The 52,833-nt window shown below is 41.2% G+C and overlaps 1 protein-coding gene across 1 annotated transcript; it reads right to left on the bottom strand.

Moving 5' to 3' along the window:
* Nucleotides 1-19,023: 19,023 nt before the first annotated feature.
* On the bottom strand, nt 19,024-52,377 carry LOC126176516 (ketohexokinase-like). Its single transcript, XM_049923673.1, has 3 exons — nt 52,285-52,377; nt 28,919-29,148; nt 19,024-19,300 (listed from the first exon to the last, which is right to left on the bottom strand). Exons 1-3 carry the CDS (start codon nt 52,375-52,377, stop codon nt 19,024-19,026), a joined length of 600 nt encoding a protein of 199 aa, XP_049779630.1.
* Nucleotides 52,378-52,833: the final 456 nt, after the last annotated feature.

The raw sequence follows: 52,833 nt of genomic DNA, 5'->3' as shown, positions 1-52,833 counted from the left end.
CCATCTGAGCTACCGAAGCACGACTCACGCCCGGTACTCACAGCTTTACTTCTGCCAGTATCTCGTCTCCTACCTTCCAAACTTTACAGAAGCTCTCCTGCGAACCTTGCAGAACTAGCACTCCTGAAAGAAAGGATATAGCGGAGACATGGCTTAGCCACAGCCTGGGGGATGTTTCCAGAATGAGATTTTCACTCTGCAGCGGAGTGTGCGCTGATATGAAACTTCCTGGCAGATTAAAACTGTGTGCCCGACTGAGACTCGAACTCGGGACCTTTGCATTATGCGGGCAAGTGCTCTACCAACTGAGCTACCGAAGCACGATTCACGCCCGCTACTCACAGCTTTACTTCTGCCAGTACCTCGTCTCCTACCTTCCAAACTTTACAGAAGCTCTCCTGCGAACCTTGCAGAATTAGTCATGTCTCCGCTATATCCTTTCTTTCAGGAGTGCTAGTTCTGCAAGGTTCGCAGGAGAGCTTCTGTAAAGTTTGGAAGGTAGGAGACGAGATACTGGCAGAAGTAAAGCTGTGAGTACCGGGCGTGAGTCGTGCTTCGGTAGCTCAGATGGTAGAGCACTTGCCCGCGAAAGGCAAAGGTCCCGAGTTCGAGTCTCGGTCGGGCACACAGTTTTAATCTACTATACTTCTGATTTTCAGGCATACAGAACTGACACTATGTAAGTAACTCCCATTTCTCTTATGATGAGCAGAATCAGATAGGATATTGGCCTCAAGAGTAACTTAAAATCATGTAAAGTACAAATTGAAGTAAAAGAGATGACGTGATTATGATGTTTGGCTCAGTGAGCTTCCTTTCCGAATTCGTTCGTTTATGTTAGTTCTAAGATTACCAATTTCGTTCTTCATTTTTCTGCTATAATACGAGGCCTCTTTGGCAAGTAAATTCCGATGCCGTATAGTGGGGGAAGAAGTGGGGGTAGTACGTAATAAGGTTACTGAACTGTTGTTTGTGCCGCAACTGTAAATCAAAATCAAACTGGCCTCTACATCGAAAGTCGCACCGCCTATGAATTACATGCTGTTTTCCATTGCGTGTGGTAAACACATGAAAGCTGTAATCATTCGTAGTGAACTTTGTGCAATATACGCAGAGAACATTATGAGTAACAGCAACGTTAAAAAAATTGTAACATTCTGTAGGAAGGTCGCACGAACGCCCTTGATGAAGAAAGAAGTGGACCGCCATCTGATGTAAAAAATAAATTTGTTGCAAAGATTAATGGCAGCACCGAAAAAAATTGTCGATTCACGATTACAAAATTACATCTTCTTGTGGACAATCCCGTCTTCCAATACGACAACAGCCTTGTAAACAGGATTATACGCTTGTACTTCTTGTTGACGATCGACCATTCAGTCACCATATTGCTCTTCGACTGGTCCACTAAATCGCTTGACTTTAATCCCATATAAAATGTCTGGAACAGCAGACGAATCGTAGCAAATCAACATAATCGCCATTTGATTGCTCTACGGGATCTAATCATCAGTGGTTGGCTTCAGACGGATATGGCATACCTGAATAAAACGTGGACTATCTTTCTCGCGGAATTAAGACGATCATCGGGGTTTGAGACGATGTTACACGGCCTTAGAGTGAGGTCTGCTGAGGGCGACCAATTATATTTATACAGTGTAGTTATGCATGATTATCCCAAGGGCTTCGTCATGGCACCTCATAGATCTCGGATACTAACAGATGCTGACACCTCAAACGAATGCGCCAGCGTTAACCTAGAGTCTCATTGTTCTCGCGTTGGGAAATCATCCGTTACTGCATTGGGAGAGTCTTTGATTAAGATGCTTGCGAGTTACGCCTGTCAAACTTTTCTGCTGTCAGCCCACGTCCGTTAACCATCTGCAAATTACGTAGCGACTGTCACTAATTAACAGCTCCCAGAAAAATGCAGATACGAAGAACTCGACCAGTTACGTCCAGAGTACGGTGGGACCGGCGTAAAGATCCAGAAAGTAATATATGGGTTTTTTTGTCTGATGGCTAATAATATAAAATTTCTTGCCACCATTTTATAACATGGTCCAACCCTTCGATCGGCACTGGAATTAAGAGCCGACCAATGAAATGACACAGACATACTTGTGGACCTGTGATGCATCTTCTTGACATTGGACAGTCACCGTATGTAAGATCTACAGTACTTCTCATTTCTTCAAATAACTTACAGGAATGCAACCGAGTGACATCGTCGACAATCACAGATATTTCGGCAGGAGCCCACCCTGCCATTTTCAGTGCATTAAGCAGAGCAAGTAAGCGCTGTGCAAGGCCGCCCGGCTAGCCGTGCGGTCTAACGCACTGCTTCCCGAGCGGTCCCCGGCACGAATCCGCCCGGTGGATTAGTGTCGAGGTCCGGTGTGCCAGCCAGCCTGTGGATGGTTTCTAAAGCGGTTTTCCATCTGCCTCGGCGAATGCGGACTGGTTCCCTTATTCCGCCTCAGTTACACTATGTCGGCTATTGCTGTGCAAACACTGTCTCCGCGTACTCGTACACCATAATTACTCTACCACGCAAACATTGGGGTTACACTCATCTGGAATGAGACATTCCCAGGGGGGTCCACTGGGGGCCGAACCACACAGTAACCCTGGGTTCTGTCTGGGGCGGCGGTGGTGTGGGTGGACTGCTATAGCCTGTTGTGGGGTTGTGTACCACTGAGGGCTACGGCTGGGACGAAGAGTCTCCGTCGTTTCTAGGTCCCCAGTTTAACACATACATGCAAGCGCTGTGCAGTCATGCCTTGAAAATGGCAGGGTGTGGTCCTGTCGAAATACCAGCGATTGTTGACGATTCCTGTAAGTTATTTGAACATTGTTCACGCCAGGAGAAACTTACGTCATACATTACCTCCTATTTGTATTTCCTGTCTTTACGCTGCTGACAGACACTGGCTATTCCCACGATACGTCTGGCTCTATTGTTTACTGAAGCACATACAGTATTCACATTGAACTTGCTTGACTATTTACGTTCGAAACGAGACTCTTTTATTTGCCATGACAATTTTCAGGTAGTTTTGGCCATAAATGTGAATGAAGTTGTGAATTTGTTAAATATACTCAATCCCTGTAGCATCTATACAACCATATTCTTTGTAAGTCTGCTCTTGAGACCACAGATGTTGGTTAGAGAAGCTACGTCTGTTCAAGAGAGTATCATTGTATGTTGCACAGTGTGTCTATGTACTTGGTTTGAAATGGATGGAAGCTGCCATGTAGTGCAGGCAGCGTTAGTTAAAAAGGATTACACAGGCCAATGAAGGAAAAACTTTTTTGCTGAAAATAGCTTATTCTTATGTTTTTTAGAGTGGGAAATCCTAATATGATACTTAAAAACTGTATCACCCACCATTTCTTTACATTTTATAGTTAAATTCATTAAATTAAGCGATTTTTTAAAGAATTTAACAGCTTTTACATGGTTAAAATAATTTAAAAAGGAGGTGCAATGAATGTAGATGATGTTGGTATCACTGCTGAAAAACATTTGCTGGCAAAAGAAGGTCGATTCTATTTTTGTGTTAACAGATGGTGTTTTGTTAACGTCAACGTAACTTATCTTTCCCATTTTCTGTACATGTGCTCAGTACAATGTTTAACAGATGGTGTTTTGTTAACGTCAGCCTAACCTCTCTTTCCCATTTCTGTACATGTGCTCAGTACAATGTTTAATCGTGGTTGTAAAAACTCTACTGACAGTTTTTGTTATATTCGTGGTGAATTTGAGATTAAAAAAACACCAAAGAAACATTACAGACTTTGTGAAAAAGGTTTATCTATCATACTTTGGATCTAACGTTGACGATCAAGATAAATCTTGGGCGCCACATAAGGTATGTTATGTGTGTTGAAGGTCTGAGAAAATGTTCCAAAAAGGAGAAAAAAGCCTTTATATTTCCTGTTCCTATGACATGGAGGGAGCCAAGAAACCATTCCGATGATTGATACTTTTGCAGTGTTGATATTACTGGTCGTAATTCGAAGAACAAGAAGGTAGTAAGCTACCCTAACCTTCCGCCCGCCATCCACTGCATGGTGTTTTGCATTTGCGGTTCCTGAGCCACCAAATGCTTTAAATTCTATTCCAACAGAAGTATTTTATGATGTACAGTCTGATTTAGGTGAACCAGATGATGATGATGTCCACTATAATACAGAAAGTCTAGAGCCCAAATTGTTTACTCAGACCGAGCTTAGCGATTTGGTTAGGGATCTGGGCTTAAAGAAAGAAAAATCTGAATTGCTCTATATTAAAAGAAATGAACTTATTGGCAGTTGGAACCAGCGTATACATGTGCAGAAAGAGAGAGCAGCAATTTTCCAAGTTTTTTCAACAAGAAGGTGATTTAGTGTACTGCTCAGACATTCCCCATCTGATGAATGAGTTTGGTATTAAGTACAAAAGGGATGACTGGAGGCTGTTTATTGACCCATCCAAAACTAGCTTAAAGGCTGTTTTATTACACAATGGTAGCACTTATGCATCTACACCTCTTGGGCATTCAATACATATGAGGGAAAGCTATGAAAACCTAGAAATAGTGCTAAATAAAATAGGCTTTTCTGCTCATGGTTGTATGACATGTGGTGATCTAAAAGTACCATGCATGTACCTTGGTCAGCAAGGTGGCTTTACCAAATTTCCATGTTTCTTGTGTGAATGGGGCAGTAGAGCTAGGGATCAACACTGGTGCGGAAAGAACTGGCCTTTGAGGGAGCCTTTAAAACCTGGTGAGAACATTCTATGCAAAAACCTTGCAGATCCAAAAAAAACCTACTCCCACCACCTCTACATATAAAGTTAGGCCTAATGAAACAGTTTGTAAAGGCTTTGCCTAAAGATGGACCTGTTTTAAGTATCTCTGCCAAAAGTTTCCGCACCTTTCAGAAGCTAAAAGAAGCTAAAAGAAGGCATCTTTGTCGGACTTGACATAAGAAAATTGATGTCTGGTGTTAACTTTGAATCCATTATGACATTAAATGAGAAAGAAGCATGCGTATCATTCAAGCAAGTCGTTACAAAGTTCTTAGGACATGAAAAAGACCCAGAATATGTTTCTATTATAGCTGCAATCTTGAGGAAGTCTGAAACTTTAGGATGTTTAATGAGCCTGAAAGTTCACTTTTTGAACAGTCACCTTGATCACTTCCCAGACAATATTGGAGATGTTAGTAAGGAGCAAGGAGAGCGTTTTCACCAGGACATAAAAGTGATGGGAAAAAGCTACCTAGGCCGCTGGAACACCAACATGATGGGGGTCTACTGTTGGTCACGTAGAAAAAGCTACACAAGAAGCTTCAAATAAAAAAGAGAAAGAAAATACAAACCAATTCCAGCTGACAAGTGAAACCTCTATCAACACATATAATTGTTTCAAGTAACTTACTGTAAGTACAGAACATGCTTATGTTGTAACAAAGCGTTTCGTTGATTTCCACGTTTACCGTATAGCATAGGATTTTTATACTATATGATAAAAAGCATATTGCTCGAAAACTGTGGGTGATGCAAAAAACTAAGGCTAGATTTGGATTCAGCTCATAAAAATCTATAAAGATCAGCTATCAAAGCAACAAAAAGTTTTTCAAAAAAAAAATCTTTCGTTGGCCTGTGTTATTTAACAGTAAGTTATGAGGAAAAATTTTGTGGAAATGAGATGACGTCAATGCAAAAATGTCAAAAGGGCAATTTTTAAGGAAATCCAGTGTTTTATATTTTTTTAACTATGTAGTTTTTTATTGTTTGGACGTTGCGTATTGGCGAAGTTTGCAGCAGAAATTTTATAATGCAACATGCAGTTTTGTTTTATAGTTGAAACAAGTGTCAAGGAAAGTAATTGTACACCGGAAAGCTATCTACATCTACATCTACATCTATACTCCGCGAGCCACCTTACGGTGTGTGGCGGAGGGTACTTATTGTACCACTATCTGATCCCCCCTTCCCTGTTCCATTCACGAATTGTGCGTGGGAAGAACGACTGCTTGTAAGTCTCCGTATTTGCTCTAATTTCTCGGATCTTTTCGTTGTGATCATTACGCGAGATATATGTGGGCGGTAGTAATATGTTGCCCATCTCTTCCCGGAATGTGCTCTCTCGTAATTTCGATAATAAACCTCTCCGTATTGCGTAACGCCTTTCTTGAAGTGTCCGCCACTGGAGCTTGTTCAGCATCTCCGTAACGCTCTCGCGCTGACTAAATGTCCCCATGACGAATCGCGCTGCTTTTCGCTAAATAGTTTAGGTGTGTAAACTTCATGAAATGTATATTGTTGCCATGGGTTAATGAAGTGTAGTTAAACTTGGAGCCTTGTTCTCATTCATCAGTCGTTCCCCATTTTCATTTACTTTCATGACTGTGTTTGCGTACTCGCATTGCACAACGCGAATTGTGTACTAAGACTCATTTTTATGAAAGCCGGTAAGACACCGTTTTGCATTGCACGTCGGAAGTTCGGCAACTGAAATTTGATTTTTAATTGTGCTGATAGTAACAGATTGCAGAACAGGCGAGCGTTCCGTGCGCACAGATACTCCAATAAATTTAATTACCATCAAAGTTCATGTTCATTGCAAGACACAGCTATTGTCAGAGTGTTTTTGTGAAAATATCAGTATGTACCCTAAAATATTTCGGCTAAGTGCCCATCTTGTGAATTTTCAAGCAGTTTTTATCATACAGTCAGATGCGTTAATTTGTATGTCAATTTGCTCTATAATTATAAGAACTGTTCTGATTCAGTGCATATTTACAACACTAAAGATAAAGATTAAGAATATTGGCTCTGAGCACCATGGGACTAAACATCTATGGTCATCAGTCCCCGATTAACAATATTCCTGGCCAACATTTTAATCTGAGTCATTTTCTTTGTTAGTCAGATAGCATATGTAGGTCATTGAAAACGGATTGCTTTCTCGCAGGCGAATTGTTTGATATACCAGCTAGTCTGGATTTTGCGTCGTGTAGCATTTACAGCCAAAATTAATTTAACATAGTTTGTTGTCCTGCAACGAGATTTACGTATTTTCGGTGTCAAAATAAGCTTCATACATTTCTCAGATACCAACCAGACAGTTGCAAACACTAGTTTAGAAGTATTGCAATAAATATGTCAGCCGTGCCCTCTATTTCATCTACAATAAAGGAAATAAAATGATTTATCATAGAGTAACAACATCTCTTCTTCTTTGTTGAACCCCATAACGTAACAAAAATGGTGGATAATCTGAGTGTAGCGTTGGATGATCACTTAAACTGGGTGGTAAACACTTCCGCTTATCTCTGCGTCGTCGACTAATATTGTCATTACACGTGAAACAGGAACTTGCACATTCACTCTTCTTCGAACCTCTACAATTCCGGTAGAATACAATATATTAAAAATGATGGAGACTCTAGTCTAGACCCTTATAACTAGTTATGAATGGAAAACTTAAAGCTCGGCGTACTATATTTCCAATAACGTGTTTTACTCTCAATGTACATTTTTGTACCACAATTGGCTGTTGAAATGCATTCATCACGGCATGAAAGGTCCGTCGTTACCCAGTTGATACCATGAAGAAAAGGTGTATTTAGAAACTATATTGGCGAATAAAATACGCTATTTAAAAGACATTAGACGGACGTAAACCAATAATGAATGCTTCTATGCGTTACGTCTACAAAACACTCCTGTTCGATGTTATCATTGGCTTATACGTCAAACTAGGATCATATAGAGAAACGCACAAAATACGAATATATGTTTGAAATTTTCACTGCTGTTATGGACCACGGCTACCACAGCACCTCAAGCACCGCAAGTGTGCACATGACCAGACTTACTACACGTTCCTACTTCCTCGATTTCTCAGTGTGCACGTTTCCAGCTCATACATCATCGGCACGTTGGCAGTGCAAGGTCTGACTTATCTGACATCTTCTCTGTACCTACGTATAAAAGAAAAACATTTTGAGTCTCATTTGTTATTAATGTTTGGTGACTCAGAAACTAGCTAGCACAATTCAGCACTGAGATAGATTTACCTAAGATATTATACTCTTAATAACAGTTTAGTTTCTTTCACGGTTGCATGTAAATTGTAAGATAAACCGGTTCCAGTTGGTAGAAACATCAGCTCAGTGGGCATGTTTTGTGCAGACTACAGATCTGAGGATGGATATATGGATATAAACAAGTCATCTTGTAACACTGAAATTTTGTACTTAAGGACAAAAGGTTTTTTTGACATATTTTTGGGAGTTGATTTCAGGTAAAGTACTTAGAATGTTCAATCCATTCAGTTTTGACTCAAATTTAGAATTTATCTAGGTATGCAAAAATCAACGCCAATATTGTTTTGAGAAGGTCTGCAGTGTAACACGGTACAAAAAGATGTTTAATTTTATAGCCTATAATACAGGTACCTATTGGTGATATTGCAATTTTTAGGTCTAGACTTTTGTTTTACATGTCGTTTTGCACGCAAAACTTCAGCAACGAATGATAAATCGACTGGTGCCGACATTTGCGGGTTTTTTGGCTTCAAGAGGTTGTGTTAATTATCCTGATCACTTTTGATACATCCGCGGCAAACTTATAGTGCTCACTACAGATCTGAAGATGGTTATATGGGTATAAACAAGTCATAACATTGATTAACAATGAAATTTTTTCCTCAAAGACAAGAGGTTTTTCTGGGATATTTTTGGGAGCTGATTTCAGGTAAAGTACTTAGCATGTTCAGTCCATGCAGTTTTGACGCAAATTTAGAATTTATCTCACACTATGTCAAAGGCTGTGGGTCAGGACAAGCCATGGGCCCCACATCAAGTGTCTTACAATCGACTTTTAAACAAACTGCGTGCCTACGGAGTATCCCCTCAGTTGTGCAACTGGATTAATGATTTCATATCAAAAAGGTCACAGTTCGTAGTAATTGAGAAAAGTCATCGAGTAAAACAGAAGTAACAGCTGGCGTTCCCCAACGAAGTGTTTCAAGCACTCTGCTGATCGTGATCTATACAAACGAGTTAGGAGACAATCTCAGCAGCCCTCTTACTTTGTTTGCCGATTATACTGTCTTTTTTAGTCTTGTAAAGACATCAGATGATCAAACCGAATTTAAAAATGATTTATACAAGATATCTGTATGGTGAGAAGAGTGCCAATTGACTAAATAACGAAAAGCGTCAAATCGTCCACGTGAATATTAAAAGGAATAAATTTCGGTTACACGATCAATTACACTAATTTAAAGGTTGTCAGTTCAACTAAATACCTAGGAATCACAGTTACGAATAACTCAAATTGGAATGATGACGTATATAATGTGGGGAAAAAGAACCAAAGACCGCCCTTTATTGACAGAACACTTAGAAAATGCAACAGGTCTACTAAAAAGACTGCCTACACTTCACTTGTCTGTCCTCTTCTGGAGTTTGGATGCACGGTTTGGGATTAGTATCAGATGGTATTGCCGAAAAATTTTAAAGAAGGGCAGCTCGTTTTGTATTATCGCGAAACAGCAGGGAAAGTGCCACGGACACGATATGGGAAATGGAGTGGTAATCATTTAAAAAAAGGAGTTTTTCTTTGCGGCAGGATCTTATTATGAAATTTCGATCACTTATTTTTTCCTCTGAATGCGAAAATATTTTGTTCGTCCCCACCTACAAATCGAGAAATGTCATCATAATAAAATAAATCAGAGTTCGCACAGAAAGATTTAAGTGATCGTTTTTCACGCTCGTTGTTCCGGATTGGGACGGTAGAGGAATAGTTTGAAGGTGTTTCGATGAACCCTCTGCCAAGCATTTAATTGTGAATTGCAGAGCAGTCATGTAGATGTAGATGTAGATGTAGATGAATATGAAGGTTGCTGGTATCTCCATTCAATATGTATCCCCTAATTAATGGTAAATGCCTTTTTTGATCTTAGTCATTTCTGTCTCAAAAATTTGTATAACTGTTGGTCTCGTTCGACGCAGATGTAAATTTCTACTAGGAAATCGTCTTCTTTTCCGCTTTTTTTTCGTTTACTTATCTCATCTTGTTTCTCCTCCCTCTTCAAAATTTCCATTTCGCTGTTTTTGCACGGTCCCCTATCTTTCTTCTATCGTGTTCATTCCCTCCACACCATACAATGTAAATCTACCTACTTTAGTAAAATCCCTTTTCATTCTCTCTTCACATTTAAATGTAAACAGTAGCTGTTTCTAGTACAGCTAATACTATTATTATCTTTCTGTATTTCAATCCTTAATAAAAATAACAACTATTCTAACATTTGTGTCGTAAAACATGAATAATGTGCAATTCGTTATTAGAAAAGGACTCACGGTCCTATTCATACTCGATAAATAAATTCAAAATGTGTGAAGTTACATAGCGCGAAAAACTACGAAATCTACTAGGTTTTTTACTCCGTGTCAACAAAATTCACACCAATAAACAGGTTATTTCGTAGTTCTCTGAACAGACTTCACAAGACGTATTTTCTCACGGAAAGTAAACACACACTGGAATTTTGTATTCCTTGTTTGAGAGACCTTGTGCCGAATAGTTTGCATCAGTGTTAGATCTCTTTCGAGGCAAAAATCGGAGTAGTGGTGCCTTCGGGGAATAGTAATCTGCTGTCCGCACTAGCTACTTTGTCGATTAATATAACTATCTAAGGTAAGCCTAGAATCATTTATAGTATTAAAATTTCACTGTATGTTAAGTCCACATGCATATGCCTTCCTCCTCTAAAGCACATTTTCCTAAAAGCAATAATATTATCACATATACCAATTCCAGTATTTCTCAGATAAATATCGCAGAATAACGTAGCGGGAAAACGTCTAGTCCCTAAAAATGGCAAGGATTCTGAACAATTATAAGCTTTTTTTTTACACAGGCTTTCCTGAGGGCTCAGCCAACGACTGTATACTCGCGGGCTGACATGCTGCAGAAAATATCCCATCCAGCTTACGGTGCCCATTCACGTGTTCACTGTCCTCGCTGACAACAAGAAATCCGAGATAGTTTGTGAGTCCACAAATGGTTCAGAAAGCCGAGGCAGAAAGAGAGAATATTAAACAAAGAAAAAATAACAGGAAGACTGACTTTCCCACAGGTAGGTGCAAAATGACGAACACAACAAGCATTTCCCCCATTTATATACTCCCATAACTACAGTCTGCAAACCTGACAAGCTGTAGAAATAAGAATGTGTGAGAAAATCTTCAACCGTGACAGCGGATATAGTCGCAGCAGTGCTTGGAAGCGAGCTCTCGACGTAGAAAAGAGCCAGTGTATTCGTCACAATGTTCACACTACGGCAGGACCGGTGGCTTCACCAGCGCAGTCGTTGACACCTCCCGCTGTAGCTTTACGTAATTACCGACCAATCAGAAGCCGTCTCTGGGCTAGATAAAGCCACCACAGCAGCAGTCTTGGAGGTCAATTGTTCCCGACGAAGACGATGGAGGTAATCGTCGAAACCTCGAGGTTTTACTCTGAATTGACGTGGAAGAAGTCTGAGAAAATTTCATAGACCTTTGATTACAATCATTGTTCTGATTGAAATGGTAATAACGGTAAGAACTTGTCACAATTTTATATCGTCTAAACTGTGCACTGATCGAAGCTGGTAGATTTGGTTGCTTAGCGTGTTGTTCCCTTTTCAAACATAGTACAACAGAGATTCTGCTTGGCAAGGATATTAAAAGTCCTTGACAGGCCCCAGATGTCTACGCACAGGTCAAGCAAATCCCTCAAATTACAGGATGGTGGTTTATGGACACGCAGGTGGCGCTCGACGTGTTCTCCAATGACTACGGGCCAGACACATTTGCTAGCCAAGACATCAATGCGAATTCAGTATAATGCCACAAATCACTGCAGCACGGTTCTGAACTTGCAGTATTGTCACTTAGCCTGCTGGAAGATGTCATCGCCGTAGAGGAGACTTCAGGCATGAAGCGATGCAAGCGGTCCGCAATAATGTTCACGTAGTTCACTGCTACCATGATGCCTTCAATTACCACCACAGATCTCATGGAAGCCCAAGACAGTTGAAACGTCCCCTTTGAACAATTATACATGACTGTGCTTAAACTGACACACAATATTTTTAGCGCAACGCAATCTGACTTTCAAAAATCCCTACAAAAGAATGGCCCTGACTAACATTAACCTATGCGTTTGACAAATCGCTTACCTCACAAAAATCTTGGTTACTCGAACTACTGCAATACAGCGAGCGCCACTACTGCCAGCTAAATAAAAGATTCAAACTACGGAAGGCACTAACTACTGATAGGCATAGTTAGCAAATGAAAGATTTTGATAGAGAACAAACAATGTATTTACCTTAATAGTGTTGAAAAATCATAATATACATAGCAGTTCATAATATCCAGTATTACAAATTTCAAAACTCCGCCATCTCTCTCCCCACATCCACCACTGCTGGCGGCTCACCTCCAACTGCCCAACGCTATGCGCTGTTCACGTCCAGCTGCCCAACACTACAATGGCAGACAACAATGCAAACTAGCCACAGACTGCACACAGCACAGCCAGTGATTTTCATACAGAGAGCGCGGCGGCGTTACCAATATAAGAACCTAAACAGCCTACTTACACAGTGTATCTCATAGCATAATTCTGCCCTCGCCGGCCTGCGCCTGTGACTCTATGAATGTTTCTTGCAGCCATTCGCCTGGATGACGGCGTGTTACGTCGCAGCCATCGACCTGGTGTAACAAGAAACACGATTCATTCGACAGGCGACACGTTGCTGTTGATCCACGGTGAAAACTCAGTGATGCCTCACCCACTGTAATCGTAACTGACGATATTTTTGGGTAAACACAGGAGCACGTAGGGGGTCGTCTGATGTGGAGCTGCATGTTCAACAACGACTTTTGAACGGTGGCCTCCTAAACACTTGTGCCTGCACCAGCTCTGTACTCTGTCGTCACATTTGCCACAGATCGCTGCTTATCCTGGATTACGCAGTTTGGGATCCTCAGCCCTCTACGTTTTGTGATGAGATGTGGTCGTCCAATACCATACGGTCTACTCGTTATTTCACCATCGTTCATTCACCTTCCATAGCTGCTCACGACAGTACTACGCCAACAGGAGACCAGCTTCGCCGTTTCGGAGATTGTTCTTTGTCAAATCCGCTTATATCAATGGATTTCCGCATTTGCGGCCCGTATGTTCGCTATGACTGCCCATTCATCTCTCTTACGCTTACATGTTTTCCTTACTGCATCATGTGCCCGCAACACCACCGGAAGGCATTCAACCTCGCGGTGGGCAGTGGTCATAATGTTTTGGCAAAATCAAAGTGCAATGTATGTATGTATGTGTGTGTGTGTACACTCACATTATTTTAATACATCAGTATATTTCGATACATTCTTATCATCCTCCAAGTTGAAGACATTTTTTCTGTACCTTATTTTAAAAAAAACGGGCATAAGAAACTATGTGATATGTGTAATAAAGTTTTTACTCAGGTCTGAAGATATTCATTACCGACCGAAACTAATAGCCTGATTACGAATATACGTGGTGAAATGGTTCAAATGGCTCTGAGCACTATGGGACTTAACTGCTGAGGTCATCAGTCCCCTAGAACTTAGAACTACTTAAACCTAACTAACCTAAGGACATCACACACATCCATGCCAGAGGCAGGATTCGAACCTGCGACCGTAGCGGTCGCGCGGTTCCAGACTGTGGCGCCAAGAACCGCTCAGCCTCAACGGCCGGCAAACATGGTGATCTAAGTCTAGAATTATAATAAAGAAAATAGGAAATTATTATTGCATAGGACACATTAGTGTTATTTCTTCACTGAGGCTACTGTTCAACTTATATAAGTAGTCTGTTAGCTGTCATGAAGCTCAGAGTTTCATTGTAGTTCATATATGTATGATTCTTTCATAATAACTGTTTTTGTATGATTTACTTTTGTTACTTGAATGCATTCACACTTACATGTTTTAAATGTTTTTGTATGATGGTACTAAAACAATTTAATTTGGTGACTTATCACTATCCAATGAAGAAATAATTAATGTGAAGTCTCATTCCTGCAGTGATTTATCAAATTTTCGAGCAATATGGCGTTAGGGACACGTTATTGGTTAGAATATAACTACAGTGAAAATGTTTTTACTATCTAGGCCTGTAACATAAGATCTTTGGGCAGTTACAACAGTAGACAAGGCACTAGTGTAGCTCTAAGTATGCTGATAGTTTACACTAAAAGATAGAAGCACATGACTACTTTATCATAAGTTATACCAAACCGGAACATTTCAAGATTATAATTAATTGTTGCAGATGTGGAATTTACGGTTGAATACACCTTTTGCATGTATATTTTTCTGTACATAAGCGACACTCTGTGTATGATGTATGTATAAATAGTGAAAAATATTATGCATTTGATATACAATGGTTCTCTTTTGGTACAGATGAAACGAACATGTTAGGTTATGATCGAAATCAATGTCAAAATAAAAGTAAGTACAGCAATGTACTGCATGAAACAGTTCCTAAGTTATATTACAGTTGTTCTACACTGCCTACAAAAAATAAGACCGAGTCAAGTCTGCACATTTTTTCTGCAATTTTGGTGAAATTTCGAGTACAATTAAGGAACTTCATGTTTATTAAATGGCACATGATAGCCAGAACAGAGACCATGATGTTATTAACATTTTGGCTGCTTATGCCGTTGCAAATCGATTCACTTAAACAGTGCGTTACTTTCCTGTTAGGGGACAGCCCTACCCTCCCTTTGACAGGGTTTTTGAGTGGCGATGCGATTAATTCGACACAATATTGAATGTAGTAACCCTTTGGGCAAGAGAAACTTATATTAAACCCAAAACAGGAAAATAAGTTTATGGTAACAAGAGTGAAAACTGAATTCAATTATTTGATACCCAAGTATTTCAAGAAAACACTGTATCAGTTACTTCTGAGGCCGAGAGAAGCATAAACACAAGAAGATTTCGTTTACAATCAAGCACTTAATGGTGTTTACCGAGTATGCCACCATTCTTGGAGGTGGCTCAGCATCAGCGCATATTAATACACTAGTGAGGTATCTATTCCATCTGGAAAATCCAGTAAAGACACCACTTTTAATGCAAAAAGCATATTCTTCCCCGGTACTTACCTGTGAAAAAAGATTTGGAAGTAAGGGAGGTCTTTCAATATGCACTACATGAAATGCTGATTTTATAATACGTTAATGGAATAGCCTAGTCACATCCAAATTCCAGAACTGGTGCGGCAGACATGGGATAAACAGTGAAATAAAATACAAGTGTTATTGTTTTATGTCTAATAAGTATTTTCATTTTGTTATAGTAAAATATGATATTTTGTTTCTTTCTTTTTATTGGTATGTCAGATTATGCGTCAGCTGACTTAGAAACATAGCAGAATCCATTACAAAATGTAAAACATGAAGATATCACATATCTTTAATGTTTTAATAGAGTTCTAAATACAGGATACTTCTTAAAATAAGTCTAAAATCTTTTAAAGAATAGCAAAAAATAATAACATGATGTTCCTTAGTTGGTGTTAGAAGTATTATTTTATTTTTCTCCTGTAGTAAGTCAATAAGGCTAGCATTAAAAGAATGTTCTCTACATAGGTTTTTCACTTATCTAAAAACTTACTTTACATGGCACCTGAGATTTTATGAATAAACGATTCACTTCCAAACCACTGGTCGTTATACAAGTAAAGTTTCAATAAGCACACTAAATCATATCTTCAGCTCTTCAATCACATTCACATATGCGCCACAGTGAAAAACGAATTGATTTACCCAGTGCTTGAGCTTTCGTATTTGTCACAAAAGAATGTCGGTTGTAGAGGTAGCTGCTGCTAGTAAAATGGGCATTTTGAAAAAAGTGACAAAGTGTACAGACTTCTCTGTGTGGTTAGGATGAGGTGTACATACTTATTAAGAAAGAGGCATAGATGTAGAAGCATGACTCTTCTTCCATCTTACAGGCAATAGGAGATGCAACTTTAGATTACTAGACGGGCAGTGTATTTCTTTCGGTAATTATTAAGACACTAAAAACTTTATGGATATGCCATGAAGTCTCATGAGGCTCTTATGATATCCATGAAAATTGACTAGGCCTTAGTAATGGGGCTATGTAGGTTTTAGAACAATGGAGGGTAGTGCATTGTTCTTTTACTTCAATAACTACTTGCCCTAGCCTGATTTAATGACCCTTACGTAAACGAACCGCTTGCTTGGGTTGTTGTTTTCTATATTTAGGATCTAATTACTGGCTCATAACTGTCATTTTCTGTACCAAAATTTTTGACCAAGATGCCACGAAGGAGTGCTCATGTCTACTCATGTGTTACTTAATGGTCAAATGCTTTTAGCCTACGATGATAACTGTCATCTTACTGATCATTTAATTTTAACGACCATAATTTATTACCTAAAAACGGCGATCTCACCTTCTTCATCGGTGTAGTATGCTCCTACAGGTCGTCTACCACCAGCCCCTACACCCACTACCACCACTCTTAAGGGGACCCTGCATCATGAGTTGGGACTTTGCATTCGTGCTCTGTACCTTGGGACATCAAGAACAACAATAGCAGCTGCAAATTCATGTGTGAGATGTCCTCCATCATTTACCTTGTTTTAAAAATAAAGTGCATAGTTCTCTTCTTTCCTACCCTCGGCGGTGGTTGTAACAGCACCAGAAGTGTGGGTTCAAAAAATGGTTCAAATGGCTCTGAGCACTATGGGACTCAACATCTTAGGTCATAAGTCCCCTAGAACTTAGAACTACTTAAACCTAACTAACCTAAGGACATCACACACACCCATGCCCGAGGTTCACTGCTGTTTTGGGGTGACATTATGAGGGGCCGACGTATGCCGCTGGTGGTCACGGAAGGCGCTGTAACGGCTGTACGATACGTGAATGCCATCCTCTGACTGATAGTGCTACCATATCAGCAGCATACTGATCGCCTTCATGGACGACAATTCGCGCCCCCATCGTGCACATCTTGTGAATGACTTCCTTCAGGATAACGAGATCGCTCGACTAGAGTGGCCAGCATGTTTTCCATACAAGAACCCTATTGAACATGCGTGGGATAGATTGAAGAGGGCTGTTAATGGACGACGTGACCCACCAACCACTCTGAGGGATCTACGCTGAATCGCCTTGAAGGAGTGGGACAATCTGGACTAACAGTGCTTTGATGAACTTGTGGATAGTATGCCACGAAGAACACAGTCATGTATCAATGCAAGAGGACGTGCTGCTGGGTATTAGAGGTACTGGTGCGTGCAGCAGTCTTGACCACCGCCTCTGAAGGTCTCGCTGTATGGTGGTACAACATGCAATGTGTGGTTTTCATGAGTAATAGAAAGGGCGGAAATGATGCTTATGTTGATCTCTATTCCAATTTTCTGTAAAGGTTCCGAAACTCTCGGAACTGAGGTGATGCAAAACTTTTTTTGATGTGTGTAGTTTCATAAGTTTGTGTGATTGATTGGCATGCACAGTAACTGTTGTCACACAGACATAACAGGAAATGGCAATTGTGTGATGCTCTGCTGGAAATTACGCAAATGAAGCCCCAAGACTGTAAATAGCAATAGAAGGCAGTGACCTTGCAGAAAATACCGTTGGGTGCGATACTCAACTGAAAATTGCGAATATCACGTGAATTTTCTCCTGCCACTGCTGTTATTGATTGACCCAGATTACAGAGCACAAATGTCAAGTCCAAACTCAGGCTGCACCCAGACAGTGGGGGCAGTGAGGCAGGGGGACCGGTAGGGGCACACTACACCAATGTGGGAGATGACACTGCCATTCTTGAGTCATAAATTATGATTAAAGATAAATTACGATCATTAAGGTGACAGTTATCACATTAGACTAAAAGCGTTTGACCATAAAGTAACACCTGCTTAAAAATTAACCAAGTGCACTATTTGGTGGCCATCTTGGGCCATTAATTTTGTCCTAAATAAATAAAACAAGATCTCAAGTGAGCAGTTTGTTTACATAAGGGTCATTAAATTGTGGAAGGGCAAGTGGCTGGTTTGTTTACACAAGGAAACAGTACCCCCGCCCCCCCCCCCCCTCTCATCGTTCTGCAACATACAAAGCCCTACTGCTGTCCTTGATCAAAGCTGGTCATTGAGACCAATCTTCTTGTGTAATTGTGTAACATGGTGATGTACTGAGATATGTTGTGTGGCTCCCGGCCTGGTACCAGTCTTTCTTGAGTGTCAGATTTGCTGTTTCTTCATTTGAAGCTGTTCCTCAGACGTTTTCAACTCAGGTCTGAGAAGGTTAGCGGGAACGGAACCAGAGGCCTCTGCATCAGTATCCAGAAATGCTGTCTACCAGATGACAGAGGTGGAAAGGGTGCACATGGTATCACTCTTCTGTCTTGGGCACAGTAAACCAAGTTCTGTATAGACGACTGTGATGAGTCCCTAGTATAATTTTTTATTATCACTGATAGGTTTGGAATGAAAGGATGTGAGCTGGTTAATGGTGGGTTCTGGATAAGAGTTACATTAAGTTAACGTTTTCCATCCAGCAGAGGAGGAACCACAAAGACTGCCATATGTCATCACACTATGATACATTGTAGAAATACCCAGAATTTAGCTCAAGGCATTGGTACATGACCCAGTGATCGTGGACCAGATTCCACCATTCCCTCTAACGTTCCGGCGAAATATCGGTGACTACTATTTCTTGCCATCGAAACCATCTGGTTTTGAACTTTCTGACCCTGGATCGATCGATGTTGCAACATCATCTGTTCAGTACTTCAGCTATGAACACCAAAAAGTTCTACACTTGAAGCAAATGATTTCATTCAGTCGCTCAAATACGTATCACAAAAACTGTAAAAGAGCGTCTCGAGTCACCGACTTCCAAATAAAAGTCTATCTAGCTTTCGCACCGTACACCGCGTTGCCTGAGGACTTCCCGAAGTCCACGGAAGCCGTGCATTTCGACCTTGGCGCCAGCAACCTGACAGGCGTATCGCAGGCTGTGTTGCAGGGGGCATCCGCTAGACAGCGCTGACAGCAGCGCGGCGCAGAAGGCATCTCCAGCGCCCAGCGTGTCCAAAACGCGCTCTGGAGGATAGGCGGGGGCCAAGAAGACGCCCTCAGGACCTTTTGCAGCCGCTCCTTGCTCTCCCCACGGCACCACCAAGGTCGCTCTGTAACAGGAAAGCACATCCATAAATCAGGGGAAAATCACACAACTGAGAATATTTCTAATATTTTGAAGGATCAGCCTCAGTTGCGCAATTTTTCTGGTCTTTACCAGGTTTCAGCTTAATTAATCTAGCCTTCTTCAGAAGCATAAAATTACTGTAACATGTCAGAGTAAGGCACAGTCAACATTAAAATTAAAACCTATAGTACCGTGGTACCATGTCGAATTAAAACTACTTAACTGAAGTCCGGCCCTGGCATCTCTTCACCGCGCGGTCGGTTGGCAGCGGCAACTACGTTGGCACTGACCGTTGCACGCGGAATTGCACTGAGCACATAGCAACTCGTGCGCGGTCCTATAGGTTTTAATTTTAATGTTGACTGTGCCTTACCCTGGCGTATTATAGTAATTTTATGCTTCTGAAGAAGGCTAAATTAATTTAGCCGAAACCTGGTAAAGACCAGAATATTTGCGCAACTGAGGCTGATCAAATAAATGGTTCAAATGGCTCTGAGCACTATGGGACTCAACTGCTGAGGTCATAAGTCCCCTAGAACTTAGAACTAGTTAAACCGAACTAACCTAAGGACATCACAAACATCCATGCCCGAGGCAGGATTCGAACCTGCGACCGTATCGGTCTTGCGGTTCCAGACTGCAGCGCCTTTAACCGCACGGCCACTTCGGCCGGCTGAGGCTGATCCTTCAAAGTGTCAGGTTAATAAAAGATGTCTGTACAAGATATTACATTACACAAAATATTGCATGACACTAATGTTTAAGTTGTTGTTTTTTTTCCCTTAATTTATATCTAAAAATTCAGCCAATGAGTAGAAGGAGTTGTCATCTAGAAATTCTCTTAATTTATTTTTAAATGTTAGTTGGCTATCTGTCAGGCTTTTGATGCAGTTTGGTAGGTGACCAAAGACAGTTGCTGACGGGGCTGCAATATGCTAAAAATTCTTGAGAATATTTCAACTATTTATTTATCAAAATCTAATAAATTGATACTAACGTGTAGAAAACATAACAGCATAAATAAAACCGTGAAACTCAATTGCAAGGCAAAACTTTTGTGTCCGAAATTGCGACATACGAGGGCGTGCTGAAAAGTAATGCCTCCGAACTTTTTATGTGAAAACTCTTAAAGGTTTTTAAATCGTTATTAACGCTCTACATCTTTATTCTTCACGTCTACATATTTGCTGCCCTCTATCGGTAGAGGGCTCCGAATTGTAGCGTGTAACATAATTATGTCGATGCGTGAGAAACATCGTGCTGTAATCGAGATTAGAATTCGAAGGGTTCGTTAACACGTGGAGCAGTTACACCTGCTGCCCGGCAATGCCAGGCCACACACGAGGGCTGCGACATCTGCAACAGTTCCACACCTTGGATTCCCTGTCATCGATCACACAGTCACAGATTGGCCTCATACGATTTCCATGTGTTTCCGAAACTTAAAGGACACCCTTGAGGAATTCACTTTAAGAGTGATGAAGCGGTGGAAGCAGAGGTGAGATTGTGGCTACGTCAACTTAGTCAAACATTATGCAGTATACATTACATTAATACACTACTGGCCATTAAAAGTGCTACACCACGATGATGACGTGCTACAGACGCGAATTTAACCGACAGGAAGAAGATGCTGTGATATGCAAATAATTAGCTTTTCAGAACAGTCACACAAGGTTGGCGCCGGTGGCGACACCTACAGCGCGCTGACATGAGGAAAGTTTCCAACCGATTTCTCATACACAAGCAGCAGCTGACCGGCGTTGCCTGGTGAAACGTTGTTGTGATGCCTCGTGTAAGGAGGAGAAATGCGTACCATCACGTTTCCGACTTTGATAAAGGTCGGATTGTAGCCTATCGCGATTGCGGTTCATCGTATCGAGACACTGCTGCTCGCGTTGGTCGAGATCCAATAACTGTTAGCAGAATATGGAATCGGTGGGTTCAGGATGGTAATACGGAACGCCGTGCTGGATTCCAACGGCCTCGTATCACTAGCAGTCGAGATGACAGCCATCTTATCTGCATGGCTGTAACGGATCGTGCAGCCACGTCTCGATCCCTGAGTCAACAGATGGGGACGTTTTCAAGACAACAACCATCTGCACGAACAGTTGCAGCAGCATGGACTATCAGCTCGGAGACCATGGCTGCGGTTACCCTTGAAACTGGATCACAGACAGGAGCGCCTACGATGGTGTACTCAACGACGAACCTGGGTGCACGAATGGCAAAACGTCATTTTTCGGATGAATCCAGGTTCTGTTTACAGCATCATGATGGTCGCATCCGTGTTTGGCGACATCGCGGTGAACGCACATTGGAAGCGTGTGTTCGTCATCGCCATACTGGCGTATGGGGTGCCATTGGTTACACGTCTCGGTCACCTCTTGTTCGCATTGACGGCACTTTGAACAGTGGACGTTACATTTCAGATGTGTTACGACCCGTGGCTCTACCCTTCATTCGATCCCTGCGAAACCCTACATTTCAGCAGGATAATGCACGACCGCATGTTTCAGGTCCTGTATGGGCCTTTCTGGTTACAGAAAATGTTCGACTGCTGCCCTGACCAGCACATTCTCCAGATCTCTCACCAATTGAAAACGTCTGGTCAATGGTGGCCGAGCAACTGGCTCGTCACAATACGCCAGTCACTACTCATGATGAACTGTGGTATCGTGTTGAAGAGGCATGGGCAGCTGTACCTGCACACGCCATCCAAGCTCTGTTCGACTCAATGCCCAGGCGTATCAAGGCCGTTATTACGGCCAGAGGTGGTTGTTCTGGGTACTGATTTCTCAGGATCTATGCACCCAAATTGCGTGAAAATGTAATCACATGTCAGTTCTAGTATAATATATTCGTTCAATGAATACCCATTTATCATCTGCATTTCTTCTTGGTGTAGAAATTTTAATGGCCAGTAGTGTAGTAAAAGGAAATGTAGAGGGCGAAAGTGTTAACTGCAGCGAAGCCTGTGCTCGAATACACTGTGCGCATTCGACAGTTCATGCAGTACAGTGTTTGACGAAGGTTGTTGTGGAACTGATTAGTACGACATTCCATGTGGTACAGAAACATGTCTGCAAGACATCATTTGAGTGCTTACGATCGTGGGCGAGCTGTTGGATGGCTCGAAGCCAGCTGAAGTGTCACTGCTGTGGCCACAATAATGGATGTGTCCAAAAATGTCATCTCACTATTAAAAAGGCCGTTTAAAGTGGAAATGTTATGCAAAAGCTTGCCGGTGGTCATAGACAGGTCACCACAGCCCAAGAGGATCGATATGTAGCCCTAGTTGTGAAAAGGAACAGCCATTTCACTCCTAAGCAGATCACTGCAGACCTTCTACACGCTGACGGTACAAGTGTTTCCAGCAGAACCATGTCGTAGTGATTAAATCAGGTTGGTTTGTAAGCTCGGAAGCCGGGACCATGTTGCTTTGGGTCAGCAACTGTGGTCCACAGTGACGTTCTTCAATGAATCCCGCTTCGCTATGGCAAATGATTCTGGCAACTTGTTAGTGTGGAGAGAGAAAGGAACACGGTACACACAACAGAATGTTCCTGCATGTCACCGGTGTGGCCAAGGCATTATGGTGAGGTTAGGCATGATGTACATTGGCCTAACACTGCTGCATATCTTTGTGTGACGTACCATTACTGCACAGCGGTGTTGCAGGGAATTATTGTGGATCGTGTCTGTCTGTTTAGGGATGCGGTAGGTCCCGACTTCCTGTTTATGGATGACAATGACTGCCCACATAGGGCCGCTGAGATGTCGGACGTATTGGGAGGTGAAAATATTGAACGTATGGAGTGGCCTGCGTATTCCCTGGACATAAACCCTACAGATCATACCTGGGATGCTCTTGGCAGACATGCTTCGCAACGAACACCCCTTCCCCGAACCGAAAAAGAATTGAAAACCGCCTTGAGACAGGAGTGGGATGACATCCCCCAAGGACTCCTCACAGTTTGACAGCCAGTGTGAGTAACGGGTCCAAAATGTGTATTAGAGCCATAGGAGGGCATATCCTTTACTGAGAACCCTTTACCGACCTTTATGTTGGGAGTATGAACTGCATCAAAAAGATTGTTATTTATCTCTGTTATCCCACTTCCCCATGTGATGAAATCTGTACCATTTTTCGTTATAAACGTACCACTTCAATTCTGTTAGGTATGCCGTCCGTCTTTGCCTGTGATTATTCCTGTTCAACAGTTGTCAAGCAGTGTGTATTACCCGTCTTACCCTATAGCTTACTCGTGTTTTTCCCTGAATTTCTAATATCTTGTACCATGTCACATTGTGAAACGCTTTTATTAGGTTGACAAATACTATGAACGTGTCTTGATTTACATTATTAAGCGCAATGTCAGAAGTGCTTCTTCCTTACCTTTCCAAAAGCCAAACTGATTGTCACCTAACAAATCTTCATTTTTCTTTTCCATTCTTCTGTATGTTATTCTTGTTAGCAACTTGTATCCATGAACTGCTAAGATGATTGCGCGATAGTTCTCGCACTTAGCTGCCCTTGCTGTCTTCTGGATTTCATGGATGATATTTTTTCGAAAGACTGGTACTGTATTATCAGTCTCATAGATTCTACACACCAACTTCAAAAATTGTCCTTTAGTTTCTACTTCCTCCAATGTTTTTAGAAATTCCGAAGGCAAATTGTCTGTCCCTTCTGCCTAATTTGATCGCAAATCTTTCAAAGCTCTGTTAAACTCTGACTCTAATACTAGATCCTTTAAGTCTATCAAATCGACTCCCATTTCATCTTCTACCACATCATCAGACAGTTCTTCCCTCTCATAGAGGCCTTCAGTGTATTACTTCCATCGACATGCTCTCTCTCTCTCACACACACACTCTCTCTCTCTCTCTCTCTCTCTCTCTCTCTCTCTCTCTCTCTCTACACACACACACACACACACACACACAAAATGGCTCTGAGCACTATGGGACTCAACATCTTAGGTCATAAGTCCCCTAGAACTTAGAACTACTTAAACCTAACTAACCTAAGGACATCACACACACCCATGCCCGAGGCAGGATTCGAACCTGCGACCGTAGCAGCCTCGCGGTTCCGGACTGCAGCGCCAGAGCCGCACGGCCACCGCGGCCGGCACACACACATACACACACACACACACACACACACACACACACACACACACACACACACACACGTTTAACGGTGGAATTCCCATTATGCTCTTAGTCTTGACGTTGACGCCCATCCTTTTAGTTTCACTAAAGGTTATTGTAATTTTATGCCGACTCAGTCCTCCCAATGACCCTTTCTTTTTCGATTTCTTCTCATTTTCCTGCAACATTTACGCCTTAGTTTACATGCTCTTCCTATTGATTTATTCCTGGGTGACTTATATTCCTGTCTTTCCCTGAACATTTTTGTATTTGTTTCTTAAGTCGATCAGCTGAAGCTTTTCTTCTGTTACCCACTGTTTAGTTGCAGTTATCTTCCTTGTTTCTACGTTTTCCGACCAACTTCTGTGATTGCTCTTTCTCGAGATGTCCATCCCTGTTCAACTGAACTGCTTTCTGTAGTATTTGTTATCGTAGTGTCTACAACATTTGAAACGCATCTTATCATTCTTCAATATTTCAGTGTCCTACTTCTTTCCACATTGATTCTTCTTGACTATTCTTTTAAACTTCAGTCTACTCTTCATCGTCATTAAATTGTGATCCGAGTCAGTATCTGCTCCTGGGTACGCCTTACAATCCAATATCCGTTTTCGGAATCTCTGTCTGACCATGATGGAATCCAGTTGGAATCTTTCTGTGTCTCCAAGACTTTTCCAAGTTTGCCTCCTCCTTTTGTGACTCGATTAGTCTTTCTCCTCTCTCATTCCTACTACGGAGCACATATTCGCCCATAACTCTCTTACTTTCCTTCCTCTAGGACTGTGTTCTAATCCCTCATGATTGTTAGATTATCATCTCCCATTACATACTGAACTACCCATTCTGTCTGTCTCTTTATCTTCTGCTTATGGTGTCAGCGTCTTTAACTGAACTATTGTTTTTGTCGTTGATTTGCTTAGACTTCATTGAGAAGAACCCTATCACTGCACTGTTCACAGGAACTCACTCTACACCCTACCTTCCTATTCATAATGAATCCCACATCCATTATACCATTTACTACAGCTGTTGATATTATCGCCTATTCGTATTATCAAACATCCATATATTCTTTCCGTTCCACTTCACTGACTCTAGTTTAAGCATTTACATTTACATTTTCAGTTTTTCTAGCCATACTACTAACTTCAAATCTGTCACATTTCCTTGCTCCGACTCGTAGAATCATATTATTTCGTTGGTTATTCGGTGTTTATCATATGGTTAATCGCGAAAAACAGGACTTCTCGTCAGGTAATTTCAGGATTATCAATACAAAACCAAATACAGGTAGTGCAGGAGCAAGCCTAAAAGAAAATAGGGGTGCCGGTAAACTACTACGAAAACAATCATAACAGCATCATCGTAGCCGAGACAGACACGAAGCCAACACCCACGACGGTAGTAGAGGCTCATATGCTAACTTGGTGATGAAGAGATTGAAATAATGTATGATGAGTTAAAGGAAATTATTAACATAGTTAAGGGGGACAAAAATTTAATTGTGGTGGGTCACTGGAATTCGGAAGTAGGAAGAAGGAGAGAAGAAAAAATGGTAGGCGAACATGGAATGTGGGAAAGGAATGACAGAGGAACTCTTCTGGTAGATTTTTGCACAGTGTATAATTTAATCATGATTAACATTTGCTTTAGGAATCTTGTAAGAAGACTGGATATCTGGAAGAGACATGGGGACACTGGAAAGTTTCAGGTTGATTGTATAATGCTAAGACACAAGTTTTAAAACCAGATTTTAAGCTGTAAGACATTTTCAGGGATAGATGTGGTCCCTGGTCATAAAGTATGCACTGTAGTTTCAAACTGAAGAAATTCCAAAAAGGTAGGAAATAAAGAAGCAGGACCTTGACAAAATGAAGGAACCAGAGGCTGCTGAGAGTTTCAGACTACGCATCAGGCAACGTACGACCCAAACGGGGAAAACGGAAAAATAAAAGACGAATGGATAGCTCTAAGACATGAAGCAGGAAAGGCAACAGATGATACATAGGTAAAACGGCAAGGTCTAATATAAATCCCTGGATAACGCAGGAGATATTGAATTTAACTGCCGAAAGGAAAAAATATAACAATGCAGCAAAAGAAGTAGACGTCAAAAAACAGAGACTGGCAGAGAAAGTGCAAACTGGCTAAGCAGGACAGGCTGGAGAAAAACTGCAAGGTTGTAGAAGTACGTATAACCAGGAAAACATAGATACCCCTACAGGAAAGTTGAAGAGCTCTTCGGGCAAACGATAAGCAGCTGTATGAATATCAGGAGCTCAGGTGGTAAGCCAGTGCTAAGCAAAGAAGACATGGCTGAAAGCTGAAGGGAACATACAGAGGATGTATAAAAGGAAATGAGAACAATACTATAGAAAGAGAAGAGAAAAATAGATGAATATGTGATGGGAGATATGAAACTGCGACAAAAATCTGACGGAGCACTGAAAGACCTAAGCAGAAACAGGTCCATGCATTGAAATCCTAGGGAGAGCCAATCGTGACAAAATTATTCCATCTGGAGTGCAAGATATATAAGACAACCGAAATGCCCTCATGTGAATTATACCGAATCTCCAGTTTAATAAGTCACGATTGCAAAATACTTACAGGAGACACGAAAAACTGGCATAAATCGATCTCGGGGAAGACCAGTTTGGGCTCCGGGGAAGTAGGATCACGCGAGGCAATAAGGACTCTACGACTTCTCCTTGAAGATAGGCTCAATAAACGCAAACCCACGTTTATAGCATAGTAGAGTTAGAGAAAGCTTTTGACAATGTTGACTAGAGTACATTCTAGACATTGTAGGCGATTTTTATTCAAAATTTAAGATGTGATTGGGATCGAACCGGGAACCGAGAACATGACGCTTACTTGTGAAAGACGCGACGTTTTTTTCCTTTCTTTCGATCTCTTTCTTCGTCATATTTAAGTCAGTGATTCGTGGTGATATTGATTGACATCTTTCAACTTTCGTCGATGAGAACTTCAGCCGGTTTTTAAATTTCAGATGGTGCACTGTCCCCTAAGCGAACTACACTCCTGGAAATTGAAATAAGAACACCGTGAATTCATTGTCCCAGGAAGGGGAAACTTTATTGACACATTCCTGGGGTCAGATACATCACATGATCACACTGACAGAACCACAGGCACATAGACACAGGCAACAGAGCATGCACAATGTCGGCACTAGTACAGTGTATATCCACCTTTCGCAGCAATGCAGGCTGCTATTCTCCCATGGAGACGATCGTAGAGATGCTGGATGTAGTCCTGTGGAACGGCTTGCCATGCCATTTCCACCTGGCGCCTCAGTTGGACCAGCGTTCGTGCTGGACGTGCAGACCGCGTGAGACGACGCTTCATCCAGTCCCAAACATGCTCAATGGGGGACAGATCCGGAGATCTTGCTGGCCAGGGTAGTTGACTTACACCTTCTAGAGCACGTTGGGTGGCACGGGATACATGCGGACGTGCATTGTCCTGTTGGAACAGCAAGTTCCCTTGCCGGTCTAGGAATGGTAGAACGATGGGTTCGATGACGGTTTGGATGTACCGTGCACTATTCAGTGTCCCCTCGACGATCACCAGTGGTGTACGGCCAGTGTAGGAGATCGCTCCCCACACCATGATGCCGGGTGTTGGCCCTGTGTGCCTCGGTCGTATGCAGTCCTGATTGTGGCGCTCACCTGCACGGTGCGGTCCCCTGCGGCACTCCGTAGGATCCTACGGTCTTGGCGTGCATCCGTGCGTCGCTGCGGTCCGGTCCCAGGTCGACGGGCACGTGCACCTTCCGCCGACCACTGGCGACAACATCGATGTACTGTGGAGACCTCACGCCCCACGTGTTGAGCAATTCGGCGGTACGTCCACCCGGCCTCCCGCATGCCCACTATACGCCCTCGCTCAAAGTCCGTCAACTTCACATACGGTTCACGTCCACGCTGTCGCGGCATGCTACCAGTGTTAAAGACTGCGATGGAGCTCCGTATGCCACGGCAAACTGGCTGACACTGACGGCGGCGGTGCACAAATGCTGCGCAGCTAGCGCCATTCGACGGCCAACACCGCGGTTCCTGGTGTGTCCGCTGTGCCGTGCGTGTGATCATTGCTTGTACAGCCCTCTCGCAGTGTCCGGAGCAAGTATGGTGGGTCTGACACACCGGTGTCAATGTGTTCTTTTTTCCATTTCCAGGAGTGTATATACCTGCGATACCACATTGAAGGTGGGCGCTACACTAGGTAGTTGTTCGTAATTCAGTTGTTCATAATTGCATACAACTACATAAAGTATCGAATCCCTAACAAAGAGTGTTAGTAATAAGATAACGAGTTGTCCGAGAACATGTAACACATTGAACGAATGTGCACCTAAGAATTCCGTAGTGAAAACTAAAATACCGAAGAAATCTGTTGGAATAACGTAGGTTACCCTGGTTTGAGGTATCCATAAAGGCCATCCAGTGTATCAGACATTGACTTATATCCGAGCGTCCTCGCGAAATCTTTGCTGACAATAATAAGATCTGCCGTGGGCATCATATCTAGACACCGGTCATCATAATCTTGCATATCTATTGACATCGGGATAGGTCTGCGATCTCCGGAATTCCAAGCCAGAATCCTCTTGGTCGCTTTCTTCAGATGGTCGAAGTTTCGTGCCTGCACAAAAAAATTAAAGACAATTGTAAGTACATAGAGACAGATGCAAAGTACAAAATGTTCGAAGTCTTTCAGTTCCTCTTAATGAACTTTACACAATGCACTTTGTGTTATATCTCCTAGTTTACGGTACCTCAAGGTGAATCCAAGCATACTGTGACAAATCTATTTTAAGAAAAGCTTCATACGAAACCCAAGGCCATTCGCCGCTATGATGCAATATCGTTCGTGAGCCATTACTCTTATTAATTATACAAATCGAGACAGGGAATTCTTTGTCTTCTACAATCTCACAGAGTTTCAGGTTGACGCCATATGATTCCAGTTGCTGTCTGACAAAACTGCAATCAAAATAAAGAGAGGAAAGCTGAACACATTATAAGCAATTACAAGACATTGGGTAAACATCTGAAATCAAGCGGACAAAATCAAGGTTATGCTAGCGCCGAGTAAATGATAGTTACAAGGTAGTCACAAGAGTTACAATTCCTATATTGTTCGCTGTAGCTAAAGAGCAGTGGGGCGTGACATGTCAAAGGATAAAGTACTCGCTATACAACCATGGGCAGAGGGTACCACTGATTTCGTTTGCCACCATTGGATAGCGCAGTTAAGCCCGATGAACCCTTCACCGTCGCCAACGACCAGCCTCATTGCGAAGTTGATTCTATGCAGTGTGTCAGTTGTGTGAACTGTGAAATAATGTGTCTTTAATTACTCTTACAATAGTATGATGTAACAACATGCAGCGTCCTTTTTTGTGGCAGGGAGCGAAGCTCCATCCGAATCGAATCGAAGTGTCAGACTGATGACCGTCTACCTTGCACACCGGCAGCCAGACAGTGGATTTTAGGCGTTTTCCACATTTTCTGCTTTCCTATCTCCACCTCAGGATCACAACACACGGGTAACTATGATACGAACATACACAGAACAAAGAGTTCACGATTTACATATCGAGGCTCACATTGCTCCTTGCTCCTTCTTCAGGAGAGCTGGGGTTAATGGGTTTGTGGCGACAGGAAGGAAATCCGACCAAAGCATTAAAATAAAAAGCTTTCGCAGGGCATTATAACACGCAACAAATCCACTTATCTATTTATGAACCGCAGAAGACTACAATTGTTATACTCTTGAGACGTCTCACCTTAACTGTCAGGACTTCCACAGTTACCGCATTCCACCATATGGGATACTTCTTTAACTAATGGTGATCGCTTTGTCCAGGTTCGAGCACTAAATTCCCCTTTATTATTCAATCAGCTTGATTCCCGTTTAATACCAGTGACGGCCCGAACACCCCCGCCCAGGTCATGCAGATTTGTGACGAAACAGAGCGCAATATTCGCAGATCAGTTCAATCATTTACAATGTTTTTTAGGTATGGGGGTGCAAGTTCTGTGACGAAAAAAAAAATACTTTTCTCTCGCACATACTCAGAAATAATGTGCTCAGTTTCTCGACATTATTTTGGATTGAACGTTTGAGAGTAGCTCAATATCAATTTTTAAAAAATAATAATAATAATAAATTTTAAAAAATTGGCAAGTAGGTCGGTGACTGTCAGATTATAAATAAAAATCATTCCTCAGCCAGCTTTACATTTTTTGTCACTTATTGCTTCTCTCCTCCCTGGTAGTGATTTGTTACCGTGAAAAATGATGAGTTCCACTGCGGTTCGAATTTCTCGTTAAGCCGCAAGTCCTATAAGTGGCTGTGGAGGTCAGTTCGAAAATCAGAAAAAGGCAAGGTATGTGAGCGACTGGGTGTCGGCAAAATCTGCTATTTGGCTACCGTGTAGTTAAGTATAGCTACTGAGGCTCTCGGTATTCTTGCTCTGCGTGTATCACAACGGCTCTGCTCTCCGACTGATTGTTGTCTCGTCTAGCGAGAAGACTGGCCCATGTGAGGGCTTTGCGCTGTACAAATAATAGAATCTCATAAAGTCAACGAGTGCACCAAACTTGGAAAGGAAAAGGCAGTCTATGACTTTACGGGGATTTTTCTCCATTTTAGAGGAATACAGTTAAAGCGTCAAGCGATTATTAGGTGATGAGGTGGGACAAATGGCAAGTACCTTACGTCTGGCTGTAAGACCTAGTTTTTAAACTATCCAGTTTGTAGCTCCTTAAAATTTTTTAAACACATTATAGTGTATTTACTCATATTCAATTGTTCTGATATTTTATCACTATTGTGGTTTTCTATTACTTTATATACGTGTTATGAAATTTTATATGTTAATGACACCAACGAAGTTACATATAAAAAACGAAACTTCTGATACACGTGATATAAACACTGATAAGAAAGCTATGTATATTGGACGTACCTTCCGGATCGCGAATTAATGCTGAGAGTCCCAACCAAGTCGCACTGAACACCCAGCTCACCCAGAATTGCGCAGTCGTTGGCAGCGTTTCCTCCTGGTCTCAGCTCCCGAGCTACAACCCTGTCAAGAAACTCACAAAAATACTATAGAAGGAACCAGCGAAACAAATGCGTCTCTGTATTGTGAGACGTACATGTAAGTCATCCACTCAAGTAGTAATTAACATCTGGAATAAGTGAGGATTGTTTCGAAATTTCTACAGACTGAGCATGCGTGCTTGCTAGGATGATGCTCTTTGCTCCAGTATTTATACTGATTACACAACATACATAAATTCAGAATTTTACTTTGGGTGTGTATTGAGTAACAGCGGTGAAAAATGCAGACGAAAACCGACAAGAAAATATAATTTTTTTTTGTTTCTGGTTTCTCACCGAGACAACCAGAAACTGACTAAATGAATCTTTCATTCCACAGAGAGAAAGGTGTCCTGCAGGTAGGTAGTAGTCACGGGAGAGGTGTGAGCCAAGGGCTACAGGAAAAGCTAGGTTTAGAATATCAGGTCACTAGCATTGTGAAACCTAGCGCCAAGCTTAGCCAGTGACAGAGAACATAGGGGCCTCATTCCTCCAGGAGCGCTAGTTCTGCAGGGTCTCCAGGAGAGCTTCTGTGAAGTTTGGAAGGTAGGAGACGAGGGAGTGTAGAATTTAAGCTGAGAGGAAGGGTCGTGAGTCGTGCCTAGGTAGCTCAGACGGTAGAGCACTTGCTTGCGAAAGGCAAAGTTCCCGAGTTCGAATCTCGGTCCGGCACACAGTTTTAATCTGCTAGGAAGTTTCATATCAGCGCACACTCCACTACAGAGCGAAAATTTCATTCTAAAAGCTCGATTGGTGTTGATGAAATTTCAAACAGAATTCTGAATATTTGTACCAACTTAAAAAGTAATGTCCTTAGCAATATATGCATCACTTTTACAGGAAAGTTTTCCAGGCAGGTTCAAATATGCAATTATTAAACCTCTTCATAAAAAAGTGACTATAAAGACTTAAACAACTATCATATAGTTCCCTTATTGATCTTGTTTTCCAAAATATTCGAAGAAGTAAAGTACTCAAGAATAATCTATCACTTAAGTAGAAACAGTTTACTTAGCAAATCACAGTTCGCATTCCAGAATGGTTGTTAGACTTAGCATGCTATTTATGTATTCATCCCTCAAACAGTACAAGCCATACATAATAAAATATTGCCAGTTGCTATTTTTTTTTTATCTCTCCAGGGCTTTGAATGTGCAGATCATATTACTCTCTTAGAGAAACTTAAGTTATATGTAACTGATTGCTCTACACAAAGGTGGTATGAATAATACTTAACAAACAGAATGCAAAAAGTTGTGTTGAATAATTTAAACAATAATGAAAGAGTAGCAAATTTTAGTGACTGAGGAGGAGTCACAAAGGGAGTCCCACAGGATTAAATCTTAGATCCACTTCCATTTCTTGTGTATTGTATAAACTTCCATTTAACATTCAGTAGCCAGAATTGGTACATTTTGCAGACAATATTAATGTTATAACAAAACCCACTACAGAGAAAGTAACAAAAGAGATTGTAAATAACGTTTTCCAAAGTATTATTAAGTGGTTCTCAGAAAAAAATTGAAAAATAAACACACACTACATTCAGTTGTCTACAACAAATATAGCACACCAATAATTGTTCTAGCACATGAGCAGGCGTCAGTAAATAGGGTGGAATGCTGTGAATTTTTGGGTGTTGTTGTGAAACTGATCTGACTACATCATGTTCCATGTACCAAGTGTAATTTCCGATTCAAGGTGTTTTATCAAGCATTTTGCGATACACTTTTTTAATTGTTATAAATTTTGTAAGTATTTTTTATAAAAAGAAAAATTATCTTGATTATTGTGATAAATATACATGTCAGAGAGGTATGTGAGCATGGAGAAATTTAACAATCTATGTCTAATGTGTAGTTATCTATGTATTTAACAATCTAGGGATTCTCAGTGGTGGAAAACGTAAGCGAGTTGCTGTGGAGTAGTTTGCCAAAAGACGTTGTGTATGGCTGCATGCGGTCAAAGTTGGGCGAGTGTCGCCCATTATTTGTAAATAACTATGCTAAAAGGTATCTTTTAAAGCTTTGAGCCACAAGAAAAAATGTTATTTAAAATTTGTGACATGATTTCAGAAATATATCAACGAAGTCCAAACTGAAACGTGTTCATTGTTTTGATTAGAATTGATACAGCAAGATCATATCTGTGAACCTCCACAAATTCAAATATTTTGCAAAAAATTCTACAGGGAAGCGAGAAAGAAGACCCCTAGATGCCAACAACGAGGAACAATGCTACATCTACATCTACATGGTTACTCATCAATACACACTTGAGTGCCTGGCAGAGTGTTCATTGAACCATTTTCATACTACTTATCAACCATTCCACTCTCGAATGGCGCGTGGGAAAAAGGAACACCTAAATCTTTCCGTTCGAGCTCTGATTGCTCTTATTTTATTATGATGATCATTTCTCCCTACGTTGGTGGGTGTCAACAAAATATTTTCGCATTTGGAAGAGAAAGTTGGTGATTGAAATTTCGTAAATAGATCTCGCCACAAAGGAAACCGCCTTTATTTCAGTGACTGCCACCCCAACTGGCGTATCATATCAGTGACACTCTCACCCCTATTGCGCGATAACACGAAACGGGCTGCCTTTCTTTGCACTTTTTCGATGTCCTCCGTCAATCCTACCTGGTAATGATCCCACACAGCGCAGCAATATTCCAGCAGAGGACGGACAAGTGTAATGTAGTCTGTCTCTTTAGTGGCTTTGTCGCATCTTCTAAAGTTTTCTACCAACAAAGTGCAATCTTTCTTTCGCCTTCCCCACAATATTATCTACGTGGTCTTTATAATTTAAGTTGCTCGTAACTGTAATTCCTAGGTATTTAGTCGAATTGACAGCCCTTAGATTTGTGCGATTTATCGTATATCCAAAATTTATCGGATTTCTTTTAGTACCCATGTGGATGACCTCGCACTTTTCTTTGTTTAGTGCCAATTGCCACTTTTCACACCACACAGAAATTCTCTCTAGATCATTATGTAATTGTAATTGATCGTCTGATGATTTTACTAGACAGTAAATTACAGCATCATCTGCAAACAATCTAAGGGGGCTGCTCAGATTATCACCTAGATAATTTATGTAAATCAGGAACAGCAGAGGGCCTATGACACTACCTTGCGGAACGCCAGATATCACTTCTGTTCTACTCGGTGATTTACCGTCTATCACTACGAACTGTGACATCTCTGACAGGAAATCACGAATCCAGCCACACAACTGAGACGATACTCCATTTGCATGCAATTTGATTAATAGTCGCTTGTGAGGAACGGTGTCAAAAGCCTTCTGGAAATCTAGGAATATGGAATCGATCTGAGATCTCTTGTCGACAATACTCATTACTTCATGGGAATAAAGAGCTAGCTGAGTTGCACAAGAACGATATTTTCTGAATCCGTGTTGGTTATGTATCAATAAGCAATTTTCTTCAAGGTGATTCATAATGTTCGAGTAGAGTATATGTTCCAAAATCGTACTGCAAATTGAGGTCGGTGGTACAGGTCTGTAATTCAATCGGTTACTCTTATTTCCTTTCTTGAATATTGGTGTGACTTGTCCTACTTTTCACTCTTTAGGAACAGACCTTTCGTCAAGTGAGCAGTTGTATATGATTTCTAAGAAAGGCACTATTATGTCTGCATACTCTGAAAGGTACCTGATTGGTATACCATATGGACCAGAAGACTTGCCTTTCTTAAATGATTTGAATTGTTTCGCAACACCTAAGATATCTACTTTTATGTCACTCATGCTAACAGCTGTTCTGGTTTCGAATCCTGGAATATTTATTTCATCTTCTTTCGTGATGGAATTACGGAAAACTGTATTTAGTAACTCCGCTTTAGTGGTGCCATCATCGGTACCATTTCCTTCGCTATCGCGCAGTAACGGTATTGACTGTTTTTTGCCACTGGTGTACTTCACATACGACCAGAATATCTTTGGGTTTTCTACCATATTTTGAAACAATGTTTCATTGTGGGAACTATTAAAAGCATCTCGCATTGACGCCCGCACTTTATTTCGAGCTTCTGTAAAACTTAGCCAGTCTTGGGGATTTTGCGTTCTTCTGAATTTGGCATGCTTTTTTCGTTGCATCTGCAACAGTGTTCTAAAGTGTTTAGTGTACCAGGGTGGATCAGTCCCGTCTCTTATTAACTTATGCGGTATGAATCTATCTATTGCTGTCGATACTGTATCTTTAAATTTGAGCCATATCTGGCCTACACTTACGTGAGTAGCGTGGAAGGAATGGAGACTCTCTCTTAGGAAGGCATCAAGCGAATTTTTATCTGCTATTTTAAATAGATATATTTTGCGTTTATTTTCAGTGGTTTTGTTTGATATGATTTTGAGCTGTTATGCTGTTATGAAGAATGACGTACCTGTCCTGACGATCAGCAGAGATAGAATTTAAATAATTCATTTGAATCAGTAATTATAATATGGGAAGTCAGAGTGTACATATCAATGAAAAATTGAACTGGAAGAGACGTATTAATAAGGTCGTCACAATACTTCAGTTCAGATACTTTTGCTCGTCATATAATGGCCAATCATGGAAACCAACGATTTAAAGTACTGACATATTTTGCGTATTTCCACGCAGTAATGTTTATGGAATAATTTTCTTGGGTAACTTACCACTTACAAAAAAGTAGCGATTGCATAAAAGCGAACAGAAACAATATATGGTGTTCATCTACAGACATTATGTAGGTACCTCTTCAAGCACCCAGGTATTTTAACTGCACTGATACAATACAAGCAACCGCTAATGAAATTTGTCATAAATAACCCGTCACGGTTAGAGAAGAACAATGACATCCATACCTGTAGCACTAGCATGAATGACGACTTTCATTACATATTATTAAAGCTGTCAGTGGCTCAGAAAGGAGTACAATATGCAGAAAAAAAATCTTTGATCATTTTCCCAATAACATAAAATGTCTAACAGGTACAAAAGCAACTTTTAAAGCTATTCTAAAGTCTAAAGAGCTGTCCTCTACAACTCCATCTATTCCATGGACGAATTCCTATCTATCCTGCAAAACACAAATAAATAAAGAGAAACAAAGTAAAATAAAACAAAGAATTTATAAAGGGAAACCTGTGGTAAGAATAATGAAAAACATCGAAGTATTTGGGACAGCATTTTACACAAGCAAAAAGAAAAAAAGTCGTACATAGAAAACAGAATTTACTTTAAAATCAGAAAGAATGTCCATATTAACAATAAACTGCAAGAAGAAATCTGCAGATAATAGATCAGTTTGGAATTTAATGGAGTCTGAAATCACCAACATATCTAAAAACACGTTGAAATATTTTCTGGCGACTTAATTGTGCAAGCTGGGACGGAAATGAAACTTAAGAATATTTAGGCGAATGTCCAGAAAACTTAATAACAAACAAAAATGATGAAAAATGAGCAACATGTGTAAAATGTACCTCTTAAAACTGATGTCCGCACACTTTTGCAGCCTACCAAGAAAAGCCAAAACCTGGAGACCTGCAAATCCAAACCTATGAGAATTTCTGCCAGATCAAATTGCCATATCTAAAATGAACATCAAGGAAATTGTGAATGCCAAAGTAATAAGCATTGAGGGATTTGATTCAGATCATTATCTCTCTAAGATTAAAACACGATTTCCTCCATCTAAAACAAAAAATATAACCAAGAAAGTAATCAGCTATAACTCTACAATAATCAATATTACAATAGACAACACAGAAAAAGTCAGAGAGGAATTTGAGATAGCAAAAGAAAGGTGACTGGTCTGAGTTCCAGGAACAAATTACTATAGAAGCAGAGAAAATTTTAGGATTGGTCAAGAGTAAAAAGAAGACATGGTGGAATGAAGAGTGTGAAAAAGCGCTAGAACAAAGAGCTCAAAATGGAGAAATGGAGATGTTCAAAAAAAGAACACCGTTTAGAAGAATTCAGACAACAAAGAAAAGACACGAAATAAATCCGAAAAATCAAAAGAACTTTTGAAAAACTCAGGTTATGGAAATACAAGAAATTTTTTTGACTGGCTCCTGAACTGTCCAGTTCCAAAAGTTAGATTCGAATTTCCAGCAATATCATATAATCTGGAGGAAGATTTCCCACCAACAGAGCCAGAAATTCATGAAGCCATCAAGTCACACAAAAGCAACAGAGCAAGCGGTGTAGAATCCAATATAGCAGAAGTACTGAAAAGGTCAGAATCAAAGACTACAAAATATCTACAAATCCTTTTTGAGAACATTTGGAAAACTGAAAAGATTCCAGAAGAGTGGAACTAGTGTTAACCCACACGCTACATAAAAAGAGAGACAAACAAAACGTCACCAATTACAGAGGTGTGTCACTTCTGCCAGTGGCATACAGAACATTATCAATGATTCTCATGGGTAGAGTTATAGACACTTTAGACAAATGATTGGGAGAATGCCAGGGAGGTTTTCAAAAGGAGAGATTCTGCACAGAACAAATTTTTAACTTAAAGTCAATAATTCGCCACAGAATGTTAACCAGAAAACCTATAATAGTGTCATTTATTAATTTCAAACAAGCATTTGTTTCGGTAGACAGAGGAACAACTGGTAAAGTCGTTAGAGAATTTGGTGTTAAAGCAAATCGAGCGTACATGATCCATAAAACTCTAACGCAGACGATATCTTAAATTAAATTTATGGAAGAAGTATCTCAGCCATCTGAAATAGAAACTGGTGATAGAAAAGGGAATGATTGTTGGATGTGAATTCCGCCAGTTATGCAAAACATCGTTTTTTCTCAGTACGCAATCATGTTTCGGCACCACTGTTCCACTACAGGTAGCTTTGGTGAAATGAATAGTGTTTTACTACGTTATTTGTGGAAAATACTCGTTATAGTTACATGTGCATCACAACACCTCACCATGATTCGGAGAATGAAAGTGCTTGCCACACGAAAACGTAAGTAAAAACGAATATAGGCGCAAAAACATCGCGACAAACTAAATTACATTTTAGAAGATAGGTTAACTCCCAGCAAAAACTTTCTTATCAACATAGTTTGGTTGCAGATGACAAACTACCTGTAGTAATTAACACACAAGTGATACGGAAAATTCATGCACACCAATTGTAAAGGTTTGAACTATATATCCACATAATTTTATAATCATTTACAAATATATTCACATTACAGAATAAATGAAAACGAAAACCCACTGATGATGGCACAGTGGTGGCGAAACATGTTTGGGTACTGAGAAAAAGTGTTTTGCATAACTGGCGGACCTCACATTCAAAAAATTTAACTGTAAACACGGCCAACACAAGGAGCTGCAAATAAAATTGATGAAAAGGGAATGGTTTATCACCTTTACTGTTCAGCTGCGTTCTACAAAAAATTGCAAGGATCTGGAATTTGGAGCTAAAAATGACAAAACTGAACCAATAATTCTAGAAAGGAAAACAAATGGAAATTAATTCAGAAAATCTGACAGATACAGTTATTCAAACAAATCTTCTGGAAGAAACAGAAAATAGAAGAATTAACTACTAAACTTAGTATGCTTTCCACGCAGAAGGAATAAGAAATCGGGAATAACATAGGCAGAAGAAAGGAAAATACATCATGGGAAGAAGATGAAGGAGTATGAGAAAAACAGAAAACGACAAGGAAGGAAGAGGAACTGAAGTTGTTACGTGATCACAGTTGGTAAATACGAAAATTTTAAAAATTAATAAACACTTGAGACTTTTAGGTGCAATTTCATGAGTAGGACTAAGTGTGAACTGTTAAACTGAGTCGTTCCAAAACATTTCGATAAAAGAGTCGTTTAAATGATCAATGGAACATGCAACTAACTAACTAACGACCAGGTGACCAGTGGAGGTGCCGCTCCACCAGCAATCTTTGTCATGATCAAGGGTTCACATTCATCAACGTGAACACAACGAAATACCGCAAGGTATAACCACTCATCGTCATCTGCTTGCCACACATACATAAATGAAACTTCTTTGACAGGCTAGGGCATGACTCATGCACACAGTCGCCACTAGGACCTAGTCAAGAAAACTGTGAGGTACTCCCATGCTGCTAGTGAAGGTGAATGATGACTATGGGACTGATATTGATATAAAGATGAGTTATACACTGCTAGCCATTAAAACTACAGCAACGTGAAGACTGCATGCAACAAACATCAAATTAGCATGATGTGAACTGCATGCTTAGATATGTAAATGACGTATTTCCGAACAACCAATCGAAGTACGTAGTAGAAATGCCGCCTGCATTTTGTATATAAGGAAATTTTGCAGATCAAGTTTTTCATTCAGATTTCCATTTGAAAGTTGCTTTGTGAAACGATGGTGTAATACCTCGTGTAAAAGGGAGTCATATCTACCAGGAAGCGTCAGAATTCAACAACGGCAAGATCGTGGCCTATCAAAGACGGTGATATTGCTGATCGCTTTGGTCGGAATCCCGCAACTGTTTTGAGAATATGGAATCGATGAGATCAGAAGGACCATGCTCAATGCCATTCAGGATATCAGGGGTCCAAGGCAGCCAACTCCAGAAAGACAGACATATTGTCACGTACCTTGCGTCATTGAACAGATCTTTTCAGCAAGAAAAGTATCCGTACGGAGAGCGCAACGCGACGCTGGAGCAGAGAGACGTGCCGACAGGGGTGTATCCAGGGTTAACACTGGACATTTTCAGACGAGTCACAGTTCTGCGTACAGCACATGATGGATGTATCAATGTTCGGTGCCTCCAAGGAAAGCGACCGTTGCCAGACTGCATTCGTCTTTGTCACATGAACTCAGCACCTTGCGGCTGAAATGTTATGCCATTGGGTACACAATTTGGCCACCTCTGGTTCACATATCCAGTAATGGGGACAGCAGGTGATACATTTCTGACCCGTCAAGGATGGTAGCTGTTCCCTCTATTCGAGGTCGCCATGAAATTATCTTTCAACAAGATAATGAGAAGCTAATGACCTGACCTACGAGAATATCGATAGTGAGGGTGTTTGACTGTTGCCTGGCCAGCTCGTTCTCCAGGTTCTCACCAGCTGGAAACATCTGACCTTGGATACTGGCACGTCACCAGTCGCCAGCCACTGTGACTGATGTACTCTGGCGCAGAGTTCAAATAAAATGGAATGATGTACCCAGATCTGTCAACCAAGCTCAGTTTAACACGGTGCCCAGCTATGGTAAAGCTGTTGCTGCAAGATGTTGCAGCTCTGTACACACAGTTTGCAGCCTCTTCTCCCACATATCACCTACAAATTTAATCATATATTCTTCCTGTTATACTGTACGTGCAGTTTTAATGGCTATCAATGTACTTCTTTTGGAAAACAAGATTCTACTAATCGTCCAATTAGGCCAATAAACACTCATGAGTAGCTGACGCACACATGCCTGCAGAATGTAGCATTCCTTACCTTCTGACAACAGAGCCGATGCATCGTAGTATGACTCCACGAAATATCGATCACGTTGGCAACCATCCTCGTCTATGACCACTCAAACACAGTCCATAATTTATGGCGATTGCTGGGAGTCGATGGCGACGGAGTACAACATACCCTCAATAGTATTTATGCCTACGCAAACAGCTTCATGCCCGTGAAATGTTCCTAACGCTATTGCGTCACAATTCGGCAGAGATGGAGTAGCGCACTGTTTTTTAGAGGGGACAGTCCATCAGCGGAGAACTGTCGGCGAACAAACAGTTACACATGATCAAAAAATAGTTTCCTCTATCATTCACCTGTTGTAGTAGAAGGCCACAACGTTACGGTCTCCATTTCATCCCTTACAACCCCCAGCTGAACGAAAGCACCTGTATTCCTGTCTGAGAGACACGGAGGATTCATATCCTAATGAAGTTCTCCGCTTGTTCGTTTCCTGCCGTCGGCTTGTACATCCGCACGTAAATCTATACTCCATAAGCCACATTACAGTACGTGATGCAAGGTACTTCTTAAGAGATTGTTATTTCCCTTCTACTCTTTTCCATTCATGCGGGGGGAATGGCTGTGGATAAACCTCTACGAACTTACTTTCTTCAATTTTCTCGTCGTTGCCATTTCACGAGAGATATGTTGGAGGAAGTAATACACTATCTCATCAAAAGTATCTGTACACTACCTATTAAAGGACATTAATATGAGATGTGTCTACCTTTCGCCTTTATGGCGGCATGAACTCTGCTGTGAATATATGATTGTCTGTGGAGGAATGGCAGCCCAACCTTTCGCGCGAACTGAAACCAGGGTCTGGAGCCGAGTCGACTTTGGTAACTCATTCCAAAAGTATTACATTGGATTCTGGTTGAGATTCTGGGCACACCAATCAATTTCAAGAATTTTGTTGTCCACAAATAGTTGCCTCAAAGATGCTGCTTTATGACAGGCTGCGTTGCCATGCTGAAACAGTCGTTGTCCTCGAACTATTCCACTACTGTACACGGTGCACAGTTCTGTAAAACGTGTTCATATCTTTAACTGCAACAAGGGGATCACACCCTAATCAAGAAAATCTCTCCCATGACGTAACACAACCACCTCCATACTTCACTGTTGGTTCAAATGGTTCAAATGGCTCTGAGCACTATGGGACTTAACATCTGTGGTCATCAGTCCCCTAGAACTTAGAACTACTTAAACCTAACTAACCTAAGGACATCACACACATCCATGCCCGAGGCAGGATTCGAACCTGTGACCCTAGCAGTCCCGCGGTTCCGGACTGAGCGCCTAGAACCGCTAGACCACCGCGGCAGGCTTCACTGTTGGCACTACACATGATGGAAGGTAATTCTCCAGGCATTCGCCAAACACGAACCCTTCCATTGGATTTCCTCGGGGTATAGCATTATTCATGACTCCAAATTATTCGTTTCCAGTCATCCACTCTCCAGTGGCGACGCTCTTCACACCATCTCAGGCGTCGCTCAGCAGCGGAGAAACGTGCAGCATATGAGCAGCTACTCGACCATTGTACTCCATAATTTTTAACTTCCTGGCTGCTAGCTGGACTGCTGGTAGCACTTTGAAACTTAAGAGTGATTCCCAAAGCCGGTTTCAATGAATATTTTACAACCGACCTCCACAATGCTCACGGTCTGTGTTAGTCAGTACATGAAATCTCTCTCGTATTGGATTAGGTATGCTTTGTCCCTTCGCGTTTCCACTTCACAATCACATAACCAATAGTCGACTTGGGCAGCTGCAGAAGAATGGAAATGTCCCTGATGGATTCGTTACTCAGGTTGCATCCAGTGACTAGTCTATGTTCAAAGTTACTGAGTTCTCTTGACCAACCCATTCTGCTGTTATTGCCTCTCTACTGACAATGTAATACATCCTGCCTCCTATTTTAATGGCGGGTCCGTCTCTCCTGACATCTAGCGGTAAACTGAGCAATCGGTAGCATCGACGAAAGAAGTAGCTTACAAAACGCTTGTTCGTCCGATTCTTGAGTATTGCTCATCAGTATGGGACCCTTACCAGGTTGGATTAATAGAAGAGATAGACATGATCCAGCGAAAAGCAGCGCGATTCGTCATGGGGACATTTAGTCAGCGCGAGAGCGTTACGGAGATGCTGAACAAGCTCCAGTGGCGGACACTTCAAGAAAGGCGTTACGCAATACGGAGAGGTTTATTATCGAAATTACGAGAGAGCACATTCCGGGAAGAGATGGGCAACATATTACTACCGCCCACATATATCTCGCGTAATGATCACAACGAAAAGATCCGAGAAATTAGAGCAAATACGGAGACTTACAAGCAGTCGTTCTTCCCACGCACAATTCGTGAATGGAACAGGGAAGGGGGGATCAGATAGTGGTACAATAAGTACCCTCCGCCACACACCGTAAGGTGGCTCGCGGAGTATAGATGTAGATGTAGATGTAGAATATTTATTAGTATTCAATGTGCTCCGCATCTGTTTGTTTGATTAATGTACAACTGCTCCAGTTGCTCTGTAGAGCTTTATTTAATCAGCTTCTCTGCTAATCCCATTTTCAAGTGGTTCTTTAAACTTCCGTAAATGTGATATGACAGGAGATGAAAAAGTAGGGTTTACTTATGGATAAGTATAGATAGAGTACAAAACTTACATTATGCTGTGCAGAAGTAACATCCAAATGATAAAAGTACAATTCTGGTGGATTTAAGACCTTATGTACCCAATGATATCAAGAGAAATATTGGATTCTCTGGGTTTAAAAGAATTTACTTTTTTGGTGTATTCAAAAATCCCAAATTGTATGTTTAACAAGTAAGAGGCTAACAGTAGCTTTTAAACGGAAGTGTAATATAGATGCATTGGACAGGGCATCCAAGTCAAGCGTAGAATTACGTCTGTAGCTCGCAAAGCTTGAATCACAGGTGTGAGGTGTCGGTTGACCTGTTTAGCATACCCGTAAGATGCTATAAATCCAATACTCGATGCTGTATAGGGAAAAGAAGCTCACCAATAGAACATGCAAATTTAAGGAAAAACAGTCTCATGCAACAGAAACGTCTTACAGTAGGAGAACTACTAGAGGTGGCTGAATTAAAGACGGAGGCATGTACACCATACCACAAATGCACGTATTAATGAAGGGTCCATCTAACTACAAAAGAAACTACCGTTCACTATAACAGTTTCGTTTATTACCATAAAACATAAAAAATGAGCTACCCACTGAATTAAGTACGTAAACATTTTATGGCAGGAAGACCACTTCCAAATCTCCTGTTGTACTGATATGGGAAATGACGAATTCTCTGATTTCTACCTAAAAATCAAATGGCTCTAAGCACTATGGGACTTAACCTCTGAGGTCATCAGTCCCCTAGAACTTAGAACTACTTAAACCTAACTAACCTAAGGACATCACACACATCCATGCCCGAGGCAGGATTCGAAATTGCGACAGTAGCGGTCGCGCAATTCCAGACTGTAGCGCCTAGAACCGCTCCGCCACCCCGGCCGGCGATTTCTATCTGCTTGGGAGATCTGCTTTCAGTTCCAAACACGTTTATGACTCCCTGATCCCGTTTTAAGTACGCTCCCATGTTGTGTGAGTCAGCTAAGAAAAACTTCAGGGCTGCAAGAAATAACAAGTCCCCACACTGTAATAAAAGGAAAGCAACAGAAGAAGTAATTACCTGTACAATCATTGGCAGTTTTAAATATGGTTTGTAGTTGGGATACGGTGTTAAAGAATCGACTATTACCGGCTACTACGATGTGCATATTGCATTATAAAATCCCTTGTGTGACAGTTTGTACGCAAGCTGCCACCTAACAGAGGGAACTGCAGAAGTCATTAGCATCACTTGCATGCATCATAGACTGCCTACAAAGCACGATTACAAACATGTAGATGAACTTCTAGATACAGTTACAAATTTGAAAAGTAACTTTAAGAACGTTATCGATAATGGAGCAGTAGATGTCCAAGAAACTGGTGCTTTTAAGTACGCACTGCTCATTGAGCGTATTTTGTATGGAATTTTTCAGGTGGGTGTATATTTGTGTTTCTTCACACATGTCCATTATGTACTCTCCTTCATTGTATGAAGTATTAGGGGGTTCTTTTCTACAATGTGTGCTTTTGTTGTATGAGATGAGCTGTGAAGGTGGCTTTCTTTCCTATGTTTTTCCTTTTTTGGTCTGTGTGTTCCTTTTAGGCTATCACGTTTTAAAATTCCTTCTCATTTGTCCAGTGTAGCTAGCCTTACAGTCAGAACAGTAAATTTTGTATATGCCACTGTTTTGAAATAAGCATGGCATTGTGTTAAGGTCATTTATGAAAAGAAATAATAGTGAAGGCTGAGATTTGTGTTCGATGTTACAACTCTCCCAGTCCAACCAGGAAGAGCAGTTACATTGGTAAACGAATTTATTTGAGAATAAAGATATGTAGACTCATACTTCACACTGCCAGGATAATAGGCTCGTAATATCTACTTCGCGGCCTCGTATATATTATTTATCGCGGGTGTGGCAATGTTATCCACGCATGGACATCGGACTTTGTAGTGAAATAATAGTCGCAGGCTCTGAAAAAGTTTACTACCTTTAATAGTGCTGTGCATGACACGAAGAAAATGACTGATAATTATTCGTCCGCAAGTCGATATTCCAGAAAGCATTGAGAGTACTTATAGAAACTGGAAGCTCCGGATTCTCAGCTGTGAAAATGGTGATTGTTGCTTTTTAAAAAGAAAAAAAATGTACACCATTTCCATTTAGTTCAATTATTATTAACTGAGAACTCCAAACGCTTACATAAGAAATAGCCAAGACAGGAGAGAAATGTAGCTTGCGTCACGTAAGACGGTGTGGTGATGATGTTTGGTTTGTGGGGCGCTCAACGGCGTGGTTATCAGCGCCCGTACAATTACCCAATCTTTGCTCAATCCAATTTCGCCACTTTCCGGGATGATGATGAAATGATGAGGACAACACAAACACCCAGTCATCTCGAGGCAGGTGAAAATCCCCGACCCCACCGGGAATCGAACCCGGGACCCCGTGCTCGGGAAGCGAGAACGCTACCGCGAGACCACGAGCGGCGGACACGTAAGACGGTGTTTCCGCGCATAGAGGCGGAGCAGTGAAGGGATGAGAACTTCGCACGTGCGGCAGCAGAGAGCAGGCAAACAAAGTCCACGTTTCCAGAATGAAATTTTCACTCTGCAGCGGAGTGTGCGCTGATATGAAACTTCCTAGCAGATTAAAACTGTGTGCTGGACCGAGACTCTAACTCGGGACCTTTACCTTTCGCGGTCAAGTGCTCTACCATCTGAGCTACCCAAGCACGACTCACGCCCCGTCCTCACAGCTCTACTTCAGCCAGTATCTCGCCCCTACTTTCCAAAATTCACAGAAGCTCTCCTGCGAGGTTCGTAGAATTAGTGGTAAAAAGACTAATGGAAAGACTATCATAAAAATGGTAAATAAGTTGTTATATTTTTTGCTGTTAACGGGTATTATGACTGTAAACTAACTCGTTCGACGTTACAGTGAGAGATCGTATTTATAATCCATTGAATAAGCAAATAATTAACCAACATCTGCGAATAACTCCAGGGAATGATGACTGATAATGTCGAAAACCACCGATATCTCGACAAGTAACAGTTACTGTCATTTTAGGGCCTTATCCAGTTAGCGCCTTGAAAATGACAGGGGTTTACATGTGGAAATATCGGACTTTTGACGAATTTATCCAGCTGCATGCTTGCGTATTATTGGAGCAAACAACATAGTGGGAGAAGCTTAACTTCTGCTTGGCCAATATCTTCAACATTACAGTCTCCATAATTCGAAGGATACAAAGTCCTAATCAAAAAGGCTCGGAAGTTATTATGTACGCAACTGATGTTTTGACAAACGCATTTTTTAAACCACGACTCTTTAAAACTAAGAAATATTATTACTTTGTTCTAAAGTCTAAATCGCAATACCACCTTCACTTCTATTTGAATCTGTTTCTGAACAATCTGATTGTAAATTCACGAGGCTTATATCCATCATCACTTCCCCGTCTAATTATGCTTTCTGAAGCTTTTCAGCACGCCACACAGACTGTGCCCACGCTACAAGTGGGATGTTGTCTATGGCCTGATGCACAAGCGATTCAGTGATTTTTTTTTCTTTTACATAGCCTTATTCTTTGCCCAAATTAATTCCATGGAGCTACACTGACAGTGACACGTGAGTAAACGCAAAACTGCGTGACCCCTTTCACGTGCAAGGAAGTCAAGTTTGTGCGTTCTGTCAAGTGACTTGTATAAATTAATGAGCTGCAGGAGATCGGCACGAGTGTGGTTTATACTGTGTTTAATATTTTTATTTTAAGCCAAGGAAAAATATCCGGTTTTCTAGTGTTTATATTCGGTGTTTTCTCTATACTCGGTGTTTTCTCTATAACAGTTGAATTATAACTGGCAATGACCGACTTCGAAACAAGGTATGACAAAAAATTGTGAATCACGTCACGAAACTGACAGCGTTCATTTCCGGATCGTAATTAATGCTGTTTTTCTTACGCATACATACAAGTTTACTCTCGGAAACAAAACTAGAAGAAGAGTCAACATGCAGAATAATTATCCAAGAATCTATTCCTATGAAAACTTCAAAACCGCCAGTGCCATTGCTCATTTTCCAGTAGATCTTCCTGAAATGATTCTGATTGACCCATGTTTCATCAAGGTAATACACTATTGAACTAGCTCCTTCTCTTGTGCTGTGAATCTTTATATGGGATGTATTTGGTGCTGCACCGATGTCAGTACTTCTTTACATTGACGAAGCACTTACCATTGAAGCTAATTTTCTCTTTCATTATGGAACACGTTTTTGTTCAAAAAATGGCTCCAAGCGCTATTGGACTTAACATCTGAGGTGTCAGTCCCCTAGACTTAGAACTACTTCAACCTAACTAACCTAAGGACATCACACACATCCATGCCCGAGGCAGGATTCGAACCTGGGACCGTATCAGCAGCACGGTTCCGGACTGAAGCGCCCAGAACAGCTCGGTCACAGCGGTCGGCAACGTTTTTGTGATGTCAGACATTCATCATTTACATGGAGGACTCTAAAACATCGTTGTTAAAACCATCCATTTGTTACAGGTTCGTTGCGATTTTGATGCTTTCCGGGAGACACAAAACCAACTTTTTCTATGGTTCTTACAGCTCTGACACTTTCGTTTACAATTCTCTTAACAGTTCTCTTGCCGACACCACATGGTTCTGGAGTCCGTTCTTGTGTCTTCTAATGTCAACAGTAGGAGACCTGCTTTCAGATTCACATTTGAAAAAGTTATAAATGCGGAAAATAATCCCCCTCGCCTGCTTGTGAAGCATTTCGCATTTATTGCCATCACCTGGCTTTTTTTTAAATCACACTTAAACATTTATAGATACACAGTCACACCTATATTGCTGCAAGATGGAAAAGAATACAAAAAACTGACAATTGAATGGATAATTCGGTTGTCGTGAAGTACGGCAACAGTGCAGCATGAAGGAGCGAGATTCTTGCTGTCTAGCTGTAACTCGCTGTTAGACGCGCGGAAAGGGAATGAATGTTATTGGCTGCCAGTGGCTACTGGAGGGGGATGCGCAGAACCTTCCAACATGACGCGCACTTGCAAGTCTAGCTGAAGCAGACGAAAAATTAAAAACAAGTGATAAACAACTTACAAAAATTCAGAGATAACAGGTTTGTTGATTTTTATCGCAATAACTGATACATATTAAGGTCACCTTCTCTGGCCATGCATATAAACGGTCATTCAATTACAGCCTTATAAATCATTTGATATATTCTATCACTGCCCCCTTTGATTGAGGCTAGGAATTTTCTTTATAAAATTACTCAGTGAAATCAAATGTTCCTTTCACTGCTAGGAGAATCTCTATGGGACATTTATTTCGTTCTTGAAGTCACTTTTATACAAATCACACATAGGCTTCATGCATTGCACTCGATTTTAGTCTGTTCACTTAAAATATAATAGAAAGTTACAAAAAATTACTTCTAATGATTTTCTAGAAAGATAAGAAATGAGAAATAGTAACTTTATCATTTATTTGAGGTAAAATGTAGTTCATTCAAACCGGATTGTGGTGATGCTTGTGGTAGACGTGAAAAAATAGCAGCACCAAGAAGGCGCTGTGCGACATAAATGGAAGTTGGTAAGCGTGTTTCTACATCTGAAAATTGAGGTCTATACAAATTCCGAGGCAGTCGCATAAGACTGGCGGTAATAGCGCCATTGTGATGGCGCAAATCGGCTTTGCTTTAAATACACGCTGTAATGGTCGTGAGCGCTAGTTGCCTCTGAGACTGGGCATGGTGAGTCGATGTTAGTCAACAATGCCTTTAAGGCGACAAAGATGCTGTTATCAACAACGCACTGAATTTGAACAAGGTCGTGTAATAGGGCTACGAGAAGCAGGATGTTCCTTCTGCTATAATGCAGAAAGACTTGGCAGGAATGTGGCCACTGTACATGTCGTACGGTCGCAAGAAGACCGTGCTCCAGACGGCCACGTGCCACTACCGAGAGGGAAGACTCTAGCGTTTGGCGAATGGCTCTGGTGCATCGTACCGCATCTGCAGCAGCGGTTTGAGCAGCAGTTGGCACCGCACACCGAGCTGTCACAAACTGGTTACTTCAAGGACAGCTCCGAGCAAGACGTCCTTCACTGATCCCAAACTACCGCCATTTGCGACTTCAGAGGTGTCAAGTGAGAGCTCATTGCAGGGAAGAGTGCATGTCTGTTGTGTTTTCTGATGAAAGCTGGTTCTGCCTTGAGTTTTATGGACGTGACGTTTCGACAAGTTCGTACAAATCTTTGTCAACAGTTTTACACTATAGAATTGCTGGAGGCTCCTTTTCAAAGGGTTAGCTGCATCTGTATTATTGCTGATGCCACAATCTATTTCTATTGCAGTAGTGAAAAGTGTTCTGCATTATGAATGCAACAAAAACAAAAGTGAGAAATAGAATGAAAACAGAAATACTTAGTGCATTGTTACGAATTAAAGTCCATCTCAACCCCAAGTGGTGTATTGATTTTGGTGTACTACAGAAATGTTTGCCGAGCGGGGTAGCCGTGCGGTCTGAGGGGCCTCACCATGGTTCGCTCGGTTGCCCCCCTCGGAGGTTCGGGTCCTCCCTTGGGCATGGGTGTGTGTGTTGTCCTTAGCGTAACTTAGTTTAAGTTAGAGTAAGTAGTGTGTAAGCCTATGGACCGATGACCTCAGCAGTTTGGTCCCATAGAACTTGCCACAAATTTCCCAATTTTCCAGAAATGTTTGAAAGATTCAATAGCTCAGTTTATTCAACAGCTGTAAACAGCAGTACCGATGAGGATGAAAGTGACTGTTCTGTAGTCGAAGCTAAGCATGAGAATATTCCTTGCGCGAGTTTGGTATACTTACTCATGAACCATTTCATTTTATGTGTTATAAGTTCTCAGTTTAATGAATACGATAATTAAATGTAACTGCATTTGAATTTAGCAGCTAGTATACCTTCCAGATTCTCACTATTGCATTTATGATATGACTATATTTTGACAGGCCTCATAGCTCAGTCGGTAGTGTGCCTGGGTTCAATGAGGGCTAGAATCGAGAATGTTTATTTCAAGGAGAAGGTTCCTCGGTGTGAACAGTCTGTTGTGTGTGAATGTCAGCGTGCTGGAGCGTGTTTCAGCGGTTACTGGGTAACGAGCAGCTCAATGAACTTCTTTTAGGATTGCCACTGTCGAATCATATGACAGTTTAATCTAGAATTAGCACAACTAAGTCAACCGATTAAAAATGGCGATAGTTTGTTATTTTTATCGATAAAAGATGGTCATATTTTGGCTGTGTTTTTCTTCGGCAATTGGCTACGGAATAATGGAGAGCTTGGTAACCCTACACGCTACCCCGTTGCTAGTCAGTAGTAGCGCCCGGACTGTGTGAAACACTCGTGGAGTTTAGTAGACCTTTAGTAGATTATTTTGTAAGGATATAGCAGTTGGCTGACTATCGTGTTGCATATGAAGTTCTTACATACACTCGTTCACTTACTATACAAAACACTTCTATACCTTGTAAAGAGGCGCTAATTTTGCATCCCCTCTTAACCTGTAGACATATGACTAAACAGCTTTTACTTACATACTAAACGGGTCGTGTCCATTGACTCTGATATCCCTAATCAGTACTTAACCTAAGGTCGCAGAGGTCATACTACGCAGACATTCTCCTCTGACACACGAAGTGCATGTTTTCACTTAAATGGGAGACTGGTCCTCTGTTTCCTAGCTCCTGTTCTTACACCAATAACTTTTGCATACGGATTAGTTATACATTTTGACGTACTTGCACCACTTACTTAACTAAGCAGAAAATTATATTCTCTATAATTAGCGGAGTCTTATTTTATGGGTTCTGTCAATATATGCATTCAGTTATTGGAAATACCTCAACAAGTCATAATGACGATACAGACCTTTAATTTTCCACGTAGTCGGTTATGCCAATTGGTAATATAATAAATTTAACGCCCCCTCCATCCTATGGTCAACATAGGGGCCACAAATGTGGCCCACAGTAATTTGTTGAACTAGCCACTACAGGACGAATCTCATTTATGACTCCGACAACATTCAGTGATTAGCCAAAGAGAGTCAACATTAAGATTTACTTCAGGATTATGTTGTGGGTAAGAATTACTCTTTCCATTACTAAAGGGTGTCTGATTCTGCTGTTTGGAATGCCATTGATTGTTTGAATTACTTTGTGTTCAAAAATGGTTCAAATGGTTCTGAGCACTATGGGACTTAACATCTGTGGTCATCAGTCCCCTAGAACTTAGAACTACTTAAACCTAACTAACCTAAGGACATCACACACATCCATGCCCGAGGCAGGAATCGAACCTGCGGCCGTAGCAGTCGCGCGGCTCCGGACTGAGCGCCTAGAACCGCCAGACCACCGCGGCCGGCTACTTTGTGTTGTACTGAACTTTTGTGTGTTTTGAGCGTTGGAATACCACTGATTGCGATTATTATGATCATTCCAGTAGCGTACTCCTTTATTTTGGTAACCCGACCTGACATCTGTGGAGCCGGGAGTGGCTAACAAACTCTGCGTGAGCGTCAGCTGATCGGTCCTGCTTGTTGTCATACTGCTGATGTGGCGGCATGCCTGATTCATTCCGTTCCCATTACTACGATTATTTCCATTATTACTAGCACTTGCATCTTCACCTATTAAATCAATGGAATCGAGTACAGATAAAAAGTATTTCAGATTGGATTCAGGTACCTGCACTATCTTTTCCCTAATATGAATCAGCACCTTGCCATTCACGACACGTAACACATCTCTATCTGATATAGGTTTATCCCAGAAACGAGTCTTGTTCAAACATTTCAAAAAAAAAATAATTTCTTGGACTTCCTTATCTAGGATTGTATAATTCTAGATTAAAGAGTTCTTATCTCTGTTTTTCTTAAGCGCTTTTCGACCATAAAGGCATTTTCGAAATATTCATAAGTGTGACAACGTTCTGCAGTCGCGGTAGCCTTTAGGCTGAATCTTTTGTATGTCACACCACGTCTAAGGCAATAAATTTCTAAGAGAATTAATGAAAATAACA

This window comes from Schistocerca cancellata, chromosome 3 (assembly GCF_023864275.1).
Source record: "Schistocerca cancellata isolate TAMUIC-IGC-003103 chromosome 3, iqSchCanc2.1, whole genome shotgun sequence".
Lineage (NCBI taxonomy): Eukaryota > Metazoa > Arthropoda > Insecta > Orthoptera > Acrididae > Schistocerca > Schistocerca cancellata.
This window is presented reverse-complemented; position numbering and strand designations above follow the sequence as displayed.

What these genes read in the sequence shown, in the direction of transcription:
- LOC126176516 (XM_049923673.1), bottom strand. Translation starts at nt 52,377, where the DNA reads ATGCCGCCACATCAGCAGTATGACAACAAGCAGGACCGATCAGCTGAC. An exon ending in CCCGGCTCCACAGATGTCAG is followed by an intron (nt 29,149 to 52,284) that starts GTCGGGTTACCA and finishes TTTTTTGTGCAG; the next exon opens with GCACGAAACTTCGACCATCT. An exon ending in TATGGATACCTCAAACCAGG is followed by an intron (nt 19,301 to 28,918) that starts GTAACCTACGTT and finishes TTCCTGTTACAG; the next exon opens with AGCGACCTTGGTGGTGCCGT.